The sequence below is a fragment of the Callorhinus ursinus genome, unplaced genomic scaffold (genome assembly GCF_003265705.2).
Source record: "Callorhinus ursinus isolate GAN/ISIS: 27379988/994484 unplaced genomic scaffold, GSC_fseal_2.0 scaffold28, whole genome shotgun sequence".
Taxonomy (NCBI): domain Eukaryota; kingdom Metazoa; phylum Chordata; class Mammalia; order Carnivora; family Otariidae; genus Callorhinus; species Callorhinus ursinus.
The window spans coordinates 6,258,613-6,330,701 of record NW_027397090.1 but is presented as its reverse complement, the minus strand read 5'-3'; the positions used below and the strand labels follow the sequence as shown (position 1 = coordinate 6,330,701).

The 72,089-nt window shown below is 37.5% G+C and overlaps 1 protein-coding gene across 2 annotated transcripts; it reads left to right on the top strand.

Moving 5' to 3' along the window:
- The first annotated feature begins 35,691 nt into the window (after positions 1-35,691).
- ANXA1 (annexin A1) lies at positions 35,692-52,760 on the top strand. 2 transcript variants are annotated; one of them, XM_073878077.1, is made up of 13 exons: positions 35,692-35,865; positions 42,475-42,554; positions 42,645-42,753; positions 43,277-43,371; positions 44,233-44,346; positions 44,781-44,871; positions 45,113-45,192; positions 45,386-45,442; positions 47,247-47,340; positions 48,547-48,642; positions 49,966-50,024; positions 51,395-51,517; positions 52,404-52,760. In XM_073878077.1, the coding sequence occupies exons 2-13, from the start codon at positions 42,489-42,491 to the stop codon at positions 52,455-52,457; spliced, it is 1,038 nt and encodes a 345-aa protein (XP_073734178.1). In that variant the 5' UTR covers positions 35,692-35,865; positions 42,475-42,488; the 3' UTR covers positions 52,458-52,760. The 2 variants fall into 2 exon arrangements, with proteins under 2 accessions (XP_073734178.1, XP_025747381.1); XM_025891596.2 differs by having other exon boundaries at positions 35,692-35,878.
- The last annotated feature ends 19,329 nt before the right edge of the window (positions 52,761-72,089 follow it).

Genomic DNA, 72,089 nt, shown 5'->3' with positions numbered 1-72,089 from the left:
AATCATGAGGTTTGGCTCTCCCAGAGGCAAAGATGTCTGTGTCTCATTAAGTAATTGCAAACTATGTGCAATTATGTTTAAACTAAAATCTGCAGTTATTAAAAATAGTTTTATAGCCTCGATCATCCTAGGAATACCTAACATGAATTGTTTCCAATGTTAGAGAGGGTCAGGCCCTTTCTACTGCTGAATATTTGAAAACACATCTGAAGCCAATATATTAAAAAACACTAACAGTGTCTTTTTCTACAGGGAGTGAGATTATGAGTTGACAGTTCTGTAATCTACATCATGCTCAATTAAAAAATAGACTTGAACTTATTTTTGATGTGTCAGAAAAGGTGATTGGAAGACCTATTTTATTTTATTTCATTTTTTTTAAAGATTTTATTTATTTATTTGAGAGAGAGAGAATGAGAGATAGAGAGCGTGAGAGGGAAGAGGGTCAGAGGGAGAAGCAGACTCCCCGCCGAGCAGGGAGCCCGACGCGGGACTCGATCCCGGGACTCCAGGACCATGACCCGAGCCGAAGGCAGTCGCCCAACCAACTGAGCCACTCAGGCGCCCTGGAAGACCTATTTTAATAAAAAGACCTGAGTGTGTGGAGGTTTACTATTCTTTTCCGTGAGGAAACGGCCACACAGGTCTACTATGAAAATATCTATTGGCCATCAGTTAAAAACGTTACCCAGATTTTTACCAGGAAAAATGGTGAAAAAATTATTAGGGGTAAGATAAAATCTGTTCTTGGGAGAACTAGCTCTTTTATTATACTTAAAATATATAGCAGCTTCTAAACTAGATAGACACATTTCCAGTCATAGAACGTTATCTCTGGTTATGTGATGCTATTACTTTGAGTTATAATATATTTCAACAACAGTAGGATACTAGAAAACAGCTCCATGGAACCCCTTCCATTGGAAGACTTGATTCTGAAGTGCTCATCTTCCCTGGGGACATCAGTAAAGACAGCCTGGGTTATGCTGTGGAAATAAACTCCAAATCTCAAGACTTAGCACATTCAATTGGACTCTTCTCTTGCCTGAACAGAACCATCTATAGGACCAGGGGCTCCCTAGGGTAGCTCCCTTCCAAACAATGACTTGAGGATCAGGTTCTTTGAAAAAAACAAAACAAACAAACAAACAAATAAACCTTATAGTTCTACCATGTGGAACTGCAGTCACATGACAGAGGGAGAAAGAGCTTGAAGAACCCCACACTGGGTCTTAAAGTCTTCATTTCAGAGGTGACACACCATTTCAGTTCATAGCCCACTGGCCAAAAGTAGTCCATACGGAGACTGGGATAGGTTGGAAAACCCAGGCAATATTTGACAAACTCTATGGTTCGTGTCTCAGGACACATGCCACTTTGGAGCCTCAGCAGAAAGACCCATGGGAGGTGGAGATGGCTCTGTCACATGGCGAAGAGAATGAGAGAGGCCACCATCAGGCAAAAGAGCCCCATGGCCTCCAAGAGGGCACAGCCCAGAATGGCATAGAAGAGCTGTTGCTTCAGAGAGGGGTTTCTGAGGGGAATGTGTGTTTTTTTTTGTTTTGTTTGCTCAAGAGAAGCAAGAAAATATTTTAACCTATCAATCTATAGACAACTCTAAATAAAAAACAGCAGTATAATTAGATCTCATTAAAACTCGTCATGCTAGATAAATATAACAACCTCGGAAAGTTTATACCTGATTAATTTAGATTGTTCAATTTCTCTGGAATTATTGTCATTCATGAGTTGAGAGCTTATGAGTGGAAAATTTTAGGAAGGTAATGGTTTCAAAGGTGTGTTAAAACATCAAAGATCCCTTTTTTATAATGAGCATTAAATTAAGATTCATGTACATTTTGGATTAGTTTCATTGTACTAAGCGATTAATCATGGCTTACCCTGTCCATATTCTTCATTGCTTTTAAAACCTTTAGTCACACAGGGTGGATGAGCTTGCATTTCATCAGGAACAATTCCAGGCAAGGAAGCATCAGGGACAATGACTACCTATGTCATGGCTCAGATGACAATCCTTTTTAGGTAATCCTCAGCTCCTTGAGAGATTCATTGGATTTCTTAGAGTCACCAAGATTCTGTAAACAGATTAATTTTTCGTGACATGTAAAGAAAACCAAATGCTTAAGTCTGGAACTTTTCCAGAAATAGCCAGTCTGATTTTAATTTCATTTTGAATATTTGCATTAAATTTAATAAAGAGGTATTGAAGTCCTAATATGTTCAGATCATTAGGTTAGGCCCTTTGGGGGATGGGATGGGTAAGGTAATAACTTAGGCCTTTCCTTTCATGCATCATTTTTTTTAACATATTTTTCTTTTTTCTTTCTTTTTTGTTTTTCTTTGCTTTGTTTTCCATTTTTATCATGTTATTTGTTAACTACATTTAAACACAGAGTTATGAGATCACGTTCTTTAGAGCCATTAAGTAAGATAGGAGAAAGTGTATCATTAGGAAGGTAAATTTTAAGGTAACATAATTCTTATGCAGTTGAATACATAGGTTTTACAAACTATGTAGTCACTGGGATACAATCTAATGAAACAGTATTTCCTTTCCCACATTTTCATAATGAGTCAGTCATGTCATATAACCTTTCCCTTAGTCTCTAGTGGCAGGTCAGGGTGAGGGAGCCTTGTCTTTCTCATTGTGGACACTGCCTCAGCTTTAGAGGAGCAGCTTGGTTTGATGACTGATTCAGGCATAGAGGGTTAGAGAGTCTAAAACCTATCCCAGTTAATTCCTCACCTGAATTGTTTCACTTGTTGCTTTTCTTGGATAGGTGAGTCGGAAAATATTTTCCAGAACCTATTCACCCAAATAATGTGAGACTCAAGGTCCTGCTAACATCAGAGTGCATTTTCTAACACTACCCCATGTTAAACCAAAGTTACACACTCGATTTTCACTTTAATGTAACTGAATCCAGAGATAATGTTTGTGAGGTATAGCTTATTCCAATCCATCACTGGGTATTTAATACTCTGATAAAATTGCTGGATTTTTCTTAAGATTTTTTTTTTATTTGTTTGTTTGTTTGTTTATTTAGAGAGTGTGATCGGGGGAAGGACAAAGGAAGAGGGAGAGAGAGAATCTCAAGCAGACTCCGTGCTGAGCACTGAGCACGAGCCCAACTACAGGGGAGGGGTGCCCAATCTCACAACCCTGAGATCATGGCTTGAGCCAAAACCAAGAGTTAGATGCTCATCCAACTGAGCCACCTAGGTGCCCCAAATTGCTAGATTTTTCTTATACCCATGTGTATCAACAATATTTTCATATGTATGATAAGATTCTGTGTCCTCAATATTCCTTTATTATTCCTGATTTTCTCTTCAAGTACCTATTTATTTCAAGTGGAGTTATGCATTTTAAAAAATTAATAAACCCTGACAAGAGCCCATGAAATTACAGGTGGGGCAGATTTATTGAGGTCAAATAAACAGCTATCTTTGGCATAATGATTATTAGTTCTTTTCAGTAGTTGAAACAATGTGAGTATGTGATTCCTAAATATATCAAATAGAAATACCTTTCTGTAGTGAGAAGAACATTAAGCTTCATAGGTCATGATTTCCTGTGATTAGCCTATCAGCCAGGATTCCAGCAGAATAAAGACAGCATACTCAAACTGGATAATTGATGAGATTTTAATAGAGAAGATTTCTTTTTTAAAGGAATAGGGTGAGGCTTTAGGAAGACAATGAGGGATGGTGCTGTTTCCTGGGACTGCCAAAAACAAGGAGCTGTTTCTCCCTCTAGGCTAGAGGGACAGAGGAGAGAACAGTTATGAGAACCCAGACAGAGCAGCTATATGGAGAAGACCATTCAACAATGACTCCCAAATCTCCTGCTAGTGTTTTCCTTCGGCCAAACTCAAGAGGAGGTTAGAGGAAAAGGGAACCATTGAAGAAGCCCCTATGTACTAATTTCCCAGAACACAGAGCAGGATGAAAAAGGGTGAAAGGTCACCTGGGAAAGGAGGCAAAAAATATATATCTAGCACAACTAGTGCATAGTTTTTAAAAATAAATTCAAATCGCAGGCTTGCTTTCTGGGTAAGCTGGACTCCATCTGCCCCTCCATTCCTCAAGTTTTTTGTTTTGTCCTAGGAAAGGAGAAACACATTTTCATAGTTGGCAGGAGGTCCTTAAGGAGCAAAACAAATAAGAAAAGGGGCGAAATAGTGTTTATCTCCTACAAGGCTTGTGGGATTCATCTGGAGACACCATAAAGAAGTCAGTAAGGTAGACTGAGAAACCATGGGAATATTAAGGGTTTGCAGAGTCCCAGTGACAAAATGAAGAGTTGAGATATGTTATTCTCCCCATCTTTGCATGGAATCCAAGAATGTTCTGGCAATGCCAAGATTGGAAGCTTTTGAAGCATCTGGAAACAATACTATGGGCACTACTATTGAACTCATGGAAAAGAATGACAATGGTTCAGCTCTTCCAGATGGCTTCATGGGCAGTGGAACAAACCACAAATGAGAGCTGGTAGAAAAAAAAGACCAGTGCGAACATGCTGAGAAAAAGGCATGGCTCTTAGTTTTTGCCCCCATATCCAATGTCAAGCTACCATCATAAATTCACTGAACATAGATTTGGGAAGAGATGTGCACAGCTGGCTCTTGTGAGCTTATAGGAACACACTCTAGCACAGCACTGGTCACACACCTCATATCCTGACTGTAGCTGAAAACTGACTTAAGATGCACATGAGACACTTCAGGTGGCCTTATACTTTCCTGATCATTACATTCTACCAATCAAGTAGACGGACTGTTGCCATCATGATTTAGGAATGAAAAGGAAGTGTTACTTAATTCTTCTCTCTATGGTCTGAGATCAGGGAAATCTGAGACATCCGGGCAGCATGAATAACATGTCGTAATTATAAGAGGTCCTGAAGGTATGTTGAAGAGCTTTGTGTATGGCATAAACAGTAATACAAGCAGGATAGAGCAATAGAGTGTCGGACACAAGGTCATGTCGGTCCCAGTTTTTCTTCCAGTTTGACAGGGTTATTTCCCTTTCAAGCCTGCTTTAGTGACTCTCTCTTCCCACCTTAATCTAATTGTTTCCGTGGCTGAGGATTTTCCCAAGGTACCATGTGACTGCTCACGCCTGCTTTGACTCAGCAGTGACTTCTGAATTTGCATGGGTGAAACAACATGAATTGCTCGAGTCCCATCTTCTGTTTCCTGGCCCAGCCGTTCCCCTCTTCACAATGACGCTTGCCTGCCTCGGGGCTCCCTCAAATTGTCTCCAGGTTCAGCTACACCCTCTGATTCTGCCCCCTGGCAGGTTCTTGGAAGTTGCTGATAGTCTGGCTCATGCTGGATAAATGCTGACACATCCTACTGAGAAATTACAAAAGCCATTCAGAAGACTAAGAAAATCAACTCTTACCTGCTTTCTACTCGTAGAATATTAAGGTCTGGAAGATATCTTGGAACAAGGTGATCTCCCTTGTTCTCCATAAATCATATCACAAATTAAGTCAGCACCTCTCTGGTTAAGAAACCAGCCTTGTAGTAAAATATTATTTACATTTGACATTTAACCTGCTCACTTTGCTGGCCTGGAGAATTGGAACATTAATTCATTCATTTAGCCAACAAATATTTATTCAGTGTGGATATGTTGGGAATGAAAATATGAGCCAGATATGGATTCTTCCATCAAGGACCTACACTCCACTAGGAGAGATAAAGCAGGTACGCAAATAACAGTGCTAGAAGGTGAAAACTAGAGACTGATAAGGACTACAAGGAAAGTAAAAGAAGGGAGAAAACATGCTTTCAGAGGAGTAGATTATGGGGAAGAGACATTTGGAGGATGGGCACTGTGGATGTGGGCCAGCTAGGGGTGAGGCATTGAGTGGGGCATTCCAGATAGAAAGAAAATGTTGAGTCACTTAAAAGAAGAGCAAACAATTTGTTTTAACCAGAATATAGTATTCAGTATAAAGCCTAAGGGGCACTAAAATTAGAAAGGGAAATGACTGAGATGGTGGCAGGTCTTGAATGCCTGAGTAAGGTATGAATTCATTAAAGGCATCTGATCAGTAACCTAAATGGTCCAGAATTATTAATCAGGACATTTAATCCTGGTGGCAATACATAACATGTATGGAAGGTGGGGGTAGGTTATATTAGATATGGAAAAACCTTTTGGGAGGCTATTGCAAATGTAACAAGGCAAAAAGTACTAAGATTCTAAACTATGGTAAGCCCAGTAGGATAGAGAAGGGGATCAGATAACACTTATTGATCACTTACTATATACTAGGCAGTGTGCAACAAATTTTGCATGGATTATCTCACTTTAACATCACAATAAGCTTATGAAATAAGGTGGAAGAAATCAAAGCTTTCCACTGTGTGCATGGTCAGCAAAGGCTGACTTTAACACCTGCCCGAGACAAGTAGCTTCTGAGCAAGGGCTTCTCCTCTGTAAGAGGTTTCAGACTGACTGGAAGATCAAAGGAAAAGAAAAAAGAACTCTTGAGTTTATTCACAAGCTCAATGATTAATAAAAGGCAAAATCTGTGAACATCATTTCACACAATAGATACAGTTGTGATTTTAATACCCTTTTTTAAATTAAGATTTCTGAGATTTGGGGTTAACACAAAGTGATGGTCTCCTTAGTAAAATGGTTTGATACGTTGGAGAGTCTTAACCATCTTCACACTGACCGTCAGGAAAGGTAGACAAAGGGTCTGCAACTTAGGATAAAGAACAGGACGTGTTCTGATTTTTTCTGGGGAATCAGTCCAAGGAGTCAGATAACAAGGTTCTTTGCTCACTGGATTATCCATAATTCATATGTTTCTTTATAATTGATCATGTCAGCAGAGGCAGTTTGTATCCAAAATTGGAGTAAGGTATATTTAGTTCCATGAGCTTGATTTCTGTCTACATAAGGCTCTTTGACCAGTCTAACTGTGATTTATAATTCCCTTCTAATAAAGGCTAATTTTATCTCAAGGAAGAAAATATATATATATTCATATATATAATATATATAAGACATAAAGATGTATAGTATTATACATAATATATGTAGCATGTTATTTATTGTATATAATATATTATACACACACACATACACACAACCATTAGTAAGCAATTATTATCATACCCATTTACAGGTTAAAGACATAGCTGAGGCTTAGTAGGGTAAATAACTTACTCAAAGTTGCATGGTAAGATTCAACATTTTAAGATCATTACTTACTTTTTAACTTACTTATGACTATCACAATGAATATATAATGTTGATGAAGACAGGTGAATGGATTTTTGTTCACACCTGTATCTTCAGTACCCAAAATACTGCCTGGATGATTGCTATTGGCTACCCAGGTGAGAAGGTAAGTGGATGTCTGTCCTCTGAGTAACTATTTTCAGCCACTGGACTCGGTGACTTCCCTAGGGACAGTCAGAGATGAGGGATGAAAAAAAGGGAGAATGTCTGCAGATCAGAGAAAATGAGGAAGATGGTAGATTCATGAGGTTTAAATGAGATAATATTAGAACATATACTAATTTGTGTTTTTACAAAATGTTTCCACCATCAGTTCATAACTTGTCTAATTAGGTAAGAATCATGCAATTTTTGCTTCGTCTTTCATCATGAACTAATGCCCTATATGTTATTCAGTTTTAGGAATTTTGTTTAATCTGTTTTTTCCTGCATGTGTTCATTGGATGTTGGCTGAGTTGGGATGTTAATATTTTTGTCTATATTCTGTTTCTAGGCTCTGAATACTAACTTAGCTTGGCTTCCTCAGAAGAAAATTGTCTCTATATTTGTATTACAATATGGAATTCTCCTGCTTTAATTAATAGGTTTGGAAGTTAATTAACACTGGGTATGAATAAAACTTTTGTGAATTAACATCAAAATAATTATTCAGATAGAACATAATGTAAGATTTATTTAGATGTTTATTTTAGTTTTGAAAATATGTTGAAGATTATTCTACCAGGGTTGAATTATTTTGGAATATTTGCCATTCTATGGCTATAAACAATGTCTCTAAATGAATTCATCCCTGCAATAAGCTATAATTTTCTTAAACCACTTATAGAGTCACACAAGCAAAAATTTCAATTTCTATTATTAAAAATTATACCAAGTGATTTCACATTCATTGTTATTCTTGACAAAATCAAAATCATAATTGTCTGCTTTTGTATATATTTACTCAAAGTATTCTTAACTTGAAAAGGAACAACATTGTAATATTGCCTTTACCATTTTGTTCCTTTTTCTAAAATAGGGACTCAACTTCTATATTTTATTCTTAAAAGTTTGAGAGCTGAATTACCACTATTGTGACAATTTTCTTTAAATGTGTAAGATACTTAAAATATAATTTAATTTTTGAGTTACAGATCCAAAGTAAATTTTTTGTGGGAAATGAATATATACAATTATATTCTCAAGTAAAGTTAAAATTGTGCCAGCAATAGAGCTATGATTAGAAATGACTAAAGTAAGATCAACTTTGCACTATCAATATTGTATTATATAGAACACCCTTTCAGTGACATACACTACTTAGATTTGGAAACAAAAACATATAAAATCGGAATTAACCTAACAGGCTATATGTGAGTCTTACAACGAGTCCTTTATAGAAGCAAAGAGATTTGTCTTGTGTGATTCTTTAGCGTATTTTCCCATCTATAGACCACAATGCCTCAAATACGGCTATACCTTTTATTTTTTAGAACTGTGATGTAAATTCCTTGTCTGTGCAAATACAAAAATAGAATTTAAGATATACTGAACTAAGCAACGAGTTTTCAATAGTAACCAATCAACTAAGCGTTCTCCTTACTCCTCCACTAATTATCCCAGATTTTCCTCATTGATGGTTAAACTGCACCTGGTCTAGGTTGATCACTTTGTGGGGTGACCCATTTCCTCAACTCTGAAGGGCCTGTGCTCTTGATAACCTTGCCCTCATCCTATGGCCATTGCTGTATCAACCCACTCATTGTGATCTTCAGGTGTAGAACTAAAAGATGCATCCAAATGAATCTCCCATGGTCCAGATATATGTTTCTGCCTTCATTGTATAGAAGCAAGCCTTAGTAAATGCCTCAAAGCCCCCTCTGACAAAGTATGAGTCATAGCTTCAGGTTCCAGTAGAACCGTTATTATGTCCTTTCTGGAAACCACAATGTTGAATGGAGCAAAGACCAATGCTGTAGAGACAAGAAGCGCACATTCTAGAAATGCTTTCCTGGGAATTAAGGGTCCCAGGCCAGAGCAGACACCATGGTGCTCTTTCTACATGCCCTCTAGTTTGTCTTCCGCCCCATGCAGAGTTGCCCCTAGGATGCTCTCACTTCCATGAGCTGGCACCTGTATGCCTGTCAATGTGAGTCTGCTGGGGTTGCATTAACAAAAGGTCACAGATTAGGTGGCTTAAACAAGAGAAATTTGTTTTCTCATAGTTCTGGGGGCTGAAAGTCCAAGATCAAGTTGTCAGCAAGTTTGGTGGCAAGTTTCTGAGGCCTTTCTCCTTGGCTGGTACCTGGTCCCTTTTTGGCTGTGTCCTCACATGGCCACCCTTCTGTCTGTGTGCAATCTGTGTACTAATCTCTTCTTATAAGGGCACCAGTCATATTGGACTAAGGATCACCCAGATGGCCTCATTTTACCAAACTTCTAGGCATGGCTGAGTCTTTCTGGTGACCAACGCCATCTAGGAGCCCGCCAAGAATCACCTCATTCGAACAAAAGATACTGCTATCATCTAGTAAATGCCAAGGGATTTAGGTGCCCTGTGTCAGGAACCAATTTCAAAGACCAAATATTGGAACAAAATATGCTCCTAGTGCTCTTATCACTCAGGAAATCACAAAGTTTTAGGAGTTCTGTGTCAGGAACCCAGGACAGAAACCATATATAAATGGTTTAAATATATTTATATACATCCATATAGAAGTTATTAATTAATATAATATATACATATTTTTCTATTATTTAACATGCACTTTATTGTAAAAATAGTAGAAACTATAATGAAGACTGAATTCACAGCTTTGGCAAGTCTTTAATGCTAAAATCAAAACCCTGATAGGAAAGGAGTGGGACCCTAAGGCACTAGATGGGGACATGGATGTACTCAAGAACAGGGGACCCTCAGATTCCTCTGAACCTCTGGGCCTGCAGGTATGGCCTACTTTGTTTTGCTGAATAGCAGCCTTCTCTTGCCTGAAGACCATGCCAAAACATCAACTGAGATGGATGGGTTGGAAGATAATAATTATTCTTTTCAAAATCTGACCCACTTCCTCTCCTGTCTTCTAGTTCTGTAACTAGCATCAAGTCTCAGCATGGGAATTATTCACCAAAGAAACTTCAGGACATGATTAACTGCAGCAAAAGAAAGCAGGAGTTGGGAGAACATGCCAGCAAGTAGATCTTGGTAGTATTGGACTCGGGGAGGGGCTGGGGATGGTGAAAGATAATCTCAATAAAGGAGAATTGGCCAATAAGGGAGCATTCTCCCATGACTGACAAGAGCACCTAGAAAAGGTCCTAATATACTGCTGGGATTGTGACTAGAAGCTTGTGGGGAACAAAAGGATCATATTAAATTAAGTACAAATGACAGAACTACCCTGGCAGAGTTTTGAGGAAGGGGATTGAAAGGTTCAGAGGAGTGAACATGCTAGAAGTGTTCTATTGTCTACCCCTTGAGAGCCCACCAACTGGCTGGGTTCTTTGGAAACCAGAGAATGCTCTTGGAAGGGCCAGAGAACGCTGTCATCAGGAATTCCTCATAAGGAATATGCCAGTGAATAGAGGTATTGGCATGTCTGAGCAGCTCAGTGGTGGCTGCAGCAGGTTTGATGACAGACAATATCGTTCAAGAACTGTCGTTAGTGGGAATGACGGGATTCCAGAATAGCAGACGGCAAGGGCAGTACTGAAACATTAGAGATCTATGGTGATGGCTAATATACCAAGGTGTTTCTAAGGAAAAAAAGTTGCGCAGCCAACAAGAGCATGGTTTGATATACATAATAAAAAAAGTATTAAAACTGGATGAGCAGAAGCCGGATATCCTTATTGCCCATGGAACATTACTTCCTCGTCCAGTTTACAAACCTGAGCTAGTCCCTATACCCACAGAAGGCCCTTACAATGCCACAAGTATATCCTGTCTATATTTCTGTAATATAATCTTATGTATTTTGCATATAATTTGAAATTACAATCGGCAAGTCCTCTATGAACATTCTAGTTTCTTTATATCGGCTAGTGATGCTTCCCATCTCCGGAACACCCTTTTGCACCTTCTCTCTATGTGAGTGTTACTCTGTTTTAAGGCCTCAATAAAGCCTTTCCCATCTCTTGGTCATCACCCCTAAACAGCAATCCTGTTCATTGCACATTTACTATTCAGCCCTGGTTGTTTATTGAAATTTTTATACATAAAGGAAAGTCTGTTTTTCCAACCTGCTTCTTAGACCCTTGCAAACAGGATTAATCTTATAGCCCACAACTTATTACAATGCTCTGTGTGTAACAAAATCTTAATTAGAATTTTCCATTTAGGGGCGCCTGGGTGGCTCAGTTGGTTGAGCGACTGCCTTTGGCTCAGGTCATGATCCTGGAGTCCTGGGATCGAGTCCCACATTGGGCTCCCTGCTCAGCGGGGAGCCTGCTTCTCCCTCTGACCCTCCCCTCTCTCATGTACTCTCTCTCTCTCATTCTAGCTCTCTCAGATAAATAAATAAATAAATAAATAAATAAATAAATAAATAAATAAATCTTTAAAAAAAAGAATTTTCCATTTAGCATTTTAATCCCTTCCGTTCTTTGAACTAGGAATGGACATATTTATCACTGCCTATAAACATGCAATTACACCCATACATTTATCTTAGATTCTTAATTGGCAGAATTACTTGAAATCCTTGAAATAAACTTAGATAGGAGAACCTAATATGGACTGATTAACTTGGATATGCATGTAGATTAAATTTAGGGCTGTTTATTTTTAAACTGGAATTATAAGTTTTCAGTATCAGATGAGTCATAGGAAAGTTAAGAGCCACAACAGAACAGATACACAGTATTACAATTTAGGCCCTTTTGTAATTCTGTCATCTAATTTTTCATAATGACTTAAACCCTAAAATACCTATTATAGAATCCTTTCGTAAAGTATCATGCCAGTGTGGGAAATGTGACTAGCAGCTGTTTCCTAACTGCCGAAAATTATCAAAGTGTCTTGGTCCAGAGAGACTTGAAGATGTTGGAACTGCCTTAGCTGATATCAAAATACATTAGACAACTTTAGAATTTAAGATTCTATGGTACTGGTTAAGAAAAAGATCAAAATATAGATGGAACAGACTAGAATATCTACCTACCCACATATACACATGCACACATAAGTATATGGCTTATAAAATCTTCATTATATATGATAAATCTCACAGGAAAAGAATTTAAAAACAATCAAAGTGATTATGGTGTTAGCAAAAAAAAAAAAAGCTTGATTTTTTTTTTTGAGTATTTTTTTTCCAAGGTAGTGCCAACCCAGCATATACCACAAACTTAAAATGAGATCGTTTACAGGATGATATAATCTCTTCAAAGATATACTTATCCTCAGTTTCTTGATTAAAATCAGACATCCCTTCACTTGACAGGGGCCCCTACTTCCTGTTTTCTTTGGCATTCGCTGGGTTACTCTGAGAGCCTGGAAAATGGCCCTCACTTAACTGTCTGCTTGTGCTGAAGTGAGCTACCTGGTTAAACTAGGAAGCCCGCATTTCTAAATTTGCAGTTCAGATAAGGAGGCGTTTTGTTTTTCTCTCCTTTTGAATCCTAAGGATGTTAGAGCCAACACATCTCTACCACCCATCTGCTTTGGAGTCTCGAAGCTCTGTAGTATAATCATTCCTATAGCAACCAGCTGAGGAAGTGCCTTCACAGCACAAGAATTCCAAAGGAAAACATGCTGTGACAGTCTCAGAGCTCAGCCGTAGGGCTCGTATCCCCTCCGGTTTCCAGTGTTCAACACGGCAGCTGCAGAAGCTCTTGCTGTGGTCTTTCCCTCCTCCCTGGCTCCCAGGAGGAGTCCTATTACTGCAGCACCAATGGCCATTTTCCCTAATATTATGCTTCCTCCTCTTCAGTGTTTTCCATAGAATCACTTACGGTACACCCCTCTTTCCTGGTTTTTTATGACATAATATTATAAACATCTTGCTTGATCTGAATGGCAACCTATAATCACGACTGGGAGAAGGAATAACAGTTTACTTATTTTCTTTCCGGTTCTTAAGATCTTTTCTACCCTATTTTTCTTAACGGTCAAACTCCTATGTGTCTTTAAAAACTGAAAGAAGTTCAGAGAACATCAAAGAAGTACAAAAAGTGAATCTACTCCCCAACATGACTTCATTTTCACTATGGAAAAAAATGCAAAAAGGTTAAATAACCATTTCTGAATGAAAATCTTTACTTGTCCCGTTTAAAGCTATATAAATTATTTTCCTTAATATGGTCTAATTAGGAACCAGTTTTGTTCTTATTTTTGGAACGTAGTTTTTAGTCCATTTGATGCGAGGAAACAAAAATGAATCTTCGAGAAATGTCTATGTACCAGATACTACGCGAAACTTTCTACACAGATTTTCTCCTATAATCCACTAACAACTATATGGAATACTAACTGCTATGTATATTTTACAGATGGCAAACTGAGGCACAGAGAGATTACAAAACTTATTAAAAGTTACATAGCTAGGGGCGCCTTGGTGGCTTGGTCGTTGAGCATCTGCCTTCAGCTCAGGTCATGATCCCCGGGTCCTGGGATCCAACCCCGCGGCGGGCTCCATGCTCAGCGGGAAGCCTGCTTCTCCCTCTCCCACTCCCCCTGCTTGTGTTCCCTCTCTCGCTGTGTCTCTCTCTGTCAAATAGTTACAAAGCTAGTAAGTAACAAATCAGATTTGTTGTCCAGCAATTGGATTCCAGAATCTCTGCTGTTAGCTCTTATCTTATTTTGTCATCTCATCATTCTTAAAATATATATCATCATTTTCTACATCCTTTACACGGACACAAAGAAGTAAGTGACACCATCTCTGTTTCATAGATGAGGGAACTGATGTAAAGTCACTTGTCTAAGGACCTCTATAATAAATGGCTAAAAACAAAAAACAAAAAACGAACACTGTGTGTGTGTGTGTGTGTGTGTGTCGTGTGTGTGTGTGTGTGTGTGTGTGTGTGTGAAACATATAGTTTTACTCCCCTAGCTTAATTGATTTTCTCATAAATTTTGAAGCTCACTTAACACTACATTGTATTCAAATTCAGATTCAAATTCTATAAGAAAGAAGCTTGCTCTTGGATAGCTTATGGCATAGTTTTTCAAAGCATGGTCTTTAGGGAATAATTGCCCAGAGTTTAAGTTCTAATTCTTCCATTTAGGGACTGGGAGACTTTCAGCAAGTTATTTAACCAATCAGTGTGAGGCTTCCTATAAGGTAAGGATAATAGTGGTATCCAGTTTGCAGATTGTTAGGAGGATTACCTCCAGGAATATATGTTACAAACTTTCTGCATAATGCTGGACAGTGTGTATGTAAGCAGTAAATGTTATCTTTTGCCTTTATTACTTAAGGTGGGCCTGAAGCAAAATTGGAAGACAGAAAATATGAAAGCTGATTTTGAATGGATGACAGGATTTCTCTGTGGATAATGTTCAGCTTCTACATCAGAAGGGGTGGGAAATAGAGGGGCACCTGGGTGGCGCAGTCGGTTAGGTGTCTGACTCTTGGTTCTTGCTCAGGTCACTATCTCAGGGTCCTGGCTCAGCGGGGAGTCAGCTTGAGATTCTCACTTTCCCGCTCCTTCTGCCCCTCCCCTCTCACATGCTCTCTCTCTCTATCTCTCTTTCTCGCAAAAAGATCTTTAAAAAAACGAAGTGTGGGGAACAAGAGAAATAGGTATGATTGGAAGTGGTTTAGTTCTAATTTTAGCTTTAAATCTTTACCTGTCATTGCTTTATTCTATAACTTATATATATATACTTTATAATGACTGATTCTATAAAATTGGATTATGATCTCTATTTTTTCGATTCTTTTTGTTTTCTGCACTACTTCTAGTTTTCATCTAACATTTTAAATTATAGCTTAAATAAAAATAATTTAATAAAAAGTCTTCATAACTCAATGTTTCATTAAACATTGGTAAAGTTCAGGTAAATTTGTTCCTACCTATGAGTTTTTCTTTGTGTCCAGTCCTGTAATCAAAATAGCCAAGGAGCAGAACAGCCTTTACACTTAACAACCCTATTGGTAATATGTAAGAGTCTCGTAATGCTCGTAAGGATCAGCTACCCTGATGAACATTTGTCATTCACACTGTACACGCTACAATGAATGAAGAGATTTATCTCTTAATAATCTTATTAAGGACTTTGGCCAAGAACCAGCATGATGTCTGCAATTGGTGTGTGATGTAGTTCTTGCCTTGGCTGATGATGATGGCCCCACCCTGATCAGCTGGTTGCAGCAAGTCCCGGCATTTATACTCACTCATCAGAGCGGTTTTCTGTTTGGTGACACCTGAGGAAACCATCTACAATCCAGATACTTTCAAGAAGTACTCGTTGACTGGTACTCCCTGTATTTCCGCATATGTCCTGCCATATGCTCAGAGAGGAGTTATGCCATCCTTACACCAGATGTGTAGCATGTGAAACAGGACGGGGTATTTCCTGGAACCTGTCTCAATGACATTGTTTCTCTACCTGAAATTGTGCTACGTGAGTTACCACACTCTTAGGCAAAGAAATCTACCAATGACCCATCCGAAGTTTCGAAACCTCCTCTCCTTTGAAAGTGATAAACTCATGGTAGATTGGGTTGCTTTTTTTTTTTTCTTTCCTAAATTTATCTCCTTAAGAAGAAATCCATGGTTTCCTAAAGTTTGTTTCTTAAAAATCATTCCTATATTTTACTCTCAGAATCTATAGAATTTTTCAGGTTTCTTTTCTTTTGGCATCGTCATCATCATCTCAATAATTTTATTTTTAAATTTAAGACCAGTAGCTTGAGAAAGATGAAAATCAAATGATTTGTTTTTTGCTCTTTAACAATTAGTAAAGTCTTTAAGATGGGATTTTTAGTATTTCTGCCAAATTATGTCATTCATGTCATCAATGCAAGCAAAGTATTTTACATCATAACATTTTCTAAATTTCTAGAAAGATGAATAAAACATGAATTCCAATCAATAGTGTCATCAGTAATTTAAATACATCTCAGATACAGAGTGGCAGAGTATTCAGAAGTTCATTTAATTAAAGATCAAAGTAAACCATGACATCTATCTATTTGACTCAGTTTATGCTTTGGTATTTTTCTGGTTGGTTTGTTTTGAAGTTGGAATACTGACATTTTGTATTACATTTGCTATAATCGATAGAACTTATTCTTGACAATTCTGCAGGGCTTATAACTTATTTGAAACCAAAAATACAAAGAAAGTTGTCTGGAGAGTCAGTTTATTTATGTATGTTTCTGAAAAACTCTAAGAAAATTGGAAACTAAGCATTTATTTATAGTCAATGATTTTAGTGAATAGTAGCAAAGAAATAATGAAAGATTTCAACATAGGAACTGAAGAGTAAAAGGTAATTCAATGATGAAAAATTTCACAGAAAAAGTCAAACAAAATTATGAAAAACAATAGAGTTCAGGACCGATCAGCCCAGAGAAAAAAATCTCAGATGGACAAAAACTAAGCATGCACAATGCCTTTACATTGCATTCCCTTCATTCTGATGGCAATGAATAAATCAAACTGTCTCATTTTATCACCTTGCTTTGTTTCAGCTGTCAGCTATGAAAAATTACTGAGAACAAAATTTCAAGAAGAAGGAAAACTTTGAATAGAATGAACACACAATGAACGCTGACTCCAGGAGAGCTGGTTTTTCAAGAATCATGCCAGAAATTAAATAATGATGTAGCAGTTAGAAACGTACCTGTCCTTTTGAGGCTCCCACACCCTCCTAAAGAGGGGAAACAAAGTGGATGCCTATAGTTCTATGTATTCTGAGAATGGGACTATAGATAGGACAGTTAACTATGTGATTTTTCAGTGTTCAATTGTAATGTATATGGGTTCACTGTCCCTGAAGTCCTCATATTCCCGTCTCATTTTTTGGATTTTATTGTCAATGTATAATTTTGTTTCCTATAATGTTTTATCAATCTATATTTAGAATTTATGAATTTTATGCCTCCAGATATCTAAGCTAAGGTAGGCACCATGGTCTGCTCTCAAAGAAGATAGAAGATGTAAATTCAAGTCCTGACTCCTCTATTTACTAATCATTGACTTTAGCTAACTCTCAACTTCATCAGGCTTCAGTTCTGAAATGTGTACAATGGTAATAATCACCTCCCTTACCTTTCCCACAGTATAATTGTGAGGCTGGAATAAATATATGTAAAAAAGTTTTGTAACTGCTGAAGTAGTAAACTAATAGGGAGTTTTTCTCCTGACAGATGTAACAGATAGGATTTCACTTCTATCTCTTTGATTTAAGACTTCATAGTGATATATTTGAGACAAAAATGCTAGGAACTATTTATTTATTTACTTACTTACTTATTTAAGAGACAGAGAGTGCACATGTGCGAGCATGTGCAGGGGGAGGGGCAGAAAGAGAGGGAGAGAGAGAATTCTCAAGCAGATTTCCCACTGAGCATGGAGCCCGATGTGGGGCTCGATCCCAGGACCCTGAGATCATGACCTGAGCTGAAATCAGGAGTGAGCCGCTTAACTGACTGAGCCACCCAGGTGCCCCTAGGAGCTTTTTAATATACCTGCTCTTAGGGTGTTATTGTCCCAGTTTAAGAATCAGGTAGTCAGAAGATAAAGTTCCAGAAAATCAATGATATACTTAATTGGCATAGTGACATAATTCTTAGCATGAAGACAACTTTACCATCTACACTCATAAAAATAAGTGAATAGATAGATATACATATAAACAGATATGCATATGTATATACATATTTATTCCATTCAACAAAGTAGTTTGAAGCCTTGTTTGAGATGTCTTATAAATGTAGCAAATTATTATTATTATTATTTTTTAAAGATTTTATTTATCCGACAGTGAGGGACACAGCGAGAGAGGGAACACAAGCAGGGGAAGTGGGAGAGGGAGAAGCAGGCTTCCCGCCGAGCAGGGAGCCCGATGCGGGGCTGGATCCCAGGACCCTGGGATCATGACCTGAGCCGAAGGCAGACGCTTAACAACTGAGCCACCCAGGTGCCCCTAAATGTAGCAAATTATTAATAAATAATTGTTCCTAGTTTTAGTAAGCATAGTTCTGATGTTTTCTAAATAAAATGGCCTTAAGTGGAATAGTGACCATGATTAGACCTACCTTTTTGAATCGTTACTTGCCTTATTGTTCTTGGAAAAATCTATACTGTACTGTATACTGTATGCAGAAGTCAAAGTAAAATGAACATAGTGTGATAATTGTGGTCCCTTTTGATCCAGATCCAGTAGCTGAGTCTACTGTCCCAATGTGTTTAAACTTTTCCGAATGCAATGCTGTCAATTATCATTTGGTCAAAAATAATAAGAAAATGTAAGTTCCTGGGGCGGGGAGACTGCTTCTCCCTCTCCCTCTGCCTGCCATTCTGCCGCCTGTGTGCTCTCTCTGTCTCTCTGTCAAATAAATAAATAAATAAAATTTAAAAAAAAAGACCCTCATAAAAATAAGGAGAAGATGTAAGTTAACTGCCATCTAGGAACCTTGACATTGAGTAAATGTTACACACACACATCTGTCCTGCAGCAGAACAGAACCAACTCAGTTTTACAACTTAAATGATCAGACCTTGTTATGGGAGGTAAAACATTTATACTACAGCAGTGTGGACCACTCAGTGTAAAAACCTTGGGGGAATGAGAGCTGCTTATTCTCTGAAAGTTGCCAGAGACAGACATGGGGCTGCTGGTGTCCCTTCCTACCCTCCTTGGTTTCCATTTGCCCTTTTGAGGAAAGTTCAAGCATGCCTCAGAGATCTGTTTGTGCCAAGTATACACTACAGGGTGGAATCTGTTGAGTTTCAATCTTAAGCCACAAGGAGTCAGCCAGTCAGCCGTATAAATAAAAACAATCACGCCATTACCTTGCCACCAGCCCACCTAGGCAGATGCTCAGCAAGATTTAGGTTTCAGAGTTTCAGAGTCACAGGTAGATAAAAAAAAACCCTGATTGATTGTAGATGTCCTTTATATCATCAGTAACCCAGAGCATTAAAAAAACAAAGAGGGTTAATTCAGGTTTATAATGATTAAATTTCCTCCTTACTCATTCAATTTCAAATCTCTCTGCACTAGCCCCATGTGAAGTATTTATTTACTCACAAACTTATTCAAGTCAGGCAGGTATTAATAGTGCTTCTTTTATCTTTTATTTTCTTTGTTAGCTTCACCCTTAGTGTGTTCCTCTCCACCCTCCCCTACCTCCCAGTGCTGGTTTTTTGTTTGTTTGTTTTTATATACCTAAATATTTATTTTCCCTAGGAATGAAATCATTCTTTTTTTTAAGATTTTATTTATTTATTTGAGAGAGAGAGAGAGAGCAGAGGAAGAGACAGAGGGAGAGGGAGAAGCAGACTCCCCACTGAGGAGGGAGCCTGACGTGAGACTCAATCCCAGGACCCTGGGAACATGACCTGAGCCCAAGGCAGACAGATGCTTAACTGACTGAGCCACCCAGGCGCCCCTAGCAATGAAATCATTCTAACTCCTATTCTGATCACTAGAAATTGTGTTAGTTAACAACAGGTCTACAATGGGTTATTAAACAAGAAAGCCATTCTTCATTATTGTCATCATATCATTAATAGGGAAGGATTTCATCTTAAGATGAAGAAAGGGAGACAAATGTTAGAATGCAGAAACCGAAACTAGAATTGATTTCAAGAGATCAATTTTCCATATCTGTTGTTCAGTCCCAGAACCTGCATTGTATTATGTTGTTCACCTTTATTCTGTATAAGCACTCCCAGGAGATTTCCTCTGGGCTACTGTCAGAGAACATTATCAGCTTCCCAATCACGGAAAGTAAACCAGATCATCCTGTCTGATTACTTATTATTAAAGAATTCTTTGGACAAATGAACTCATTCTAATATAGAGGTAGCTCATTGTTCATTACTCATTTAAGAAGTATTTATTAAGTGCCTACTATGTGCCAGGCATTGTGCCAGAAAAGGAAACTAATAAGAAATAAATCAAGGAACTTCTTTCAGTCTGTTGGGGGAGATAGATATCAAACATGTAATTACATAGATAACCGCACACGTAACTATATATTCACACCAAATTCATTAAAAAGAAGTTCAGCACACTTTTTTTTTTTTGAGAGGGAGAGAGAGTCTGCATGGGGGTGGGGGGCGGGGGGTGGGGGTGGGCAGAGGCAGAGGGAGAGAGAATCCCAAGCAGGCTCCATGCCCAGTGCAGAGCCTGAAGTGGGACTTGATCTCGGGACCCTGAAATCACGACCTGAGCCGAAATCAAGAGTTGGACGCTTAACCAACTGAGCCACCCAGGTGCCCCAGCGCAATCTTCTTCTTAAGACTTAATTATAGTTTTCTAATTTTTTCCTTCTAATTCTAAATGATAATGTGTGAATAACAATCAATTCAAACATCAACTTCATTTTGAGCCCAGTTACATGTGGTAGGTAGATAGGTAGTCCTAAACAACAAACTGAACTGACTTCAACTGTTAATCACTTAATTCACTCTTCCTTCAGGAAAAATAATGTCTGAAATTCTGTGAGCCTCGTCTCATATCAATAGAAAGATGGAGATGGTAATGATTTCTAATAGGATTTTTTAGGGTTTAAATTAAAGGGACATTAAAAAGGAGTGGATGCTCTAAAGAAGTTTCTAAGATTATGGAATGCTAAGTACTAATATAAACAAGAATATGATTGATTACTCAAAGGACTGAATGAGAAAGTTAAGGAGTATATAGTGTACACTGCAGCTGGACTTGAAAGAATATAAAAACATGGGGAGGAAGAGAGGAAGCATCTTTACTCGGAACATGATGAGCACATATGCACAAGTGGGATTCAAGATTATTTGAAAAATGGTAGCAATTTGGTTTTGTTAGGCTTGGGATGCATGTGGCGCCAAGTACGTAGAATGCGAGAGAAAGAGGCAATTCATCAGAGTCTTAGCTCTTAACTATGGGATGAGAAAAACAAAATAAAATAAAACGAACAAAAATAATATGGAGTCATTGCTTTATCTTCCCAGTTTTAGGTCTGTTTTTCATCAAGGCAAGAGATGAAACTCTTATTTTTTTACTTTGTAAAAATGTGTTCTGTGCTTTCCCTCAGAAATGATAGTGAGGGAAAGAGTTTCTCCCTAAAACTGCAAAACAAGTTTTCATTTTAAGGATAGGAACAGAACCAGGACAACAGGCTCTTAATGAATAGAGAGGTTGCTTAAGAGGGTCTATTAGAAATAGGAATGATTTCACTATTTCACTATATGTATATATGTATATATATATGTGTATACATATATATACATATATTCTTGACATTGATGGAATATATATATTTATATACCCACCTTCGCCAATTTTCTTCTATAGACTTCTACCTGAAACCATCACTTTCCTTTATAATGAATTACCATCTATGAATGTGTGTGAAAGAGGGTCATTACTTCAGGCATCAATAAAACAACATGAAAAGAATAACCATTGGGAGAGAAAGGAAATTTTAAAATAAGGGATGTTGGTTAATAATCTCACAGTGCCGATCTCCATATAAAGATAGCTTTCTTTTTTAAGGGAAGAATATCTTCTTTATTTCTTAAAACAAAATAAATATTTTGAGTCATATTTTGGTTTTCTTTTAAAGGAGATCTAAATGTAATATTGCACATGAAGCTTCCCAGGCTTTGGGCAATTGTTTTCTAGTCTTCAGAACCTGGGTCAAACCTTCTGGAGCTATCAGTGACATATATATTATTTAGAGTTATAACTACAAAATGACTGAATCAGTACCTTTGGTAAATACACTATTTTTTTAAGATTTTATTTTTAAGTAATCTCTACACCCAGTGTGGGGCTCGAACTTACAACCCTGAGAGCAAGAGTTGCGTGCTCTACTGACTGAGTCAGGCAGGTAAATGCACTGTTGACTTACGTGTGAATTCTAAGAACTCATCTGAACATAAGTCCCAGATTCCATATGAAAAGTGGTGCTTTTCCTAGGTGTAAAATGATGGACATTCTACGTCTCTATTATCAGGGATGGATTTTCCAGAATTTCCAGATTATAAACCTTAATTGAATACTTCTCATCCCCTCTGACTACAAATGGACCACCAAACTAAGCAGTAAACTGACAGAGACTGAAGGCATGACAAACCAGCCATGAAACTTCTCACAAAAATGCTTTTAATAAGCTCTAATTCTCTCAAATTTGGTAGCTTTAAGGGCTCTCCACCTATACATCTCAAGGAAGGTCATGAAAATTCAGTTCTAATTCTTTTTATCTCTGTCTATATCTATACAATAAAGCATACCTTATTCATAGTCAACAAATCTCTAACCCAAAGGCTAAGTTATGTTGGACTGACGCTGAGCTAAAAAAGTACATGACAGACAACCTGGTAAAATGATGGGACTTTGCAAACAGTGCTGTACTATAAAACGGAAAGGATTGTGATTAGAGTAACAAGTCAAAAGAACGACAAAAGATCATGTTGGTGGTTGTGCAGGGATATGGACCGTATTTGCCCCATCTTCACAATATTTCACTAAGCCAAAGAATAAAGGAAATGAGATTCTATGATGATTATAAAAAGAAAAAAAAAAGGCTTTCATTACGTAAATTTTCAAATTTTGTCATATTATAGTTGTCACAAGTGGTTACAGAACCACTTTCGCAAAAACCTCAGATGCATACACATTAAACCAATTAACCTTGGTGCTCAAATAATAATGAGATGATATTTATACTGAAAGTGGGATTTGACTTTTTCAGATTAAGTCAGTACCAGAAGAATTTGTTCTGTGCCTATTGCTATGTGATGGGAGCAATGGGGAAAAAGTTTACTTATTTTAGAATTCCCTATTATCCACAAATCACTATAGAGACTACAGGAGACTTTTTTCAGCTATACTAAGGGAGAGATAAAGGCAATCAATTTTAGACTGAAGTTTATAGATTTTAAGCCTTTCCACAGAATAAAAGGAAGTACTGAGGACAAGACAGTGGATTCCAATGCTGAAAAAATGTTGTGAACATTTGTTATTTTGTCTAAGAAGCATTCCTCCTGATGCTAAGAACAACCATATCTTCTTTTGGATAAAAACCAACCAACAAGCTCTAGTAGGGTCTTCCAATTATAGTACATCAACACTCTGTCCACAGTGGACAATTTACTATAGGCCACTTATCCAAGCTAGGTCAACTGGAACACTTTTCTAGGATTTTTCTTCCTAAACAGGAGAAGAAACAATGCTTCTCCAGCAGAGAAACATCCAGAAGTGTGAACTACAAGAACGGTGGCTGTCAAGTTTCCTTCTATTAGGAGAAAAGCTACTCTGATTAATATGGAGATGAGGGAAAGAAAGAAACTTCTAATTGCATTCTAATTCCCACTTCTAGGAGTCTGAGGGCCAGATCTATGCTCGGGTTACAAAGACACCCTAGTATCTTTCTTGTACACATCCCTCTTTCTGACTAAACTTGCTGGAGTTCAGCTGCTGCACTAGCAATCCTAACTAATCCCCAAACACAAATCGACAATATCAGTTATATTAAGGAGAGGTTATTATATATGAAGAGGTTATTCTGATATTAAGGAGAGGTTAATTAAATAGCAAAATGATACAAGCTGGTTGAAAAGCTTCCCTTGCTCCTAATGCTATTTTCTCTGGTGAGTTACTGAGGATCCCGCAATGCTTACCTTGCTAAGCTCTTCCCTCTGTCTTGAACCCGCCTCCCTAGTAAAGGCTATGTGCCATTACCTGGCTCACCGCAAGAGCTCACTAAGTATTAGTAATTCCATATTACTATCTCTCTGGCCCTTTACACGGAATTGGAACAGTCTGGTCTCTTGCCCCTCCTCTATTGAGAGCTACTACAGCTGGCTTTCATTGATTTGTCTTCTGATCCTCCTCTTGTATTGCTCCTGCTTTTATTATTTTTAAGATTTTTTTTATTTGAGAGAGAGAGAGCGCAGGGGGAGGAACTGAGGGAGAGGGAGAAGCAGGCTCCCCGCTGAGCCGGGAGCCCGACACGGGACTGGATCCCAGGACCTGGAGATCATGACCTGAGCCAAAGGCAGATGCTTAACCATCTGAGCCCCCCAGGCGCCCTGCTCCTGCTTTTATTGGCCCATGTAGGACAAGCTATTCCTCCTGAATGTAACTTTCACCCTTAGACACAATGCTAATAATGGTTTTTTCAAAGTTTCCTTTTCTCAGGACCTTTTTGTGACTGACATTATGGAGGGGTAGATGTGATTTCTTCACAGCATGTCCACAAGGGGCAGAGAATTGAATTTTGATGCCTTCAAAGGTTTAACTATTGTTGCCTTATGTTATCAATCTTCTCTTGTTTTTTTTTTTTTTTTTTTCCTTTTTGCTTGTTTGTTTGTCTATGGAAGATATTGGCTATGCCCACAAGAGTATTACCTAAGCCATCAGACAATCTTCCATTTATAATCTGCTGGCTGAGATCACCTCATGAGTCAAAAGTACAATTTCAAAATCTGCACTATTTGTGAGTAGACTATTTGGAAATTCCATAGAGCAAAGAATGGTAAGCTTCCTTTCCAGGATAGATTCTCTAACATAGGGCAACTTGTGTGTTTAGCCTGTAAGTTCTGTGAGGGTGGTAAATTTTTGTATTGTTTTTAACCAAGTTCTCCCCATGCCTGAAAGAGCAGCTAGCACATGTGATTGCTAACATTTTTTTGGAGAACTTGCATATGACTGGATAGATCCAGATCATTCTGCCAAATGATTGAATACATGTTTTAAGTTTTGTATGTGTGCTCCTAAAATGTGCAAAGCCCTGTGGACAATTTGGGTATGAATAAAAATTCATCTTGAAGAAACAGTCTAGTAGAGGAGAGAGATATTAAAAACAGGCATACTGAAAATTCAAATGAAATGATTCTGTATTCAAGATCCAACCAATGTGCTGTTTGCTTTCCAGAGAAGTCAACACTCCTTTCTATAGAGATCTGAAGTTATGCTATAGAGGATTGGCTGTTGAACTGGGTCTGAAAATATGAACAGGATTTCAACAGAGAGAAGCTCAAAGTCAGAGAATGCCTTGTCCTAGACATCAGTCTTAATGTCTTTTCTAAGTCTCCACGAGACCAGCAGAAATAAAACATAATGTGCTCAGATAGCTGAAATAACTTGACTGTAATTTATTAAGCACTTTGGTCTCTTCAAGACCCAAGTCCTTTAAGCAGTTCTGAGTGCAGGGGAAAAATGTAACTTTTCTACCACTTCTTAAAGAGAAATGAGTCATTTGAAAAATACATTTCTTCTTCTTCTTCTTCTTCTTCTTCTTCTTCTTCTTTTTTTTTAAGAGTTCAGGCTTCCGTTTTAAGCATCTGCCATGTTAACATTGAACTACCTATTAAGAAAAATACAGGTATTTCAAGCAAAGGAATGATATTATATTGCCATTACTTAGCTTCTGACAGGACTATGCTATCCCTTGCAAATCTCCCTCCCCTTCTTCCCCACTTTGGGGCAAATTTTAAAGTCGTGACTCATCAAACCACAGTGACACATCCTGAACTTTAGTAACTCCTTCAGCAAAACAGGTTTGTTCACAAAATGGACTCCTCACTCATTTTCTCAGAAAGCCTTTTTTACAGTAGTGACATTCACTATACAATAGCTCTCTTCAAAGCAGTACTTGTTTTCACAAAACCCCATCTATCGAGTTTTAAAAAATATCTCATAGTGATATGAAACTTCGTACACTCAAGCTACATAGAAATGTAACTTAGATGTTTTGGTTTAAAGGAAGTTTAGGAAATACTGAATTTTAAGAAGTCCATGAGGCAGTTCTTCTGATCTTCATTTCATTTCCATATTGCAAATATCAAATGCTGCAAAGAGTATTTGCTTAACCCATCATTTCTAATCCTGGTGAGTTTTTTTGTGCTCCCTCTTCACCCAACTAAGCCCTTATTCTCTTTACACTTAGAGTACTTTAAACAAATTTACCTGTGTTCACAGCAAATATGCCTCAGCTCCAGGCAGCTGACTTCTTGTTCACCCAGATGGAAATTAAACTGCAATGTGCATATTGCAAGCACCTGCCACAGCCTCTTAAAAATGCAAGACCTTAACCAGGCAACAGGGATATAGTTTCAAATAGGAAGAAGAGCTATCAATGAAGCGTAAGGATCTTTAATTTTCTCGGTTGTCCACTGTACACTCATTAGCAGAATTTAAATTTCTTGGGGTTCTTCTGAATCTGGCTATCATATGAGGAATTTAGAATTGTTTCTTTTTCACATTTTGCTTATTTTTAGTCTTTCCAAAAGACTCCTGGTTATGTAGCAGATTTAGGGAAAATGTTAGAATTTGCATGTTTGGCTTTGAGCTTAAAGATGATCTTGGTTATAAAATGTGTGCAGCATTTCCCCCCTTTTTTATCCTATATTTTGATGCTTATTTTATGACAGTTTCATGATCTTCCATATTTGCATGGATGTATAAAAATATAAAATATCTAAAAAAATTCAAAGATGATTTTTATATACTAACTAGCTACACAGAAGTCACGTCCAATAGTTTTTTTTTTTTTTTTTACAGTTACGGCATTGCAAGACATCTCAAATCATTCTGTTATCAAAATTGGTCTTAAATTTCATGGCATCATGCATGGAGGAAAAAAAGGTAGTGTGTTGTTGCAAAACCCAAGCATTATCTGTTACCATTAAACTAAGTTACATCTGTCTTGCAATAGGGAAGTGAAAGAGGTTGCTTTAGGACTTTGTCAAAATTAGAGATAACCATTTACTGCATATAAAATATTTTTAATATTTTTGTGATATCAATGCTTCAGGACACCAGAAGATAAATATCAGTCAAAAGTTTATCTTACTGTCCAGCTATTTTTTTTATATAAAGTAGTGCAAACAAAATTTATCTTTATTCTTCATCAGTGAGATAAATTTCTTTTCAACTGTAAGAAGTTTCTGGACCTCACATTCTTGGGGATGCACACTAAGTGATTTGTTGATCTTTAGCTATAATTCTGTAGGCATGACAGGGCAATGGCTTCCTGAGGGAGGCATTCTGACCCATCCGTTGCCTCTCCTAAGACTTCAAGAATCTCTAGTCTCAATTCCATTACATCATGGAGGGAGGGTCACTGGAAAGGATTAAGTAAGAGGCAAGTAGCAATATCTTTCAAAAGAAGAGAAATTTCTCACAGAAATCCATTATACATTCCATCTTCTCTCCATTATAATATATTTATAATTTATCTCTGGTCACTGGGCTCATAGATTTAGCAGGAATTACAAAAAACATTACTGAACACACAATTAGCTAATTGATTGAATTTTCTACAAGGAAAAATTATTAATCATATGTTAGTGGGGCTTTAAGTCTATATGGGGCACTTAATCAAGCATGTCCTTGGTTAAATAAGATGTCTGTAATAGTTGCTAGGGCTGCCATCACAAAATAACATGGACTGGGAGGCTTAACTGACAAAAATTTAATTTCTCACAGTTTTGGAAGCTAGAAGTTCGAGATCAAGGTATTGTCAGGGTTGGTTCTTTCTGAGGGCCGTGAGGGATGGACTTGTTCCAAAATGTTCTTTGTTTGTAGATGGCCGCCTTCTCCCTGTATCCTCACATTGTCTTCCCTTTGAACATAGGTGAGGTTTCTTGCCACCACTTTTCTGTCTCTGGCCCTCAGCAGGACTACATTTGTTCTACCCAAGGACGAGGTGTTTCTCTTTTATCTCCCATCAAATAGTCAACTAGAAAAGGAGGCTGTGAGAAGTTTCTCCGTAGAAGGGATACCCCTCATCCTAAAAGGTAGTAACTCTTGTTCTGTACCAGATCTCTGTCCTCCCAAAAGTGTCTGGAAGCTTGTTCTGTTAACTATCCTGTTTTTCCTGTACCTTCAACTCTCTTCCTTTAATGATTTTATATATTTTTCAATTAAAAATATATTCAGATTTTCTAATCCTACATCACAATTAATATCTTGTTGCTCCCCATTTTCCCACGATGTTATGCAAGTATATGCGTATGTCTAAGAGTTGCCTACACTTTCCCCCACATTCTCAGCTCCTATGTTCTTCTCAAACCACTTTTTCTCCATGATGTTTCCAAAACTCTTATTCTTAGAATGTCGTGTTTAGAGAAATTTGAGGTTTACAGAATAATGGAGTAGGAAAGTATGGAGAGTTCCTGCGTATTCCCTCTTCCACTGGCCTCGGTGTCCTCTATTATTTTTTTTAAAGATTTTAAAATTTATTTATTAGAGAGAGAGAGAGTGTGCACAAGCGGGGGGAGGGGCAGAGGGAGAAGCAGACTTCCGCTGAGAGGAGAGCCCAATGTGGGGCTCGATCCCAGGACCCTGAGATCATGACCTGAGCCGAAGGCAGACGCTTAACCAACGGAGCCACCCAGGAGTCCCTTGGTGTCCTCTATTATGAATATCTTGCATTGATCTGGTGTATTTGTTATAACTGGTGAACCAATATTGATACATTATTATTGACTAATGCCCTAGTTTTACATAAGGCTTTACTTCCCATGCAGTACATTCAGTCATGCATGTAACATTATAGTATAACGCAAAAGAGTTTCCCTGCCCTAAAAATCCACCCACTTGTTCCCACTCTCCTCCTCCTCACCCCTGGCAGTCATGAACCTCTCGACTGTCTCTAGAGTTTGCTTTTCCAGAACGTCATGTCGTCGGAATCATACAGTATAGAGCCTTCTCATACCCCTTCTGTCATTTAGCAATATGTATTTAAGATTTTTCCATGTCTTCTCCAGGGTTAATACCTCATTTCCTTTTGTCGTTGAATAAAATTCCATTGTGTGGATGTACAACAGTTTGTTATCCAGTCACCACTTGAAGGATATGGTAGTTGCTTCTAATTTTTGGCAATTGTGAATAAAACTGCTATAATCATTTTTGTGCAGGTTTCTGTGTGGACATAAATTCCCCAAGTCATTTGAATAAATATCTAGGAGTGCCATTGATGGGTTATATCATAAGATTTTGTTTAATTTTGTAAGAAACTGACAGGCTATCTCCTAAAGGCTGTGCCATTTTATATTCCTACCAGCAATGAATGAGTGTTCTTGCCATTTGGGCTTTTGAATAAGTAATATCTATTGCTCATACAAATATTGTTATGCAATGACTTCCTATTTTTTTCTTTTCCCACCAAAAGGTTTTGCTCCAAGTGTGTTGACATAGAAGGAAACATCACTGTGATGGCACAAATTACCAAGAGTTGTAGAAGAATATGTGTACAAAATGTGTGATAGTTAAACTGGCTTTAGGAAACCTGAAATTTCACAACTTTGGATTTTAATAGCTCCATTGCTCTCCTTGAGCCTAGAAAACAGAGTTTGACCTCCTGATCTTAACATACATCTTAATTTTCCTCCTCCAAAACTTCTTGAAAATTTATTGGAATAAATTTAGTTATAACAGCCAACGTGACCATGTTATACTCTCTCTCTCTCTCTCTTTTATTTTTTTAGGATAAAAAGAGAGGAAGGGGGATATCATATTCAAAGATAAAACAGACTTATGCAACATGAAATCACTAATTCTAGCATGATCCTGCAGACGGAAGTGTCAGAACTGACTCACCAAATCATTCACTGACTTTTCCTCAGTCACACAGGAATAGATACTAAGCTACCACTGAATCTGAGTTTCTGTCTTCTCTAAGATTTCTCAACTACAAAAGAAAATATAGAAAGGCAGAAAGACCTTAGCCCAAGTATGTTAGCTGTTTTTGTTTTGTGGACATCGGAATTATCACACTAAAACGGAAAAAATGTAGCATTCATCTAAGTTATAAATAAAATTAGCCTTTACCTCCAAACTCACACAGGAGAATAGCAGTAAGTCCAACACAAATGAGTTTTCAGCACCTTTTCTTTTATCCTTAGGTCGTACCAGAATACAAAGTTTCAGAAAATCTACTGAAATGGGAAATGGGATCACCTTGTTCTTTTTCCCAAGGATCTCACCTGCTGATGACCAGCTCAGTAGTGGGGACCTGCATTAATGCCCCAACATTAACCCCTTCTGTGGCCATGCTAATGTGTTACAAGGGTATTTGAGCAGATTCAAGTAGACTCTCTGTTCTAGAGAAGTCGAAGCCCTTGTTTCTCTCATGACCAAGAATTCTGCAATTACTTCTTTAGATTAGACCAATCATATTGTGCATATGGGGAGTGTGTGTAAGTAAATTTATTTAAATTTAAAGTATTAAACACTGAAGTAGATGAGTTTTACCTGTTTGTGAACATTGTACAAAGAATGAAGAAAATATAAATAACTTCTACAAATCAATAAGGAATAGGCAGATGGTCCATTAGAAAAATGGACCAAAAATTTGAACGGGCAGTCCAAAAAAGAGAATATCTAATAACAAACACATATGTAAAAAAAATGTTCAATTTCATTAAGTCACTGGAGAAAGGTAAATTAAAATTCTAAGGTAATACTACTTCACAACATCAGAACTGCTAAAATGAAAAAAGACAGTACCAAATAGTGAGAAGGCTAAAGAATGACTGGATTTCTCCTTTACTGTTGTTTTGGAGTGTACCTTGGCACAACTCTGGGAAACTATGTGGCAGTATTGACTAACGTTGAATGTATGCATACCCCATGAAACTAGCAAAAGTATCGGAAGATACATATAAAATACTTATAACCTCATAGTTTGTAGGAGCCAGAAATTAGAAATATCCAATATTTGACTAGAAAAAAATGCATACAAATTGTGAGATATTTATACAATGGAATACCATAGGACAATGAGAATAATAAAAAGAATTTATATATGCAATAATATATGTGATAATATGGATGAATCTCATAAATATGATATTGGATAAAAAACTCAGACACAATGTCTGATTCCTTTAAACATATAATTTTGAAACTTTTAAACATATAGAAAGTAATAAGGAAGTCCATAATAACCACCTTTGTATCCAACATTTAAGTTTAACAAATGCTACTTATTTTAGAATGTTTTATAAAAAAAAAAATAAGAGAGCTTTAGGTATGGTGCAAAACCCTTTCTCCTCAGGGTTAACCTTTACCCAGAGTCTGTAATCATCCTTCTCAATCATACTGTTGTAATATTTCATAGGTGAACATTTCTAAAATATATACTACTGTTTTGATGTTTAAATTTTTTTCTTCAGAGGCATCATCCTTTGATACTGCTCTTTTTGATTGCCATTACATTTTCAGCATAGATTCAAGTTTATGAATCTAGTTTGTTCATATTATATCATTTTTTTATCCATTCCTCTACTGATAGATAACTGGGTTGTTTTCATTTTTTGGGATAATATGAACAATATTTCAATCTTCATATGTATATATGACTCCTTATGATATAATTGTATTCTCTGGATTATATAACTAGGAAGACACAACACTTTCTACTTTTCTTGGGTACATGTACTTTACTCCTCATCTTCAAGCTTTTTTAAACACAACATTCAGTTGGAATACATTTATATCTTTATATCAGGCACTCATAAGTATATACACATATCACTATAAGCCAAGATTTCATAAAATAATATTTACTTTATAATATGTGAAACGCTCTGGTAGTTTCCATGATCTTCCTTTTCATTTTATTCTCTTCTATTTTTTTTTTAAATGTTGGTCAGTATACAGTAAATTGACTTCATACTCTACTAATGATTTTGACCTAAACACTGAAACACGCTGCTACAGATGGGTCTGGATATTCAAAACTCCAAAAAATTGTCTTGCTGGGACGTGACCTAATGAGAAACTTCTTTTTTCTTTCCAAAGCCCACAGGGATAAGGAAATTCCAATCTCAGGAATTCCAATCATAGTTTACTTTGTGGGGGGAGGGCAGGGTGATTCCTTTCATTTTTTCTTGTTGAATCCGTAGCAAGAGAGAAAGATAACTTATCAAATATTAATCCATCACATTCTCAGTCAATCACCTCCCTACAGTGATGTGTTAAGAAAACAAAGTTCCCTCCACTTGTTCTATACAGATAGTTTTGTCTATTTTTCCTTAAGTGAGGTCCAATGAAGATGTACTCATTTGAACTTCAACTATCCACTTGATTACCTCATTAACTTGAGCAGGTAAAATTAAAAAAAAATATGTATATATATATTGTTTTTCTCTATTGCTGTGATGTTGGGAATAACTGAGTATTAATCATCATCATCATCCCACTAACTCAGTGTGTGTGTGCGCACGCACACACATACACATGCACATGTGATAATTATTCGACTATTGACATATCTAGAGGTAAAGGGAAAACCATTTAGAACACTATTTCTCAAAATGTTTTCACCTGTGAACACATTTCAAATGCCAACTAAGGCAATGTTTCCACGGACTGTGGATAGTGGGTGTGGAGAAAGTTTGGGATTTCAGTGAAATGCTGTTCTTGGTGATTCTGAATATCTCTCTTTCTCCATATGAAGAGTAATGCTTAAGATAGAGCCTAACAGGGGCACCTGGGTGGCTCAGTTGGTTGGGCGACCGCCTTCGGCTCAGGTCATGAGTCCAGGATCAAGTCCCGCATCGGGCTCCCTGCTCAGCAGGGAGTCTGCTTCTCCCTCTGACCCTCCCCTCTCTCATGCTCTATCTCATTCTCTCAAAAAAAAAAAAAAAGAAAAAAGAAAACAAAGACAGAGCCTAACATGAAGGGGTGTGGGGAAATCCCTTAGTAAATCAGATCTTTTGCTGGAGTCTTAGGCACATACTTTTGCTCTGTGAACACATAATGTGTGTGAGAGACACTGTATGTTGTCTCATCGTTTTGCTTCCTCTTCACTACCAGGCCTACACTAAAGGAGTAGAAATAAATATGCTGTGAAAAATGTAACACATAGTGGTTGCTTTTAACGATCTTTTTTCTCTTTTCTTCTCTTCCTTTACTTTTTGTTCTCTCTCCGTAAAGTAGCTGGAGCTGATGACTCATTATCCTCTAGAAGCAGCAAGAGTAGTGAGTCATGTCTCCAAGGCTGCAGTATGTGGCATTTCAAATACATAAAACATTTAACTCCTGATTATCCCTCAGCTGTTAATGATAACATATGCTATGCTTTCTTTTATTTCCACGAATCCACTTGGAATGGGGGGGGGCAGAAAGTTTCTAACAGATTATTCACATCAATATTCCTATATGATTAGTGACTTTCTTGACTTTTTATATTTGGGAGTTTCATTTGCTTTTAGAGTTATAGCTGAAAGTTAATTCTGAAAAAAAAAATTCTTCTAACTTTTTTTCTCAGTTCGTCCACAAGGACCACATTTATTGTTGCTATAAAGGTTAGCAAGTGCCGGGCGCCTGGGTGGCTCAGTTGGTTAAGCGACTGCCTTCGGCTCATGTCATGATCCTGGAGTCCTGGGATCGAGTCATGCATCAGGCTCCCTGCTCAGCAGGGAGTCTGCTTCTCCTTCTGACCCAACCCCCTCTCATGCTCTCTCTCTCTCTCATTCTCTCTCTCAAATAAATAAATAAAATCTTAAAAAAAAAAAATGTTTAGCCAGTGCCTTACAAATCCAAGTAGATAAAGCAATTCCTCTGGACTTAACGCTACTGGTAACCACAAAACCAAAACAAAATGAACCTATATGTTCCTTTTACATTGTTATATTTTATAAAAGGTACACGGACTTTCATCTTCATTTCACAAGAGTGTCTCTGTGCAGAAAGATTCCAACTTTTCCATTACCAGAGTTAGGACTATAAATATACACAGAGAAACAAATTTTGTTCATTGTCTTTTCCCTTTGCACCTGACAAAATAAAGGCAGTATTGGAAGGCTTGTCTATATCTGTCAAAATGTAATACAATAATATGAAACAATTAATTAGTTAGTAGCTAATTAATTCGTTCAACACATACTTATGGTGAGTGCCAAATGTATAGATTGGCATTTTCTCAAATATTTAGATTAGCTGATCATCCTAGTCAGGATATGTTGACGTCATTGAAATTAGCATTGAGAATTTATAGAATGTGTTACAAAAACTGACAATCTTAAGAAAGCATTTTCATTGATTTTTGTAAAGCTGACATACATATATATAATAACATATATATGATTACCTGAAATATCTACAAGAGGCAAAAGAACAAAGCACTAAAATGTTAAAATGTCCCGTAAATTGACGCACACACTATGAAAAAATTTATATCTCTGCATAGTTTAATTGAAATATCATATAAAATTTTGTAAAGTTTTGTGAAGAACACAACTGAATTACCATCGAGGCTACCAAAACAAATTTCCGTTCCTCATGTTAAGTAGGAAATTTCTTAAGGTACCTGTTTTGTAATAGCTTCATTCATCCTTTCACTTTACAGTTCTAGTGCTTTGATTTATTGTTCAACTACTCTAGAATGTCAAGGATCTATGCATATCTACCTGTAAAACTGATTCTATATAAAGGAATTACTGTAAATAGGCCTTCTTCGAATGCCAATGCCTTTTTTGAATGTCATAATGATCATATTTCTAGCACTGACTTTGTTTACAATTTGGGGACGATCTGGAGTTTATTTCTTTTATATTTCTTATTTATATCCACAAGCTATATGCAAGCACAAGAAGTATTTTTTATTTTATTATTTTATATTTTATTTTATTTTATTTTATGTTTTATCTTATTTTATTTTATTATTTTATTTATTTTATTTTTTTAAGTAGTCTCCATGCCCAGTGAGGAGCCCAGTGCAGAGCTTGAATTCACAATCCTGAGATCAAGGACCTGGGCTGAGATCAAGAGTCAGAGGCTCAACCAACTGAGCCACCCAGGTGCCCCAAGAAGTCTTTTATTTTAAGGCTGGTAAGATGTAAATAAAACTTAATCAGCACTGCATGATGTTAAAATTTACGAAAATATATTATTTCTCAATTGTCACAAGAATTCTAGTGTTTAGACAGCTTGGATTTTATTATCCTATTTTACAAGAGTAGAAACAGGTTCAGGGAAATTAAATATGTCCCCAAGGTCACATAGTAATAGGTGATGGAGCTTGGATTCAAAATGAAAGGGTTTTCTTGGGTTATTTTGAAGTTTATACATTTTTTCATTTTACAATCTGTTTAAAGAAGGGTGCCAAACATTAGTAGCAGGAATGGGGTAAACAGTACTGCATACTTGAAAATCTATTGCATTTTACTTTTTCTGGAAAAAGGCAATGCAAACTAAAGAGAAAAAAGAAAAAAAAGTCTGTCCTTCCGGGTTTTTTTTTTCCCCCTTTGTGCTGTCAGCTAGGAGTTGATTTAGTGAGTAGTTTTGCAAGACTTGTTTCACTTTGTTTCAGGCAAGGCTGAGCCACGTATTTCAAACAAAGGGCAACCAATTACTAACTTCTGGTTGCTAGGTGTGGCCCCCTTTCAAACTCTATAAAATCAGAAGCACAACGCTTCAGTTCTAGTGGGAAACGTTCAGAGGAGAACCTCTCTTTAGTGCTTTGGAAGAAGGTGGGGAAAAAGGGTAAGTCTTAGTTTTCTTTTTAGTTAGTTTTGATTGTTTGTAAAACTTTTCCCATCCTGATGTTACATGTTACTGCTTCTCCAGGGTTTATCGCTGGCTGCATTTCATATGTTTTGATAAATCTTTCTGTAAAATCACATTGGGTATTTATATTTTGGAAACCACAAAACCGTAATGTTTTATTTTACTTAGTTAAGAAATAAGAGTTTTACACATATGGACAGTTTGCTTAATACTGGCTTATTTTGTACTGTTGGTGAGTTACCATGGGAAAAAAAAGGAAAGAATGTGTTTTCCTCCTACTAAGTTAGACATTTCCAAGAGCTCTGTGTGTCTTACATGGAAATCATGATGGAGGGTGGATACTTGTGGGCAGCTAGCACAGAAGAACAGAAGTGCCAGAGGTGGGTTTCAGGAAACTGTTTCAAAACAGGACTATTTTATTTTCTTTTTTGGTAAAAATCAAATAGATTCAGACATCATAGTGATAATCATGCCCTTTATAATTAACAACTGAAATTACGTTATGTTTATTCATGCAGCATAAATAAATAAGAAGATCCGTTTATTAATCATTTCATTTAAAGAGGGTGTGGCCATATTCTTATTCCTGTAGTCTGTGTCATAGGCAGGCTTTTCCAGTGCTGCTTTGAAAACGTAAGGGGAAGGGAAATATTTTCTGGATGGTGCCCGATAAGTTCTTCCTGTGGATGCCAATTGGGTCCTCCAAAAATTATTCTACTTAGTAGCATCTAGATTGTGAATGAGAACTAATGGCCATAAAACTCCTTAGAAAAGCACAAAGCAAATTTAAAGCAGAGTTTTTACTGGCGTTGGATATATTTGCAAAAGTGAGAGAATTTGAATCATAATACATCTGGCTATTGTTCATAGCAAGAATTTTTCTCTTAGCCCATTTTGAATGTTAAATTAAATGTCCTGATGTCTCATTTTTAATGCTAGCTTGATGAAGAAAGGTGTACTTTTTCTTGCTCTGTTTGTGTCTAAAATTATACATGGACTTTGAAAAAGTAACATTTCCCCTCTGCACCCGGGAATGTATTTTGGTAGCTGGAAGAGAAGGCACATTGTAAAATGATGCAAATGTGGTAAAGGGCTGGTTTCATAATTCTGAAATGGTCTCCTCTCCAGAAGTTATGTTACCACCCTGGCCCCGGGCTCAACCACATGAGGCAGCTAGCCAACATCAGACTGATGTGGACAAAACAGTTCAAAATAACATTATTCAAGAGTTTCAGGCTTATTAAGTGCTTTCTCGATCAAAAGATCTGCAAAGTTTCATTTCTGTGTATGATGTTAGTTTGCTGAGTTGGTTGTTCTTAATCTTCCCTAGACCCTAGAGTGGTATTTAAAATCAGAGCTAAATAGCTAAACCAATGGAACTATTATTTTTCGGTGATAAACACAAAGCGGTTTCTGGAGTAAATGAGTTCATTTTTCTTGAACACAGGATAAAATTTTATCAGGAAGATCAGAACAGATAAAATTTATATGATATCTTCCTTAATTATGCTAATTTGCTCCACCTCCGTCCACGCAAGGTGAAGTTTGAGACAGGCACTTCAGAACTCTCATGCATTTTAGATGCTGTTTATTCCAACATGCTTATTTTTACAAATGAAGACCCTTGGAGAAGTTAAATGTTTTCTGGAGGCCATACAGTCAGTTAAAGAGAATCAAAATAGGCCTTAGCACTCCTCAATTCTTATTTTTACATCTTATAGTTAGGGGAAAATATTCGTTAAGTGTATAGATATGTTTCCTAAGTAATTAGCACTGATACACTGTTTAGCCATTCAATAACACTTCTCACCATAGCAAATGCTAGGGATTGGAGGTACGTAAGGGACGGTGGAATAGCACTGCTCTCCGGGTAATGCTGCCAAGGAATATAGATAGGTCAACAGAAAGTGACAATCCAGAACGGCAGGGGCTAGTGTAGGGGAAAAGGGGGGTGCCTTGGGAGAGCACCCAGCCGAGTGTTGAACCAATGAAAGTTTTCTGGAGGATGTGAAGAGGTCTATGCTGAGTCCTTTTAGAAGCAACAGTTTGGCATAGGAGAGCGAATGTGGAGGAAGAAACAGCATTCCAGGCAAAGGAAACACCCTGTCCAAAGACCCAGAAGCAAAACATTCATGAGACTACCTTTCATAAAGTGGTTCTTCATAAATCATGCCGTTGTATAGTCTAATTGCCTTCTCTCACACGGGTAGGTGTGGGAAGGACTTGTTGAAAAATAAACACCCGAGGACTTGGGCAAACCTTGCCCCAGTCTCCATGGGTTCACTTAATGAATTTGATTCTCAAGTGTGAGCTGTTAAAAATAACACCCCTGCCACTGTCTTTGGGTCATTAGTTTAAAAGAATATGCAATCGGAAGGCATGGATTTATGTATGACTTGATGCTTGCCACTTCTGCCTACAACACGGCCAGGAAATCACACTGTTTTTTCCCAGGTAGAGAATGGGAATAAGGGTGTTGTCCTGTGCAACCGATTGGTTGCTGCTGGTATGACTGTATAACTGATCATTCTAGATCATTCTAGGAAGGCATGAGACACCCCAAAACTCAGCTTCTGTCACAGATCTTAGAAGTAGTCTTTCATGAGGCCAAGAGATAGAAATTGTGATGAACAACAACAAAACAACAACCAACTTTTGTAATAATTTCAATCCTTCAGAAGAGTTGCAAGAATATTGCACAGAATTACCATACCCTTTACACCCAGATCCCCCAATGGCTAATAGGCCACATTTGTTTTGTTCTCTTACCCCTTCCACCCTCTCACTATATTTTTTCTGGAACATTTGAGAGAACACTACAGATGTGATGTCCCTATGCCTCTAGCTTACTTCTGTCTGTATATATTAAAAAACAAGGACACAACAATAGTGCAGTTTTTGAAAAATCAGGAAACTAACTTTGATACAAGCCTTAGTTTCTCAAATTTTGAGCTGGTGCAATTACTAATGTACCATTTCTGGAATACCTTTATCTTATAATTCAGCAAGCATGGCTCCTGCATTGTACTTAACATCCTGGGCATACTTTTTATGCGCATTTGCCCTCTTTAATTCCTTGCTGACTGAGATGAAGAAAGCTCTCTTCTGAAACACAATATACCCCCCCAAAAAAATACCCATCTCTAGAAAGTTACACATTTATGCACAGATAAAGGAGATTGGTTGGCAGTGAATGTTCACAAACAGATCATTTATTAGAAGAAACTCGGTAATATTCCCAATTTCCATATAAGTCAACCCACAAATGACCAATTTCATCTTCAAATTAGATGATGTTAAGAACTGAGATAAACTTGGTTTCAGAGCTCATTAGTAGCCAGATTAGATATATAGTGAGCCAAGGTATATTAATAAAATAAACTCTTAAGAACTTACTATAAATGTTGCAACTAAAAAAAAAAAAAAAAGCCAGAATAAAGAAAATCTTGTGTGAATTCATAGGGTTACCTACTTTATTTTTTTTAACTGTACAGTTCTATTTTCTAGACCAAATTATTCTCTGAAGAATAATAGTATCTGACATTTGTATAACATGTAGCAGTCTATAGAATATCTTTGTATGCATTATTTATCTATAATTAAGCCAAGTGTTACCTTCCAATTATTGAATCGGTTTTATCAAGTACAAAATGCTAGTTTTCATCCAGAGGGTAATTATTGAAGAGACAGAATGGTTTAGCAATTCAATTTGGCCAAAAAAGGAAAAAAAAAAATTTTTTTTTTTTTTTTTTGAGAGAGAATGTGTGCACTGTGGGGGTGTGGGAGGGATGGACAGAAAGATAGAAGTGTATGGGGGAGGGACAGAGGTGGAGAGAGAGAGAGAGAGAACCTTAAGCAGGCTCCACGCCCAGTGTGGAGCCTGATGGGGGCTTGATCTGACCCTGAAATCGCCACTGGAGCAGAAATCAAGAGTTGGAGGCTTTACCGATTAAGCCACCCAGGTGCCCCACTCCCCCACTTTGTTTTGGCCAAAGTACTTTTGCTGTGGTATTTCTAAGGTATGTTGCAACTGTTAAAGATTTCTACTAGTATATGCAGTTGACATTAAACAATTAACTATTAGTACCTGATAAAATCTCTTTCCTCCAGGGCAATTTCTTATATCCTGCCACTATCCCTGTGTCTTGAAGCTAAGGGCTAGTAGATATTATTTGGCTGGACTGAGATTCTGTTTTCCTCTCATTGCTTTTCTGAGATAGTCTATTCAGACTAATTTTCTTTTCCAGACTGTGCTTTTAGAACATCCAAATTATTTCAGACTATAAGATCTAAAAACTCAGAAGATACGTTCCAAAGCTGTCTCCTCTATAGACTCTGTTGTGTCACATACATTATTCAACCCCCTTATTTTTGTTGTTTTGTGTTATGTAAAGAAATTGATGCATTATGTGAGCATTTTTTAGAAGTGAAAAAATGAAGCACAGTAAAGTTTTCACAAAATTTATTTTGAAGTTGTGAGATTCATTTTTAAAACTGACAATATCCTTAGTCTCTGGTCTCTCTTGAAGTTTTTTTGTTTTGTTTTGTTTCCAACTGAAAAGAGTGGAAATACTGGAATGCCTCTTTCACTGAGGGAAAAGTTCTTTGCTAAGTGACCAATCACATCAGTCATTTTGAGGCTTCTACTTTATGAAGGGCATAGATGAGATTATAAAAATGGAAATTTCAAATACCTGAAACCTTGCCAGAAATTGCTAGAAGCTCTGGCTGTGCCAATTAAATAATTGGAAAATGAAACTCCACATGCCAACAGCAATTGCACCAGATTACGACTGTAATGGGAACTAAAACCTCGTGCAAAATTGTACATCATGACTTTACCTCAGGAAATAACTTCAAATTTATCAGTTGCTGGGGGGTGGGGAAGAGATTACCTTAAATGAATGCACAATATATTGGTTCTTCTCACAGATGACAGAATAGTAATTTGAACAATCCCCATGATAATTAACTGGAGATAGTTTCTGCTCTAGATATGATTTCCCTCACGTATTTAATCTCATTACTTGAAACTGAGGTTATTTTTCAGCAGGTGTGGCTGAAATACTTTGTCTGAACATGCTGTTGAAGAATCAGGTTATGGGTTTTAGTCCTCATGATTCATTTAGCTTCATATCAAGAATTTAAAACTACTGAGATTACCCTTCCAAACTCTTTCAGATGTATTCACGGTCATAGTCTCCAGAGGGATAAACAAAGGGTATGGAGAGCTACATTGACCTTGAGTATGGACTCCTAAAAACAAATCCCCAGACAAAAAGGATCGCTGATAGCTTCTTTTGTGGACAAAACAGGGAACACATTAGGTTTGAAACGTGCTTCAGGTTTTAAAAATATACATGGTTGATCAAATAAAAATACTGCTGAACCATGATAGCAATTCAAAAAATTTCAAGGTAGGATTTGCCAAAAGCGGGCATCTATGTTGCAATTTCACCCTGATGCTTCCTGTCAGAACAAAGAACCCTTTAGAAAATCTGGGTTTTTTGTGTTGGGTGGAAAAACACGAAGGACTAGTATTTAGGATGGCTCAACTAGGAAGAAATGTGAGTGTAGCAATTACTCCAAATGCTGAAGTAATTTTATACTAAGGAATGGAAAAGGAAACTGAATTATTTGAGGGAGAAATACCATATTCAGATGGTATTTCTGAATCTTTTTCAAACTTCTTTAGCATTTTGAGTCTGAATCTGAATTTTGAGACAGATAGCAGACTGCCACAGATGGTTTTACCTTATAAATGTAAAACTTTATGCTGTTTCTCTAGCCATTACTTTTCTTTAAGCCCCCACCAATCCTACGCAGATTCTCTAAAGGCCTACTAAGCAGTCTCTAATCTTTCATCCTGCCCATCTCTTAGCCACTCTCTATGATATAGGATGAGTGATCTTTCTGAAATATAAAAGGAATCATGCTGCTCTCTTTTTAGAAATCCATTCATGTTTTCCTAAAGCTTTGGAGATACATTTAGACTTCTTTGATTGGGCTTCTGTCAACATTCTTTGCTTTGGTAGACTTCCTTCCGTGTCCCAAATATGACAACCTTCTCTCTGTTTTGTTCTCTTTAACTTTTTTGTCAGGTTAATCTTGACTCATTTCAAGAGAGGCTCAGATCAGCCAGCACGACCCCTTAGCTTTCGTCTTTTCCCACAGGAAGCACACACTAGCTGAGGCACGGATGATGTTTCAGTATTTCCTGAACCCTCAGTGTTTGGCCTATGGCGAATGGTGTATAAATTTAGATCAGTAAAGTCAATCACCAGCCCCTCTCTTCAGCCTATATGCTTACTTGTAGAATCATCTGACCCCTAAAGGTTAGGACTGAATATGCTAAGAAAGAGCCAAATGTCTGAGTGGAGGCTAGGGGGTTTCTGTTCAAGGGTAAGACTCTCCTTGTAAAAAGCTTACATCTAGCATTTTGTTATGCTCCTAAAATTAATCCAAAAGTAAGGTCAAGGCTACTCTGTGTCTTGCGTATGCGAGAGAGTAGAGTGATATAAATGTGTGGTAGGTTTGTGTTTTGTAATAGCATCTACCTGTTTTCTTTCCAGATACTTCTTTAAAAATGGCAATGGTATCAGAATTCCTCAAACAGGCCTGGTTTATTGAAAATGAAGAGCAGGAATACATTGTAAGTCAAGTGACCATACAATAACTTGGTTAAATAGCGGAAAACTAATGAGAGTGAGTGGACATGACTCTCTTTGTCTCTTATCCACAGAAAACTGTGAAAGGATCCAAAGGTGGTCCTGGGTCAGCAGTGAGCCCCTATCCTACCTTCAATCCATCCTCGGATGTTGCTGCCTTGCATAACGCTATAACAGTTAAAGGTATTTACGTCTTCCCAAAACAGAACCCTCCGGGACATTTCAGAATGGCCATTTGAATGGCTATCAAAAAGGGGACATATGTGGTGGAAAAAGTCTGTTTCATTTTGAAGATAAAAAAGATTTCTTTGTCAAACAAAGATATATTTCCTTTCTCAACACTTAGGAAATGTGGGGCAAATCAGGAGAATCTCTGTTGAGACGACTGGTATTTTTACCAGCTCGTTTCTAGCAGAAATTCAATGCTGAAATCAACACCTCTGCTCACATTTAGGGTTTCAGGCAGGATCAAACACCGCAGCACAGAGGGCTGGGAACAATTTCCTCTTTTTTTCTCCTTCTAATGGATAGAGTGCCATCTGAAGTGCTTCCCTTTAATGGCACCTCCATGTCCTAGGCTTCTGTCATTTTCTATTTCTTGGCTTCCTAGAACTTCATTTGGGCCATCTTGGGAATTAATTATTTTATGTCCGTTACTGATGAGGAAGAAAATTGATTTTAAAGCCTTGTGGCCTTTTATTTTCAGGTGTGGATGAAGCAACCATCATTGACATTCTAACTAAGAGGAACAATGCACAGCGTCAGCAGATCAAAGCAGCCTATCTCCAGGAAAAAGGGAAGGTGGGTTGGAGTGGGAAATTTAGATATTCGATTTCAATTACACTTATGTCTAAACACGGATTTTGAAGCCCAGTTACCTAGTTTTTTTCAGTCTCTAACACTGTGTTCCCTTTACAACCAAGACTAGGATTACAGTGTTTATCCACTTGGTTGCAATGTAATCAATACTAGCACATTTCTGGTTTCAGACATTAGCTGTCTTGGTTCTTTGCAGATGACTTCTCTAATGGAGACCAGTTTTTCATTTGAATATAACGAATATCAAGGGTACTATTGGCAATAAGGAATATGTTCTGATTGACGTGTGTCTTCTGCTGAAATTTAAACAGCAATTTCATGTCTAAATGTAAAGTTTATACATATAATTCTACTTTAAAAGTAAGCTTTGTATTTTTTTATGCCAAAAATGGGTAATTTTTTTAAGGTGTGCAGTTAGAAAATGATCTAATGCCAATGTCTGATTACGGTGCTTATTTGATCACTGCAAACTCCAAAGGCTGAAAAATTATTAATGCATTCCTTTTAAAGCATTCTTACTTCTGTTTCTATCCATATACAAAAACCCCTATGTTTTGAGCTTTGTGATTTCCTCCCCCTGTAAAAGATCAAGAGAACCCTTAAAGAAATCCTTTCAGAAGTTATCAATGAATGCAGTACATTGCATTGTAATCACTGTATTATCTAAAAAAATGAAGGTAACATTCTAAATGTCGTATTTTGTATCTGAATGAAAGGAGCTCTAAAAGATGGCTGGATTTAAAAATCAGTAGTAAGATTACCTAAATGTTAGGTAACCCCACATTGCTCTATTGCCCAGCATGTTACTTACTAGAAGCCTTAACTCTAATCTCTTCGTTATAGCCCCTGGATGAAGCTCTGAAGAAAGCCCTTTCTGGTCACCTCGAGGAAGTTGTTTTGGCTCTGTTAAAAACTCCAGCCCAGTTTGATGCTGATGAACTTCGTGCTGCCATGAAGGTAACTAACCTGATTTAAGCAAAATTCCTTTCCTCCACGGACTGTATAGGTCAAGTCTACTTAATACATCTTGTTATACCCTCACACCTAGTACAGGGTATGCCAATCAGCGGGCATAAAATAAGTGAATGAATGAATGAATGAATGAATGAAATGTGGACGTTAGCAGCTGTATTATTTCCAGTCTCCTTACATTATCTGTCACTGCATGTATCCTATACCTCACTTTTTATATCTTTGTGCAAAATAATGGCTTTAAACCCATTTTGTTTTTAGAGCAATATAATAGAGTTTATTGTAATTATTAAATATTGTGGATATTTACTAAATAGTGTGGGAAATTTACTAAATGCTAGATTCAAGTGAATTCTGAGACCCAAAAACTAGCAGACGCTCTTGAACAAAGTTTTTCTTACATTTATTTTTTAACTCAGGGCCTTGGAACTGATGAAGACACTCTGGATGAAATTTTGGTATCAAGAACTAACAAAGAAATCAGAGAAATTAACAGAGTCTATAGAGAAGGTACGTTTTAATACCCAACAGTCCAAGTTACCTTAGTTGGAAACTAAATCTAATAGACATTTCTTAAAACTGAATGTCATTGATGTTAACGATGAGGCTTTGGAAAGTCTGCATAGTAAAATATTTCTTCATTGTTTGGCACGTGTCTGGGGCATGCACGCTGTTACCAGATAGCACTCAAGCTGCTAGGGTGCCAGTTTATCACCAGTTTACTGCAAAATATACTTTTCTCGTTTCTCAGAACTGAAGAGAGATCTAGCTAAAGATATCACCTCAGACACATCTGGAGATTATCGGAATGCTCTGCTTTCTCTGGCTAAGGTACAACCTCATCTAATTCAGGACATACCTCTTCCTTTATGAAAAGTAAAAGGAGATTCCCTCTCTCACGAAATAAGCACTTGATTCTCTTTTTCTCAAAAAAGCAGTATTTATCTGATTTTAAGGGAACTAAAGCAAATCATGTGATTACATGCTAGAAAACAACTTACCACAGAATGGGATTTTTTTTCAGGGTGACCGATCTGAGGATTTTGGCTTGAATGACGACTTGGCTGATTCAGATGCTAGGGTAAGCAAGTGCTTACAAATACTCCTGGAGTTGACCTTCCTATGTCAGATAGTTCCTGTGTTGGATGGGGTTACCACTTGATGCCTTTATTTGAAAGCAAATCTAAGACCTTCTGAGAGACCAATGGCCCCTAACGTTCATTCCCTGAATGATGCACACCCTCCTGTACTTGAATAGCTCAAGAGACAAAAATGTGGTCTTTATGTTTTTAAAAGATTTCACTATTTACAAAGTGGGAAAGGATGGAAAGAAAAGAATGAGAATTTGATTTGTCATTCTTAACTGTTTTGTTGAGAAAACTCTGAATTTTTATCCTACTATGTATAAGAAAGGGAAAAATAATTTTTTAAGTTAAGTGGAAAGAGTAAGCACATCAAAGATTCATTTAACAGTGAACAATGGAGTGGTTTATAGCCGTAAGTTTATATTGTAAAGACATTATAGTAATGATATTATAATTATAAAAATTATAATAACACTTTTATATACTTTCAAGTATACTGACATACATAGTTTCAGTGAGGTTGTTGGTTATTTATACACCAGTCCCTTGGCAACATTAGAAAAATTGTGCCATTTTAGGGCCTGGAATTTCTGTAAAAAAAAAAACACAAAAACAAACTGACTATTATTTGCATATGCTTTCCTCATGGGATAGTATTACGTCTATAAATTCATCACAGTGAGTTAATAGGAGAGAAACTTATGTGTCCATACCCACTCCCTTCATAATACCAGTACATTATCTTTCACATAAAAGGTACTCATTAACTTTTTGTTGAAAAAATGCATATACACCACATGTTTGCTTGAAAAGTCCAAAATAACTTATGTCCATCAGAAGTTTGGCCATTTTAATAGAAATTGTGCAAGCATATAAAAAAAAAGTTAATATTTGACTAACTGCCCATAATAAAAAATGATTCTTATTTGCTTGTGACATTTCTGAATTTGCTTTCCATTTTAAGACTATATCAGGGCTGTCAGATGTATATTTATGGCAGCTACATGGATTAGCGTGGCCCAGGAGGATGATGGCAATTAACATTTCAAAGTTAACAGAGCATGCTTGTGATAATAAGGCAAGGATTACCTTTTCCAGTTACAAAAGAGGAAAGTTGGCAGTTTCATGAGGTTAAATTGTTTATCTAACCGTACAGAGCAGCTAAGTTGCAGAGTCAGAATTTGAATCCAGAAATTTTAATATCAAAATTCAAGATCTAGGTTATGTTTGTATTATCGATGTATTAGTACCACTTGCTGATAGTTACTTTGAACAATTAAGAGTAAAAAAAAAAAAAGTTTTTAGAGAGTTCCACAGAGTTGCCATGATATAGAGCATAATCTGAAAGCAATTTAATCCAGCAAATATTTATTCTGCAAAAATATATTCAGTCTACTGTTTGCAAGGTGCCTTGAGACATACTGTGGAAGATACTTGACAAACTAAGGTCCCTATCTTTAAGGAACTTGCATTCTCAGCATTGCCTACTATGATTGAATTGGACACAAAGCAGCTGCCTGGAAAATCTTTGAAGAGATCTAACATTCTTGTGCAAGTGTCAAGTCAGCAGATAGTCAAATGTTTACGTTTCTTTTTTTTAAAGGTTTCATTTATCTATTTGAGAGAGAGAGAGAGAGCGAGCACAAGCAGGGGGACTGGCAGAGGGAGAGGGAGAAGCAGGGGGCTCAGTGAGCAGGGGCGATCGATGTAGGGCTGCATCCCAGGACCCTGGATTCATGACCTGAGCCAAAGGCAGACACTCAGCCACCCAGGCACCCCTATGTTTGTGTTTCTTGATAGGCTTTATATGAAGCAGGAGAAAGGAGAAAAGGGACAGATGTGAATGTGTTCATTACCATCCTTACCACCAGAACCTATCCCCATCTTCGCCAAGGTAAGAAAAAAAAAATTCCTGAAAACTGTTTATAGTAGATGCATTTTTTTGAGCACAAATAAAAGAAAGGAAAGAGAGAAGCCTTAATCAGGGTCACTCTCATACCAAGTGAATGTAGTGCTCCTGACCCTTTACTGCTATTTGTGCATTTGTCCAACTTTGTACAGCCACCATTTTATAATATTTGAAACACCCTTTGTGACTTTGGCAGGCAGAACATTACTTAATTATCTTGACGATTTCTATTCCCCCAAAATATGTGGAATAGGTGTGACAAAATATACACATACAACAGAATGAAATTACAATGAAGTAAAACATTAAACTCAGGACTAAGTGGAAAAAAGGAAAAAAAAAAAAAAAAAGCATAGAGATGCTCCCAAACCCAAAGAAACAAGAGTTCTTTCCTTCGAGCCCTACACTTAGCTCTGACCCGTTTGGAAGCCAAGGCAAAGGGGGAAGTCCTAATGATTGCTTGAAGTTCATTATCTTATAATAGCACCTTCTGATTTTTAAGGATAAAAATAAGAGACATCTACTCCACCGATCTTTATATAAGGGAAGATCCATTTCCAAACATGGGGTTTGGAAATAAGTAAGTGCACAGTCAGATCCTGGTCATTATTCTGTCTTCCATGCCCTGGATTCATATTTCATTCTAAGATTTTAAAATGTCATTTTAATACGGAAGTGGAAGGTGTTATGGAGATAGATTTGCAATCCCTCTTCAGCCACTTCACTTGAATTTTATTCTCTAGCATGCAAAGGGCAGTTCCCCTTTTCCAAGGCAAAGGGGGAAGTCCTAATGATTGCTTGAAGTTCATTATCTTATAATAGCACCTTCTGATTTTTAAGGATAAAAATAAGAGACATCTACTCCACAGATCTTTATATAAGGGAAGATCCATTCCGTATGGCATTTAGCTCTGATGTAGTAAGTGTCACGGTTGTCAATCACATGCCAGTTCTAATAAATGTCAACACTTGTGAAAACTTCCCCCAAATATACAGGAAATAGCCACATGAGTTACATTCCTAGGAAAAGAAGAAGTATCCAAAATTTACCCAGTTGAAGAATTAGCTTTAAAATGTGTGTTTTGAAATTCAGTCATTCCAAAGAAGGCTTTGCGTCAGTTCCCCTGCTTTTGCTAGTTTGCTGAGGAATAGGATGCTTTGTACCTCTCTTAGTTTAAATTCAATGTTCAGTGTTTCAGAAGTACAGCAAGTACAGTAATCACGACATGAACAAAGTCCTGGACCTGGAGATGAAAGGTGACATTGAGAAATGCCTCACGGCGATCGGTACGTGGTCAGGAAAACATTGAGAAACGCCTCGCAGCTCTCGGTGTGTGGTCAGGGAAGGGGCGGCTTTCCTAACTAGAAACGGTCAGTGCTGTCCCACAGTTAAAAACAACAGCAACAACAAAAAACAGGGGCGCTGGGTGGCTCAGTTGGTTAAGCTTCTGACTCTTGATCTCACCTCTTAGTCTCAGGGTCTTGAGTTCAAGCCCTGGGTTGGGCTCCACGCTGGGTGTGGAGCCTCCTTAAAAATAAATAAATAAATAAAACAAAAATGAAAAAGACCCAAAAAACTAAGATATAATAAACTTATGTCTTATATAGAGGCAATGTGGAAGATAACGGCTATAAATATTTAGCTAACAGTCTATGATGGCCATCTTAATAATTACATTAAAATATATTAAATAATATGATATTTGAATACGCAGTATGATATTTATAATATTATAATAAAATAACAATTCTTCGAAAAGATGGACAGATGGGAAATGCTTTCTGAGCATTTACTTATGCCAAGTGATGCATGGCTCAGGGAAAGTCAGAGTGATCATTAAGAACATGGGGTTTGGAAATAAGTAAGTGCACAGTCAGATCCTGGTCTGTCACTTGCTGATTGAGTCATCTTAGACAAGTCCAGAGGGATTAGTTCAGTAGGTCTCCAGGGGCTTCTGGAAAGGTCTTCAGAAGAAAAAGCCTTTAAAGGTCTCCCATGCTATTCCAAGAACCCGGGAACGTATGTTCTAAAGCAGGGAATGTGCTCATAAAACCCCTGGAAAACTCGTGAAAATGCAGATTCTGATTTAGCAGGTCTGTAGTGTGGCCTTTGGATTCTGCATTCCTAACAAGCTCCAGGTTTGTGCCAATACATTTGGTCCATCGATCACACTTTGAGGAGCAAGGTAGAGAATATTACTCATGGCTGCGTCTATTAGTGTTTTATCTGGCAGTTGCCGTATACTGAAGGCAAGTCCTATTTCATTTGAAAAAAAAAATTCTTATTATGACACACAAAAAAGTATTTACTGTATGCCCACATGCCCTTTAACACCTGCCAGTTTCCCCATTTCCAAGAAGAGGATAGTCTAGAATACCATGAACTGAAGTTGCTGTTGAGTGGATTTAAGATAGAGGAGATGGTGATGTTGTGAGGGAAGAGATGCCTCAAGACCACCATCTGCAGAAAGCTTTTTATGGGCCAAGTATCCCCTATTAAGTGGGGGATGAGGAACAGCAGTGGAGAATGGAGTCTTTCTGGTAAACCTTTCACATGCATCTTTCTTCTCGTATGGTAAATATATCCGCTAAAGTGTGCCTGTCTTGTAGTGAAGTGTGCCACAAGCAAACCGATGTTCTTTGCCGAGAAGCTTCATCAGGCCATGAAGGTAACATTCTATTTTTATGCTTTGCTGAGGGGCGAAATTATTGTTGGTGGAGAGAAAAACAGAAAACTTCGTATTGTTTGCAAGCCACACTTATTTTCATATCTTCCCATTAAAAAGAACCACTGTTCCATGTAATGCAAGAGGCAATACACATACTTATTGGAATAAAATTGTCAGATTTGTTGTAGTTTTTTTACAGGTAAGGTAGTAAGGTGAGCTTGTCAGTAACTTGTGGTTTACTCATTGTTTGCATAAAACCTGAGTCAGTAGAGAAAGGTTCTGTACTTTTTCTTTTAATGTGTGATTTTAGTAACCTACTTCCGCTAAAGTTGTGGGTTTTATAATTTCCTCCTTTCTAAGTTTCACTTGCCTTTTTTTATTATTCTGCCATCCATGCCCTGGATTCATATTTCATGCTAAGATTTTAAAATGTCATTTTAATACGAAGTGGAAGGTGTTATGGAGATAGATTTGCAATCCCACTTCAGCCACTTCACTTGAACTTTATTCTCTAGCATGCATCAGGATGCCGCCTGTATACAGGTATTGTGAAAGTTATTAGGTTGTATTTTTTTTTCCTTTGCAACTCCAAAATAAGGAGGTCTCAAGAGAAAAGGGGGAGGGAAGGGAGAGAGATCTAACCCTTCAATTAATAGGAAGAGTCCTTCTGAAATGCTAAAATGATAGGCATTACACCACCATGTGGTAGGCAGTAGAGTCCCAGACCTCATGCTTGCTGCTATCTAGGGGGGTAATTACCTGGGTGGGTAAGGATAAATACCTGGTATGGCAGAAGAGCAGGAGGAATCAATGTAGACTTGCGGTCCGCTAAGCTAAGACTAAGATATTTGAAGAGGAATTAGCCAGGTGAGAGCAGAGTTGGAGGGATAAAGTTGGTCCAGGGAAAGAGTTAGCATGACTCTTTCAAGATAATAAGCGTCATGAGAGGGATGGTGCAGTGGAAGAAGAGGATGTGGAATTAGACAGGCATTGTAAACCCAGATAAAATGATTCATTTTCATCCTAAAAGCAACCAAAGACCATGGAGGGTTTTAAATAGATGGATTCAGTGATCAGATTTGCAATTTAGAAGGTTCACGTTTTTTGTAATTTTTGAATAGTTTAGACCTAGGAAAGACTGGATGGTGGAAGACCGATGAGGAGTTTGTAAAAGCTCTTCCGTATAGCTGATGCAGCAGTTGGGTTCCTGCCATTTTATTTCCACCTGTGTCAAGTGCGTGTGTGTGTGCGTGCGTGTGTGTGTGTGTGTGTTTTAATGAATGAACAAAAGAGCTTCCCATTCAAACCCATACCTGCTTTATTAAGAGTATGCTCTGAATATGATATTTACCATCATTTGCTTTAAACAGGGTTCTGGAACTCGTCATAAGACATTGATCAGAATTATGGTTTCCCGTTCTGAAATTGACATGAATGACATCAAAGCATGCTACCAGAAATTGTATGGTGTCTCTCTCTGCCAAGCCATCCTGGTATGTTGTGATTTTCATAATGCCACCTCCACAAATGGCAGTCTTTTTGCAACTTCTCCAAAGAGAAAATCTGACTTATGTACCTGTAGATTTTAGATGTAAGATTAATTTGTTATATTAGGATATGTAATTTATAAGTAAATTGAACTTTCACTGGACTAGTGAGTACTCTACTGAAAAACTACACAAATTTTTCAGTAGCCATGGAAATATTTAGTTTCCCATACATAAAGTTAGCAAGCAAAATATTTTAGTAGGGAGATATAGTGATTTATTTTGCAATGAATATTGATCAGAGATTAGAAACTTATTATTCTAAGCTTTCTGAATTTTGTGATATGTAAAATATAAAACATGCATGTTTAAATTTTCATTATAATGTTAAAAATAAGAAGACAAGTCAAGGGTTTTAAACTTATTGAAAGACTGAAAGATAGATGACTAATTCAAGTTAAGTTGTCACTTATACCGGATAACTAAATCTACCAAGAAAAGGTGAGAAAATCACAGGCTTATCAGTTTCTCCCTGGTGAGTGAGTCAGATAGCCTTCACTATGATATGAAATTATACTGTGTTAAGCTCACTCAATTCTGTGTGACATTTAGTTCTTGGAAAATAATGGCTCTAATATACAACATAATCAATATAATCTGAATCTTGAAAGCTCTTGCTTTTTATGTAATAATCAATTAACAAATATCAGTTACCTGCTATATTAATTGTATTACTTAAATGATATAATTATAAAAGATCCTCGAGTTTATATAACGTGATATATGTTCTCCACCCGTTAATCTACAAATACATAATTCTTCTATAATTAAAAATACCTTATGTTGATTATGGTTTCAGGTAGCATTAAGCATACTCTTTCTTAACCAACAGGATGAAACCAAGGGAGATTATGAAAAAATCCTGGTGGCTCTCTGTGGAGACTAACATTCCTTTGATGATCGCAAGCTTCTTGATCAGAAGATTTTTTAATCGTATCTTTTCATTCCATATCATAGACTTAAACAGGAAAGTTTTCTCAGCAGGATTACAGTCTAGCTAAATGCTTTTTGAAAAATATAGCCTATAAATCATTTTTATATCACAACTCCATATAACAGAAATTTTTTTTTAAACTATATTTATCCCAAACTATAAAAGCCTCATAAACAGGCTGTTCTAGTAACATTACCTGAGAAAGATGTTTGTGCAGTAGAAAATAAAATGATTTTGCAGGACAATTGTGTGTCATTGGTTCTTCTACTCTGATTGTGTGTGTGTGTGTGTGTGTGTGTGTGTGTGTGTAATGCAGTGGTTTAACTGTATCAAGGGAAAGGAGCTTGAATCCTAAATTGTAGTCATTTAATGAAATAAGATTTTGCATATTAAAATTATTAAGAAATTAAAAAATATTCACAGAGTTGGAAAATGGACTTACATTTTATCATCTGGGTGCAGATAATTGAGAGCATGTCTGAGTAATAACGGATTTATTGCATCAGCATTGTAACAATTGAATATTCTGCTGTGTTTCACAAACCGGTGTGAAGATGAAATGATAACAGCAATGAAAATTTCTCTCTTTTTAAAAAAATGGTAGTTGCATGCTGAGTTTTCAAAGAAACTGTCAAGCTATTTCCAGAGTAGCTAGATCACTACTTCACTTTTCTATAATAAATGTATAAACAATCTAGTTTCTCCACAAGCTTGCCAGCATTTGATATTGCCACTATTTTGCATTTTGACACTGTTTATTTTTTATTTTTTATTGTTGAGTTTTGAGAATTCTTCATATACTCCTTTGTCAAATATACGGTTTTCAAATGTTTCCTCTCAGTTTGCAGCTTGGCTTTTTACTCTTACTAGATCTCTCTCAGAGCAAACACTTTAAATTTTAATGTGGTTCAGTTTTTCAATTTTTTCCTTTATTGATTGTGCTTTTGGTGTCACATCGACAGACTTTTTATAGACCTTAATCCCTGAACATTTTCTCCTCTGTTTTTTCTTAAAAGAAGATTTATAGTTTTCCATTTAACATTTAAAGTTTGTGATCCATACCGAACTAATTTTTGTGTAACGTGTGAAACTTAGGTCAAAGCTCTCTCTCTCTCTTTTTTTATGGATGTCCAGTGGCTCCCACACCATTTGTTGGAAAGGGTATCCTTCCTCTATTGAATTGTTCTTGCGCTTCTGGAAAAGAAATCAGTTATTTTCCCCCTGAGAGTATTCTTACCACATAGGCAATAATTTAATTTAACTTAATTTAATTTATTCATCACCAAACGAATTAAGTTGGGTGTTTGTTTCTGACCATCCAAGCTGCATTCACCTGATGGTAGCTTTATTTGCCTTGATCCCTGCCCTTCACTCTCTTTCACCTCTTCCTGGTCCCGTGCATCCTGTAGAACAATCATGAACTTGGGCCACAATATATCAGCCAAACCGAGGCTGGCAGATACGCTGCTTATTATAGCCTCTGAATTTTTTAGTTCATTTGTCATTATGTAAGATACCTCCTTCGTGTGTGCTTGTTTGGTTGGAGAAGTACCTGCGTGGGAAATTAGAGAGCACCTGGGGCTGGTACATCGAGGCAGGATGAAATTATTAAGGTATTTTTTTTATCAGCACTATTCTAAAAAATAGGGTCAAGGTGGTATGAATATTTCTGCTAGTCAAAACAGTATCCACACCTCTTCTTCTTCCGAATTAAGTTGAGAGAAAGTGCCTAAGTGAGTTACTATCTGTTTGCCTGCCTTTCCATCCCTGTCCGTTGTCTGCTCCTTTCTGCTCTCCTCTAGGAGGTGATTCGGAAGACTTTGTCATGCCGGCTCTCTTGCCTTCCAGCTTCTGGCTGAAGTTAGTGGTAGAAGGTGGGAGATCAGGAGGAGGTGTTCCTTCTGCTCCCTCCCTGATTCTACGCAGATTTATTAGCATTTTTGTTTTTCTACAATTACAATTTCTTGTCAACGGCTCCAGCTCTCAACACTTTCCTCTCCTGGCCTCTGGGGCCCAGAGGTTACTGCTGTTGTTCCTGGGGGTTGCAACATTCCATGTGGGGTCCTTTAATCTGCTCACACCTCTGAAAACAGTTCTTTAATTAAGACGCTCATTAAAACTTGCAGCTTGATGTGCCACCTGTCTTCTGCTAGGACCCCATCGATAGTGCTTTCCCAAAGTGCTAAACTACTTGTATTATCAAAAACTAATCGAGGGGCTCCTGACTGTATTCCACACACTAGGATAGGTAGGTAAGTAGACACACAATTGCATAGAAAGAGTAGTAGGTAAGTAGTGATATGAAGACATTAGAAGATAAAAATACACAGCTCGCCATGATCCATGCAAGAAAAAAAAAAAAAAAAGTCAGCTTCGTTAAAATGGAGAACTTCTGCTCCACAAAAGACACTGCTAAGAGAATGAAAAGACAAGTCCCGGACTGGGAGAAATTCTTTGCAACACAAATATCTGATAGAGGACTGATTTCCAAAGAACTCTTAAAACTCAACAATAAAAAAACAGACAATCTAATTTTAAAATGAGCAAAAGACCTGAAGAGGCACCTCATCAAAGAAAATACAAAGATGGCAAATAAGCATATGAAGATACTTAACGTATCATTAGGGAATTGCAAAATAAAACAATGAGATACTAGTATACACCTATTAGAATTGCCCAAAATCCATTCCACGTGGAGCAATGGGAACTGCGATTCATTGCTAATAGGAGTGCAAAATAGTACCACCATTTTGGAAGACAGTTTGGCAATTCCTTTCAAAAGTGCTATTGTACAATTCAGCAATGACACTGCTATGTATTTACTCAAACGAACTGAAAACTTATGTCCACACAGGAACCTGCACACAGATGTTTATGGCAGTCTGTTCATAATTTCCTAAACTTGGAAGCAATCAAGATGTCTTTCAAAAGATTAATGATAAAAAAAAAAAAACCAACCGTGGTACATTCACACACTGAAATATTATTCACCCATAAAAAAAAATTAGCTATCAAGACATGGAGGGATCTTAAGCACATATTGCTCAGTGAAAGAAGCCAGTTGGAAAAGGCTGCACACTACATCATTCCATCTATATGATGTGATGAAAACAGGAAAACTGCAGGGGCAATAGAAAGATGAGTGGTTGCCAAGGGATTAGGGTGAGGAAGGGAGGGACAAATAGGTCAATCACAGGACATTTTTAGGGTAAACTATTCTGTGTCATACTGTAATGGTGGATCTATGACATTATGCATCTGTCAAAACCTAGAGAAGTATACAACCTCCAGAAATGTCCAAAACATCATAGACCATGTAAATCATGGATTTTAGTTAATAATAATGTATCCGTGTTGGTTCAGCAATTGTAACAATGAGTTACAGTTCGTACCACCTAATGCAAGATGTTAATAACAAAGAAAACTGTGAGACAGAGAGAGATAGGGGGTTTGGAACTCTGCACAATTCTGCTGTAAACCTGAAAGTGTCCTAAAAAAATAAAGTGTATTAAAAACCAGTTCTCAACTTTTGAAGCTCAAAATAAATCCAGAGGCAAAGAATTGTGCAAAAGATGACAGTATAATGTAATGATGATTATTAATACAGAAACATGAAATATTTTAGCAAAACAGGAAATAGGAAACAGAATTGGGGAAAAAGCTACAAAATGGGGAATGCCTGGAAAATGAGTGGTATTTCATTTTGTTGAAAGATTAAATGAGTAAGTTTGTTTACCAAGAACCTTTCATTGTTAAAAACTATTTTTAGATGCTTGATTTTAATTTTATTTCGTCTTCAGACAAATCTGTGAGGGAGGTGTTATCTGCTTTTTACAGATGAGAAATCTAAAGTTCCCAAAGGTCACTTGACTTGCACAACTTCACACAGTATGTGAATGAATGAACGTAAATATGAACACAGGTCTCGTGACCCCAGATCCATCTCACTGAAGTTATGTATGGGAAGGAAGGCCAAAGAAGAAGTGAGACTGAATGAGAAGCTAGTTCAGAAGCCACTTTTCTGACAAAGATGTTATTTTAATAATAAGTAAAAATAAAAATGTCCTCTTCTGCTTACAGCGGTGTGTGTGTGTGTGTGTGTGTGTGTGTGTGTATGAATCTACTTCACAAGGCCATGAAAAGCAATTTATTCACTGTCAATTTTCTTTTTTGATAGCTCATTTCCCTTTAATGTCTAGGTTTAAAAGAAAAAATGATTGGAGATATAAATGTCAACTATTAGTTTTAAGTGTATTTATTACCAGGATTTAATTGACAAAGAGAAAGTAAGAGATGATAAAAAAGTCTCAGGCTCCATGATCAGATACTGAAATTACACACAATGCTAAAAAAATCAGTTTTTCCATGTGGACAAGATACTCCTCTTGGTAAACTGTGGTATAGATTAAACCTCTGACAGTATTATGCATAAAATGGTTAAACTCTAGGAAACCCCCCCATTCCCTCTATTTGTGTGTCTAACTCACACTAAGGCTTCAGCTCTCTGTCAAGACAGCAGTTCTTCCAAAAAGTCTTCCTTGAAACTCAAAATCTTGGTCAGGCCTTCCACCTCGATGCTTCCATTATACCATATTACAATTGCTGGCTCAGTTGTCCTTTCCCTTCTCTAGGTTTCTTAAGGGTAGGGACTGTGTTTTATTCACTTCTGTTTTCCTGGTACTCTACCCAGTCCCTAGTAGATAACATACACTTAAATGTTTAAATATGCAAATACGTAAACAAACACATAAAACAGGTAGCCAGCATTTTGCATTTGCCAAAAAAACTTCCGTAATCCCTTGTTGTCTGATACGTGAATTTTTGTAAACCTTTGGTGATTTTGTTAACACACACACACACACACACACACATACACACACACGCACGCACACACACACAGAATACTTGTTGATTCTGGCATGGAGGAATAGAAACTATATATTACCAATGATAAGTTTCTCAAACGAAATAGTGATAATATTTTGATCAGTATAAATATAGGAACAATACAAAAGAGAGAATATTTAACACTGCAAAACCATCCATACCCCATATATTACTCATTGGTTTTTCATCCCTTTCTATCTAGGCTCAACACACATATGCTCTGCATTCTTCATCTATGGCTAAAATGTCTCCTAAGGTAGTTGCTCCTTGCTTCTATATTAGTTTTATCTATCCTCACTTGTTTGGTTTTTTCTTATGATTAAATAAGACTATCCCTCACAGAGACCCACCTCTGCTCTTTATATCCTATGTGGCACCTCAAATGAAACCTCTGTCACCAGAATGTCAAGGTTAAATACTTTGAGAACGACTCCCTTTTGACTTTTCTTCTTCCTCTTTTGTCCTTGTTCCTAGAGACCTCCTGTGGAATGCACAAGGATCGTTTCTGTGTATTTATCACTTAATTTTGTGGTCCTCTGTAATTAACAGAAAAAGATGACTAACAGTGACTAAATAAATTAAAAAAAATTTTTTTTTCCACAAGAAATCCAGGGGAAGACCACTGCTTGCATTGAGGCTGAATGGTATCAGGAAATCTCACGATTATCTGGCATTTGCCTTATGTTGATTATCTCATGGTCTCAACGAGGCTGCCTAGAGCTTCAGACCTCATGTCTGGGTTCACTGTGTCTGGGAACTACTCAGGTTCCCTAAACTCATCCTTTTACTTAAACATGAAGCTGGATGAGTATATGCATATGTGCTGATACGAAGCAATAGGCATCTATAAGCTTAAAAATCGGGAGAATCAGTCTGGTCTTTGGTTGCAAGCAACTGAAACTGGTTAACTTACAAAGGAGGGATTTACAGATATGGGTGTGTTGGGGTAAGGGACTGAGAATGAGTAGAAGACCAGGCGTCCAGGTTTAGAAATAGGCAAGAACCTTGGGAGCTGTGGCGAGATGAGAAGCTGGAGTAAAAAAGCATAGCAAGCTTCTTATTTTGCTGTCACGAAGACCTCTGTGGAGAATCACTGCCAATCCTCTCTCTTCCTGGCTGGGCAGTTCTGGCTAGAGGAATCTCCTACAATTGTAGTTCACCGGAGCCAGAAAAATAAGGGCTGGCCAAGCATACCGTATAAGGCATACTTGTATGGTAATACGCATAAGTCTTCTCCCAGTAGGCTAGATTGAGCTTCCTTACAGCATCGTGTCCTCAGGGAAGTAAGCCCGCTGACTCTGCAGTTTGGGACTCCAGCAGAAGTATCCTGGCTACCAACGCAGAAGCTAAGTCACCTCCTACAACCTAGCCTCAGAAGTCCCACCGTCACTTCTGACACACCATTTTAGTTTTAAGCAAGTCACAATCCTGCCCACATTCAAGGGGGAGGATAATTACATTTTGCCTTTAAAGAGAAAGTAGCAGGGTCCTGGATGATTTGGGGAAGAACAGTGATATTGCGACAGCCATTGCTGTAAAAAGGTGATACGCCACAGGTAGGGCAATAGCATGTTGTGACCTCCCGTGGACTGTTGCTTGCAGTATCGTCCATGGGGTGGCTATGCAAGTTCCCAAACCGGCATTGCTTTAAAAAAGTCATGAGTCTGAGAGACGATGGACTCTGAGAAACAAACTGAGGGTTCTAGAGGGGAGGGGGGTGGGGGAATGGGTTAGCCTGGTGACGGGTATTAAAGAGGGCACGTTCTGCACGGAGCACTGGGTGTTATACGCAAACAATGAATCGTGGAACACTATATCAAAAACTAACGATGTAATGTATGGTGACTAACATAACATAAAAAAAAAAAGTCATGAGTCTCCTATTCTGGTCATTGTGATACAAGAATTAGATAACCTTACCTTGGGAAAAATATTTGTGGGGATGCTGATTAGGCATGTTCAATTTACTGGCATAACTATTTTATAGTTCAAAAGATCATGCTTAGTAAATGAGGGTTGAGATTAATTATGCTTTTTTTTTCCTTTGTGAAAATCATGGAACATTGCTAGCAAAGAAAAGGGAGAAGAGAAGACATATGTGGATACTTTCTAAGGGTTCATTATCACATGGGAGTGGAGTGGTACAGAGGGCAGTGACTTGGGAGCAGGGAGATCTGAGTTCTAACCAAACCTCCAGTGCTTATTCAATGACTCTGAGGATAATAATGACCTTTTCTAAACTACTCTTCTTCATCAGTAAGATTGTCATTACTACTGCTACTTCTAGTACTGTTGGTACTAATACTTGCCTTACAGAGTTGCTGTAAGGATTGACCTAATGGAGTTCAAGTGACATTTAATAGGTGCACAAGAAATTGGAGGGACAGCTAACATTAAACCACCCGAGAGAAAGTGAAAAAAAAAAATTAGGGCCTCCAAACACTATGATGATTAACAATGATAGGCCAAATAGTCAATACGATTGAATGAATTTTTATTTTCCATCCATTTCTTGCTATAAACCTTGTGGTGACTAAATTGGACGAAGCTCCTTCTTAGCTTCAAACTAAAATGACTTAAAAAAAATATTGAAGGGCCTGAAAAGAAATCCTTGTCCTGGAGTTTGCATACCTCCTTCAGGCTGAGCCAGAAATACAGGAAAAGAGCGAGCTTGTGGGTATCTAGAAACCTAAAACGCAGTCAGGTGGAAACTTAGATATTGACTCAGTAACCAAAGTGACCCACCTTCTAAATCCTTTCTTTAGCGTTGATGTGTAAACAACACACCTTCCTACAATTGTCACCGCTGTTTACTTTTTGACTCACAAGTCAGCATTTTCACAACCATAACGAAGAATTAGGCTGCTCGACGCAAAGCCCAGTCCTGCCACTCACTGACTGTGGGGCTTGGCCAAGTTTCTTAGCTTCTCTGTGCCTCGGTTTTACTCATCTGTAATGATGAGTTGTTATGAAAGTTAAGTGAGATAATCAGCTTCTAGCACCACTTAGAAAACTCAGGAAATAAAGAATATATAGTAGCAGCTGCTACTATGAAGGGGCTAGCAATGCATTTCTACCAATAAAACCCTCCTTTACTATGGCTGTGTGTTATAATATGACCTAGAATATCAGAAATGTCAGATCATTCCTAGCTACTGCAAAAATAAATGGTTTCATGGAGTAAATTAGTTGCGGATTATATCCTGTATATTCTCCTGTCACTATAGATTATTACATTCAATAGCATCGGCTTTTTAAGGAGTGGAAAGCTTACTTATTGAGTATCTTCTTCTTTGAATATGGAACCACACATGGATCCGAATGTAAAGGTAGGGGAAGTATCTGTGAAAAGGAGCAGAGCAGAATGCAAAAAATAGATATGAGAGAAAAGGAAGCGAAAATGACTTGAATATATCTGCACATCAAGAAGTTCACTGTGTGTGTGTGTGTCTGTGTGTGTGTGTGTGTGTGTGTGTCTGTGTGTTTCTGAGTGTGTGTTTTAGGCCCTACCACAGGAATCCACAGAAATTCAAGCTTAGTCCCAGGCTGAGTTATCTACCAAACAACCCATCTGGAAAGAAGGCTGTTTTGTTTGGACCTGTCTAAAGGAAATAGTCTCTTGCTTCTAACTGGAAGTAATTATTGCCATTCCATTTTCACGAAGACTGTAACGACTGGAAAGTTCATGTTGTCAGGATGCAAACCAGTTATTGACTTCAACTGTCTCAACTTTTGTACTTTAATGTCTTTATCCTGTGCATTTTCCTTTTATATCCTCCACTTTCAGTCCTCTACTTTAATCTTTCTAAATCTATTGCCATAGAAGTAAAACATCACAGAAGCACACACAAAACTTCTCCCTCTAGTCCTAGAAAAACCAACTGCTACAGTAATTCTCAAAAGGAAAAGGAAAAAAAAAAAAACAACAACTTCATCGCTTTTCTCTAGTGGGATAAAAAAATGAAGTCATAGCATAATATAAAGCAGAGAAAATATAGCCAAGCATGGCTGTGTGGCAAAATAAAAATGTGAGGGTCCTTATCCAAAACTTAACAATTTCAAGATGGTAGGAGCAGACCATTAAACCAAATGTGGGGCTCTTCTGAAGGGGCAATTTCTGAACCTAGGCAACTGCAGAGGTTGTGCACTCATGAAGCCAACCCAGAATGTAACTCCTTTATGTTGTCTAAAAATAATCTATTCTTGTCAGAAACCTTCATACTCAGTTTAAGGAGGGGAAACATGAACTTTTAGTGCCATCTGGTGTGAATTTTGGTCTGATTTAATCATCTTTTAGATACTCTTCTACCTGTCCAGAAAAAAAGAGCTTAGTTTCTGTTTTTCTTCCTTTTTTTTTTTTTTCCCCATGGCTACTCTCCAGGATGTTTTGGAGTATGCTCAAAGGAAGGGTGTCATTGTAGAGGAAACGGCTGAGGTCTCTGCTCAGTGTCCCCTGGCCTTGCTGTTTGCTGGCTGACATCTCTTGTCTACCTGGAGGACACTTGACATTGGAGGTGAACTTGGGATGTGAGAGACTGGCCATAGGTTCCTAGAGCCACTGCCCTTAAGAGAGTTTAAACAAGATAGGATTCAAAGATCATTCTTTCTTCCAGTGTTTGGGAACTTGGGGGAAACACCTGATTAACCAAAGACAAAATAAGTGTTCGTACATTGACCCTACATCTGAGCTATGACTCATGTGAAATTTAGGACCTAGTCATGTATGATAGTTTTTCCAAGATTTAAAAAAAAAAAAAAACTTACAAGTAAATATTGATATTTTATTTTGGGTGAGTTTTTTTAATCTTTTTCCTGAAACAAAATATCAAACAAGAAAATCCCCACTTTCATGTAAAATTACAAATTTTACTTCTTATGTAAAGGAACACTGAAGTAAAATCATTTATTACATGAAGTTTTGTTTTTTTTTAAGTGGATACAGTTGGACCCTTGTGCTTCCTAGTGTCTCTGCGTTTGGGTGGATTATGTAGAACAGATACATAAATGCATCTCCTAGGGAAGCATTATACTTCATGGGACTCATTATTGCTTTTTTGTTATTTTAAATCTGTCCCTTTACTGGTTCTTTCCTATCTTCACTTAAAAGATTCAAGGATTCTCCACCTTAAAAGACGATACAAGATAAGAACAGAAATATTGTCTCGTTCAGTATATGCCCCTGGTGTCTGATACCACTGTAAGCATAAGCTACCCACTTCAGTTAATTAATGGGTGAACCATCACAGGCGCTTTTTAGTGAAAAATTACATCAAAATAGACTGAGGGGAAGAACATCCGATCCACCAGGCTATTCACTAAACCATCATGTTTTTGTGATTCTTTCTGATCAAAGGTCAGAAACGGTGCTGTTTGGAGTGCAAGCTATATAACTAAATTGTTTTATCATTACTATTCACATTATGCAAAGAATCAAATGATAAACATGCTGAAAAACAGCAAAGAATCCCATAACTTCCTAAAGTAAAAGGCTGGCAAAAAAATTAGAGACTGTAAAATTATTTTAAATTGAAAAAATGCCATTAAATACAGTGAGAATTATTATGCATTGTCTTAATGTTATTTTCTATTTTTTGCATTAGCCAATTATTCCTGAAAAATGAAGAGAATGCTAGAATGAAGAATGGTAAAATACTAAGTGAAGAAATTGCTCTACTCTACTTGTTGGGGAAATGCATGTTTTCTGACAGAAGGTACAGAACTGCACTTTAATATTTTAGGTATGATTCTCGTATTGCCTAAAAAGCTGGTAAGTCTGTGTCTAGGAGTCTTGGAGGGTGTAGCTGTCATACAAACAGGCACATCGTTACTAAGTTGTGTTTTTTAACCATTTGGCTTTCGTATTTCCATCGCTTTCCCCAAGAGAATCTGCTTTTTAAGCACCAACAGTGTGTCAGCATTATTTTCAGATATGTATTATCAATGGCATTTGACAGTATAACTTTTATATTGATTTCAAATGTGCACCTTCATCATTTATCTCAAAATTATTTATTACTCGCGGAAGTTTTCTGGCCTGGTTTCCTTCAACTTTTGACCTTTACCGCCATCTAGTGATAAACTTTAAGAACTTCCTCCTAAGTGTATACAAAGAACTACTTAAGGAAGCGTAAAAGAACCAGAACCAGCACGTTCTGTTTCCTCCTACGGTTTACAGTCTAGCCCAGAGACATAACTGTTGACAGGAGAAGCATAGAAAAACATTTTTAAAATAACAGAAAGGAATAAAAATGATCAACAAGGGGAAAAGCTGTATGTGTCCTAAAAGCAGAGTAATGGTTTTATGTATTATATTTATTATTTTTATTTGAAGCGAGGCAGTAGAAAGCCAGCTTATCCATGTTCCTCTAATTCCGTCGTACACTGCATTTGATTACTGCACTGTAGATTTGTAGGAAATGCACGAGTCATTATTGTCCTCCCAAGTCCATACTTCCCACGAGAGTTCGCCTCAGTGACAAGCTTTCCCTCCTCACTCCCCTTGGTTCCTGGCTGCTCTGTTGAAATGACCCTGGCCAACCCACGGTGGCTTTGTCAGTGCAATAACCATTGCCAGCACTTATTTTCCTGGGCTCCTTTGCTGCGTTTGATGTGCTGTTTTACGTATCCTCTCCTTCTGTGACTTCCCGGTCCTCTCCATTCCTCCTTTTTAGTGGGTTCCTCTTCCTTTGCCTAGGCTTGAGGTGTTAGTGCTTGGCTTAGCCCTTTCAGGCTGTTCGAACAGAATACCACAAATTGGGTGACTTAGACACAACAGAAATTTGTTTCTCACAGATCTGAGGCTGGGAAGTCTAGATTCAGCGTCTGGTGAGAAGCCTCTTCCCAGGGCAGAGACGACTGGCTGTCTTTTTCCCATAACCTTCCATGGCAGAGGGGTGAAGGGTCTCTCTGCAGCCGCTTTTAATAAGAGCACTAAATCTCATTCATGAGCGCTCTGCCCTTAAAACCTAAGCACATCCCAAAGGCCCCATCTCCTAATATCATCAGCTTGGGGATTAGGCTTCACTATATGAATTTCGGGAGGACACATTCGGTCTACATTAACCACGGTGGTATACTTGGCTCACCAATGGTCATGTGATATCATCCACAAATATGTTTTTGTCTTCCATTCACATTTTGATGACTGTCCGACCTAATGTGTAAGCATTGACTCCCCAGAGTTCGAGCCTTGTTGAACACTTGGATGTCCTCCAGGGAACCAAAGCTCCCCATATCTGCACTTTCGATCTGAACGTGAATTTTGGTCCTGTTGAAGAAGCGAAGGGATCTATGAGAGACGGGATAAGGCACGGCAGCGTCTTAACCACACTCATCATTACTGTGCTGGTAAGAAACAGAAATGCGGTGAGGATCCTGACTGCCGCCCACGCTGGGGTAGAAAGAAACAAACGAATCCCAGTTATGTCGACTAGCCAGGGGCATTTTGCTGGTTATTAAGATTGCAAATTATTAATAAGAATGCATAACTTCATTTAGAATTCAGTAATTTGAAAACAGAAATCTGGCAGAAAGCATCTCTGTCCTTGGATGCATGATTCTTGCTTTTAAATATTCTTTGCTCCTCGCCCTTGTGCTGTGCCAACAGAGCCCTGGGTTTACTGCAGATTGCTCAAAGTCAGGTCACACTCTAAACGGGGATTTGCCAAATGGTTAAGACTATTAGCATCAAACTGAGGAAATGTACCTGACACAATGAGGAGAAATGAAAAGAGAGTACTGAAAATGGAAATGTTAGAGAGGGAAAAAGCATGCATTGACAGGATATAAAATCAGGTAATTATATAATTACATCTTTCCAGGGATCCTTAAACTTTGCTCCAAGGACTAAATAAATTTTCTTTACACTGGGAGCATTTTATTCCTTCTCAGCTGCATAGGAGGAAAAAGAAAAAAAAAAAGAAAAATATTTTGACTTTCTTTTGTCCATTCCTGAGAACAAACTGCAGAACAGAGACTCAAGAAATACCTGGAATCTTGGTATGTACTTTTTAATGTACTTTTTGATCTGCACAAATAATTCACATGCTATTAAGAGAATGGTATGTCATATTATATAAGATCTCATTTCACATTCCCAACATATATGATTTGTATTGTTTTTATTTAAAATGTTGGCATTTAAATCATTTACATAATTTTCCCTAATTTGTTCTTGTATTGTCTGAGTAAATGGGTAAATCCACTTGAAAATGTATTTTTACTTCTGATGTTTTAACTCAAAAATTCTTATTACAAACCTATACATCTATTTCTTAATTTATGAACATTAGGAAGTTTTAACATCTCTCCTGCAAAAGATGAAGATATCTTTCTTGCCTTCCCCAGTCCTACCTGCTCCTAGAAATATTAATTTTATCATCATTTTTTAGTTTTTCTAATGATTGCATTTGCACATTTAAATGTTCAGTCGGTTTTGGAATGATTTTGGCTCCAGATAAAAGAAAAGCTGAAGGATTATGGCTTAAGTCAGGATTTATTTCCTGCTCATAAGAGGAGGTCTAGAGGTGCATGTCTCTGGGGTTGGCCAAGAAGCCAGCTGGACCGCAACCCTGCAATCTCTCAGCCTTCTCTCTCGCTGACACCCTCACTCATTTGCACCCCAAGAGGGAGCTGGAGAAGGGTGTATCCACCTGATTACCTTCTTCTTTTGGGCCATTATTTGGAGGCATATAGCCCAGCCAGTTGTAAATTCAGAAGCTCAGCCTCTGACCCTTCACTGTCCCCATCTTTGACAGTGTTGAGCTTGGCCACTTGGTGATTCCACAGAAAGAAATTGTTCCCATCTGTTTTTCAGCCTTCTCCTGCAGGAGTTTTGAGTCATTTTTTCTATTCTAATTATCCATCAATAGGATTTTACCAACTTTCTATATTACAAAATGCTAGGTTTATGTTCATAAATTAAGAAATAGATGTATAGGTTTGTAATAAGAATTTTTGAGTTAAAACATCAGAAGTAAAAATGCATTTATCTTCAGGTGGATTTACCCATTCCTATCTGTAGACCTACTTTATGTTTCACAGTTGTCCCAATAATGTTTTTTTAGAGCTACCTGCCACCACTACCACCCCCCAAAAAATATCTGGTCCAAGATTTAATCCAGGATCAACATGTTGCATTTAGTTGTCATGTCTCCTTCATCTTCCTTACTCTGAAACAGTCCCTCAGTTTATCTTTGACACTGGTAACTCTGACATCTTATAATCCATTAATATAATTTATTTTGATGTGCATATTGTCTGAAGTTAAATGCGGGGAGCCTCTTTGGTCTGGCCTCTGTGTCATTTTGACATGTCCAGACTATTCTGAGAACTTCCATATTTTCTGGGCAAAAATAAGCTGTAAGGTCATCTCGTACTTCCTTACAGGAGCCCTGGAATCATTCACTTCTCCAAAGAGCCCTACCTCCATTAAGGGAGAATAATTCTTGGAACCAGGATCTGGTCACTAGGTGTGCATAGCTACTGTAGTGTGACTGCTTTTAGGGCTGCTCAGGGCACAGAACTAGGAAATAGATATGTGTATATGCCCACACATCTGTATTTATTTCTATACCTATTTCTCTATGATCTCTCTCTGTGTATTCTGATATTACAGTCTCAGGAAAGGACTATCCTCAATTTTACATTAATAAGTTGGCATTCTGACTTGAAAGGTCTCTTTTGTATTGGGTTACAGGACTCAGTCCTTCTGGAGAGACTAAATTCTGTGGCGCACCAAAAAATGGAGATTTGAGTACTCTGTCCAAGGACCAGGATTTTGAACATGCCCACATGAGTGCTGCCACCTGGTGGGGCTTTGCTGCAAATTCGGTGTTTGTCTTCATCGCCATCTTGGTTCTCTGCCTCATGACTATATATTTATACTTACGTAAATAAATTTGTTACTACAAGTTATATAACTGGATACGAGATGGAAGATTAATTAAAAACAATCACGAGTTTGCATTAACAAATAAGCAAGAACATAATCAAGAGCATTTGTGAAAGACAGCCTTTATTACTCCTTTTATATTGCAAGGACTTTTGGATTGAGATTTCGGTAATTTATGAAATAAGAAAACCTCAACATTCTTCTTTAGCCTTTATTCATTCAAGGAAAAGATGCAATTTACCTGCATATATGTGTATAATATATACTAGTTCACGGGGGTGTAAACACTACGAAATTAATAAAAGGTAATTTTATGAGAGATGAGAAATTTCTTGGGAAATTTACTTCTTAGACCAAATGCAAAAATCCAAATGAAATTAATTCAACTTGTTATTTCACTATACTTTATAACTGCCTGCCTTCCAATGCCTCGTAAAAAAATCATGAAAGAGATTATTAACAAATCTTGCACACCTGAACATTGAGAGGCAGTCATTTTCGGAGGCCAAACTTTCTCTGAAGCAAATGGACTTATTTTTCCCTTGCAAAGGCTGCAGGAAGAGGTCCAGTTTGGCTTTGTGAACATCTATTTCTCTTAGGAAGATTTTTATATTCTGTAGGTAAAATACAGATTATGTTTGAGACAAATTCATAAATGCCTCCTCGTCGGACAGTGAAGGTAATATGATTATTATGCTCATTTTTACCACTAGATGGAGATATTGTCATTTATAGGAGAGTAATGTCTGCGTTGCATATTTTTCTGCCTTCAGAATCACAGAAATTATATGTCCTCTGTGATCCACAGCATGCATTTTCCATCACCCACCCCCCAACACACACACACACACACACACACGAACACACACACACACACACACACACACACACACACACACACACACACACACACTAGTGAGCTAGTATTGAAAGGCACGGAGCAAAACTAAGAGACAACACACCATCTCATGAGTTAATAATGGATTGGCCACAACGGAGCTACAAAATAAATTCAGAGAGAAATATCCAGCGATGAGTCTGACATTGTAATTACGGGAGTGGAGTGCAGGTTCCTCTTGAAGCATCAATGCATTTTACATGGGTAGGATATAGCTGTAATCCGATCAGCTGCAACTGCCACAGTAACAGAAGGACCCTAAAAATAGAACCCCTATGGTAATCTGTCTGGATTACTAAATTCAGTGACAGCTTGGCAACAAATCAGGGAAATGTTTGCGGAAAAGGATTTAAATATATCATGAAGTTTTATCTGCATTATGGAGAAATCCACATCAGGCCCCCAATTCAGAGCTTTTTGCCTTGGGGGCTGCTTCCAAACAACCAAGCTCATTTTGTCAAAACATCACCTTTCTGTCCTGCCTTTAAGCAATTTAAGGATGTTAAATCCATTAGGGGAAGGGGGTGGGGAGGAGAAGCTTTCAAAAGAGGTCTGTCTCTACCACTCTGGTCCCTAAATTTTACACCATCAAGTCCTTATAGGTACAACTGTACTTTCCATTAATGATTAATGGTGGTAGAGAAGTTAATCAGGAGGCAATGTGGATTCTTGTGAAAACATCATTTGAAATGCAGGTAAGGTTTTTTGTTTTTGTTTTTGACTGTACAAAGATGTGTGTAACACATTCATAGCTGTATCAACAGAAGAGTTAAATGTGGTAGACGCGTGCTAAGTGTCACTGATAGAAGAGAAAGCCACTGCTGTTGACTGTGAACTCAGATTCAGAATCTAGAACAAAGCAAAGACATGTATTGCTGGTGTGCCTGTCTCTCAGCATTTAGGATTAATTATTGGGTGGGCTCTCACTGCAATTTTGCCACATGGCAGGGGACCGCACACAGGCCTTTTGGCTTCTTGGTGCCATATTCCCTTTTCAGGTCCTGAGACGCTCCCCCATGGTTTCCTTTGCTCAGGCCTCTGAATTTCAGAATATGTTTAGTTTCTTTCCATCGTTGGGTCTAGTAACTCTCCTTCCCTTTCTTCAGGATCCTCTCCTCCTCTCTCCCAAGATGCTCTGCCCACCCTACTGCATGTTGTCCTCCCCAAACAATCCTCCACTCTGCTCTCTGACACCGAAAAGCACTTCAAGGAATCAGGGAGTGACTAAATAAGAAGTATAGGAAAACTTCAGAGAATGCAGGCAAGATTTCTCTTCTAAATCTTCTAGCTGCTCCTGAGATTACTGTATCAAATTTTAGAACTCTTAAAAATCTTCATGTCTCTTTTCTTTGCTATGCTATTTTCTAAACCATCCAGCTGTCACATGCCAATGTTAGTTTCACTTGGATGATATTCTTTAGAAATTTATAAAATACAGGGAACCCTGGACACTGACTCACGTTACCATTTTTTTTTTTTTTTTGCTTTTTATATTTGTCAACTAGGTATACTTATTTTGAAGTCTTATGGTCATTATCATTATTTTTGGAGCAGAGAAGTGAGAGGTCCCTTTTACTAATCACTTGTCAGGTGCTCTATGATTATCATTACTCTTGCCTCAGCAAGCTCACCTAACTTCAGAATCTTATCAATACCGGAAATTTTATCACTAGCCAGTAGGAGTAGATTTGTCATCAATATGAAATTACACAAGTGTGAAATAAGATAATGAAAGACTGTCAAGTAGGACGAATTATAACCAACAAGTAGCAAATTTTCTTAAACCCTATGATTTTCAACATATAAACGAAATATGGATAACCTTTGACACCACTGTAGGTAATAATGTTAAAGAAAATTGATGGGTGCCTATAGCATAGAGGTTTTGTAGACAGTAACAACAAAGCTTTTGAGCATTGTTTTTGTTTTAAACAATAACTTTACCTGTATGGCTACTATGCTTTTAGTCATCACTAAATATATATAGTGAAACTGCCTTTCGACACAAACCACCCAGCTTGAGAAATAACCAGGTTGACAATAATCCTAGACATATACCATGTTGCAACTGCATCCCTTCCATGTAGAAGAAATCATTATCCTGACTTTTGCGATAAGCAATTTCTTTGCTTTTCTCTATGACTTTACAATCCATATAAATAACACAATTTTGTTTTGCCTATTATTGTACCTTTTCTGAATGGAGTAATACCAAGTGTACCATTTTGTGTCTTACTTCATTTACCTAATATATTCATAATGCTGCACAGAGCAATAGCTCTTTCCTTTTCCTTGCAATAGAACACACCACTGATTTTACTTACACAGTATATTTCCGATGAACATTTGGGTTGTTTCCATGTTTTTGTTATTATGAACTATGTTGCTATAAGCTTATAAAACCTGTTCAGGGGCGCCTGGGTGGCTCAGTCGGTTAAGCGACTGCTTTCGGCTCAGGTCATGATCCCGGGGTCCTGGGATCGAGCCCCGCATCGGGCTCCTTGCTCTGCAGGGAGCCTGCTTCTCCCTCTCCTCCCCACTTGTGCTGTCTCTCACTATCTCTGTCTCTCTCTCTCTCTCTCAAATAAATAAATAAAATCTAAAAAGAAAAAAATTAAAAAAAAAAAACCTGTTCAGAGGTGTTTAAAAACTGGAAAACCTAAATAAATGTAGCAATGCATCATGTTCATGATTAGAAGACTCACATTTTAAAGATGTCAATTCTTCCAGATTGATTTATACATTCAGTACAATCTCAAGAGAACTACTCATTTTCCACCTAACTCTCCTAAACACTGCTGCCAAATTAACTCGCCTAAAATACGGTTTTTATCTTGTCATTCCCTGCTTAAAACCTACAGTGATTCCCTGCTCCCCAGGGCCGTGCTGTTTTAACACTGACACCACTAGCCTCATGTGGCTACTTAAATTTAAATTTTAATTAATTAGAATTAAATAAAATTAAAATTCAGTTTCTCAGTTGCACTAGCCAGACTTCGAATGCCCCATAGCCACATATGCCTACGATACTGGACAGTGCAAATATCAGACAGTTCCCTCATCACAGAAAGTTCTATCGGGCAGCCCTGTTCTAGAATATGATGTCATTTTCAGTGTGGCAACCAAGAAGTTCACCGTCCAGAACCTAATGCTTCGGTCCAGTCTAACTGAGTTACTCAAAATCCCTTTGAAAGAGTGATCATTTCTACCTACACCTACACCTTATAACTTAACACCTATACCTTACAACTTAGATTCACTTCTGTCCTTGTTCACCGTGAAAGTCAATTGACCAAGCTCTTATTGTAATTCCTCTCGTAGCCTTTCTTGCCTCCTCTCTTTTTAATGCTAAATATCTCTTCTAAATGATAATGATCATTATCTTCAGTACATTATTTTTGGTAACTCTATCTGTGTGTATTCTTCTGGACTCCTTTGTCTGTAGATGTCTCAGGTGGGATACAGGCTTCTGGTTGAAAGGACTGTAATTGTTACTTCTATCATCCCCTCTACAGCTGGGCTGTTGCCCACTGGTGATAACCAATTCCAGTGGATGACATTATTACTCCTTATGTTGTTTATCCACTGTTGACTTGCCTTTCCAATGAAAATGTATCTCTCAACAGTAATGCAGCTCTTCCTGGCTACCACTGTCTTTGTTCCTAGGTAACCTTGACATGTATGCCAGAAGGCTCTTTTCAGTATCAAGTCTCTGGGAACCTTCAAAAAGTACACCTCCATCTCCCCCGCTCCTGTAAAATCCTACATGGCACCCTTGATGGTGACAGCGCTGGTGGTCAAAACTCTCCTATGACTGTGTCATGCCTAATTACTTGTGTATTGTCTCTAGAGTTCAATAATACAAGTTATTAATGAGTTAGTATGCCTTTCATATCTAATTTCCCAA

Coding starts and splice junctions, on each gene's coding strand:
- ANXA1 (XM_073878077.1), top strand. CDS start 42,489: ATGGCAATGGTATCAGAATTCCTCAAACAGGCCTGGTTTATTGAAAAT. Junction 44,347..44,780: donor AACTTCGTGCTGCCATGAAG/GTAACTAACCTG, acceptor TTTTTAACTCAG/GGCCTTGGAACTGATGAAGA. Junction 50,025..51,394: donor AGCTTCATCAGGCCATGAAG/GTAACATTCTAT, acceptor TGCTTTAAACAG/GGTTCTGGAACTCGTCATAA.